General features: G+C 37.8%; 3 protein-coding genes and 2 pseudogenes across 3 annotated transcripts; all 5 read right to left on the minus strand.

Annotated features, from left to right (window-relative positions):
• Window positions 1-11,217: 11,217 nt before the first annotated feature.
• Window positions 11,218-12,201, minus strand: LOC143401144 (olfactory receptor 7E24-like). The gene has a single exon (XM_076858229.2). The coding sequence runs from the start codon at window positions 12,109-12,111 to the stop codon at window positions 11,218-11,220; it is 894 nt and encodes a 297-aa protein (XP_076714344.2). The 5' UTR covers window positions 12,112-12,201.
• Window positions 12,202-25,273: 13,072 nt separating this feature from the next.
• Window positions 25,274-26,970, minus strand: LOC143401151 (olfactory receptor 7E24-like; annotated as a pseudogene).
• A 12,093-nt stretch (window positions 26,971-39,063) lies between these two features.
• Window positions 39,064-40,002, minus strand: LOC143410825 (olfactory receptor 7E24-like). Its single transcript, XM_076871553.2, has one exon. The coding sequence runs from the start codon at window positions 39,949-39,951 to the stop codon at window positions 39,064-39,066; it is 888 nt and encodes a 295-aa protein (XP_076727668.2). The 5' UTR covers window positions 39,952-40,002.
• A 7,189-nt stretch (window positions 40,003-47,191) lies between these two features.
• LOC143642155 (olfactory receptor 7E178-like) lies at window positions 47,192-50,221 on the minus strand (annotated as a pseudogene).
• Window positions 50,222-55,217: 4,996 nt separating this feature from the next.
• On the minus strand, window positions 55,218-59,332 carry LOC143642156 (olfactory receptor 7E24-like). The gene is made up of 2 exons (XM_077110316.1): window positions 59,304-59,332; window positions 55,218-56,160 (listed from the first exon to the last, which is right to left on the minus strand). Exons 1-2 carry the CDS (start codon window positions 59,330-59,332, stop codon window positions 55,218-55,220), a joined length of 972 nt encoding a protein of 323 aa, XP_076966431.1.
• Window positions 59,333-72,089: the final 12,757 nt, after the last annotated feature.

A 72,089-nucleotide genomic window follows, 5' to 3' on the forward strand; every position in this document is an offset into this window, starting at 1 on the left:
GAGACCCTACCAAGTGTGGAGCCCAGGGAAGGAGCAACTGTGTCCACAGGAAGAGATTGTGTCATCAGGAGCTTCCTGATGCAGAAAATCCCAGGAGGAGACACAACCATGCAGCTCACTGGACAAGAACCATCCACTAAAGGGCAGCAGGCACAGGCTAATTGTGCACTAATATAGGACCTTGGAAGACCAATACACAGAGCTTCAATTAGACTAATTGGTCCATGAAATCCCCATCTCTAAGGATTCCCCGTCATTAATGGGGAAGACAAATGAAATTGAATGTCCACATAAATTTCTGGCCCTAACTCTAATTAATAAAAAGTTTACATATTCTATTTATTTTCTTTCATTTCTGTGTTCCTTAAAGATACATCTGCGATTAATGTTCATTTTATTGGGATAAAATATCACTGCAAACAAATATCATTTGAACCATATTAAGTACACACTTTAGTGACAAAATTACAATCACCTTGTTGTGCCGTAATCACCATCATCCAAATCCAGATATTTTCTATCTTCTAAAATTCAAACTTTGCACCCAGGTGAAAAAAAAAAAATTCACCATTTCTCCCACCCCAACCCAGCAACCACCACTCTATTGTGAAGCATGACGAGGAGAGAGTCATTCAAACAAATCATGCTCAGGGAGGAGGCATTTCCACAACTAGATTTAATTCTGTTCTATTTTCCAGCCTGCATTGCCATCAGGTGCCTTGGGTCCTGAGAACAACCTGTTCTGCTGGCAGCCTCCTTGATGGTGGTGTAAGGACTCTGTTTCTCTGGCTCAACTGAAGTATTCGTAGTACAAGAGCCCACTGCACAACCACAGAGGCCACTGCACCTTCTAGGCAAATGCAGCACACTTGAACCAAGATGCAATCCAAAAGTAAATAAAACACCTCTTCGTTATTGAAACTGTATGAGAAAAGGCAAGATTAAGGAGAAAATGTTCTCAGAAGAAATCAGAATTTTCAATATTCTTATAATGAGTATTAGGAAGGCAATCAACTATTGCAGTTGACATCCAACACTAACCAAAGATGACATCCAAATTACAACCAAGCACTGAGGGATCAGGAGGAATGAACAATGCAAGGAGATGCAGAGGACCTTAGTCTAATCATATAGCATCACAGTCAGAAGCTCAGGAAATATTCTTCCTAATAATTGACTATTTTATTTCTTTTTTTAATGTTTTTATTAGTTGCTCAAAACATTACAATGATCTTGACATATCATACATTTGATTCAAATGGGGTATGTAATCTTAATCTTATTTTTCCACATGTACAGATTGCAGGATCACATTGGTTATACAGCCACATTTATACATAGGGCCATACTAGTGTCTATTGTATTGTGCTGCTCTTCCTATCCCCCCTCCCCTCCCCTACCTTCTTTCTACCCAATCTACTGTGACACATTTCTCTCTCTCTTTTTTTTCTTCCCCCTCAAACCATCTTATATGTAATTTTGCATAACAATGAGGGTCTTCTACCATCTTCTGTGCAATTCCCCTTCTCTCTCCTATTCCCATGTCCCTATTTAATGGTAATCTTCTTCTCATGCTCTTCCTCCCTGTTCTGTTTTGAGTCACCCTCCTTATATCAAAGAAGAAATTCTGTATTTGTTTTTTAAGGATTGGCTAGATTCACTTAGCATAATCTGCTCTAATGCCATCCATTTCCCTGCAAATGCCATGATTTTGTTGTTTTATAGTGCTGAGTAATATTCCATTGTGTATAAATGCCACTTTTTTATCCATTCATCTACTGAAGGGCATCTGGGTTGGTTCCACAGTCTAGCTATTGTGAATTGTGCTGCTATGAACATTGATGTAGCTATGTCCCTGTTGTATGCTCTTTTTAGGTCTTTTGGGTATAGTCCGAGAAGGGGAATAGCTGGGTCAAATGGTGGTTCCAATCCCAGCTTTCTAAGGAATCTCCATACTGCTTTCCAAATTGGCTGAACCAATTTTCAGTCCCACCAGCAATGTACAAGTGTACCCTTTTCCCCGCATCCTCGCCAGCACTTGTTATTGTTTGACTTCATAATGGCTGGCATTCTTACTGGAGTGAGATGGTATCTTAGAGTGGTTTTAATTTGCACTTCTCTGATTGCTAGAGATGGTGAGCATTGTTTTTGAGTATTTGTTGATTGAGTGTATGTCCTCCTCTGAGAAGTGCCTATTCAGATCCTTGGCCCATTTGTTGATTGGGTTATTTGTTTTCTTGTTGTTTAATTTTTTGAGTTCTTTGTATACTCTGGAGATTAGAGCTCTATATGAAGTGTGAGGGGTAAATATTTGTTCACAATTCTTTTTCAAAATCTAAGATACATCTGATTCTTACTTATATTTTCTATTATAAAAAGTATACATAATGAAAATTTAATTTTAACCAGATAATATTATACTTAAAAGCCTTAAAAGAGAAAATTAATTCCAAAATTAGTAAAAGAGAGGAAATATTTAAGATCACAGTAAATGAAATTAATAAATTGAAAATATTAATTTGAAAATCTTAATGAAATTGAAAATAATAAAGCAATTAACAGGATCGTTGCATCACAGAGTTGTTTCTTCAAAAAAAAAATCAAATTGATAAATCTTTGTAAAACTAACCAAAAGACAAAGAAGAAACAATTCTAAAAAAAAAATTTAGATAAAAACAGAGATATACACAGACACTTCTGAATCCCCAAGGATCATTAGAAATTAATTTTTTAAAATTTATACTTCAATAAAATGGAAAATCTAGAAGTTAACAAATTTCTAGACATATATCTTGTGTAAATTTAACCATGGAAATATAGAAAACATAAAAATACCAATATCAAGTAAGAAATTGAAACAGGAATGAAAAGCCTTCCAGCAAAGAAAAGCCAAGATCCATAAATTCTTAGTCACGTTCTACACTACTTTTAAAGAAGAAACCCCAGCATTCTTAGATAATCCCATGAAAGGAAAAGGAGGGGAATACTTAGAAATACATTCTAAGAAACAACTTTAATCCTGCTACCAATAGCAGACAAAGACATATCAAGGAAAGAAAATTACAGACCTTTATCCCTCATGAACATAAATGAAAAATCCTTGATAGAATATCAGCAAACTGCCTTCAAAAATACACCAAGAAGATGCTATATCACAACCAAGTGGTTTTCATCTCAGGGATAGAAGATTGGTTCAATATACACAAATCAGTAAATAAAATTAATGACAAGAATCACATGATCTTTAAATAGGACAATTTCATAGGACAAAGGGAAGGGAGTGGAAAGGAGGGTGAGATGGGTAGGAAAAATGGTGGAATGAGATGGACATCATTACCTCAAGTACATGTATGAAGAAACAAATGATGTGACTCTACTTTGGTTACAACCAGTGACACAAAAAATGTGCTCTATATGTGTACTGTGAATTGTAATGCATTCTGCTGTCATATATAACAAATTATAATGAATAAATAAAAATTTTTAAAAAGATTTTTGGAGCTGATAAATGAATTCAGCAAAGTAGCAGGATACAAGATCAACACTCATGAATCAGTATCTTCCTATACTACAATGATAAATACACTGAGAAGGAAATCACCAAAACTATCCTGTTCATAAAATCTCAATAAAATAAATAAAACACCAGGTGGTAAACCAAAGCAAGGAGGAGAATTTTCGAGGACTCTAAAATGAAAACAATAGAACACTAACAAAAGAAGCCAAAGAACTTAGAACATGCAAAGACCTCCCAAGCTCTTGCATATGCAGAATATATAGAGCCAAAATGGCCATACTACTAAAAGCATTATACAGATTCAATGCAATCCTCATCAAAATATCAATAACATGAAGGTGCTGTATTTTCTCAAATGCTTTTTCTGCATCTATTGGGATAATCATATGATTCTTGTTTTTAAGTCTATTAATATGATGAATTACGTTTATTGATTTCCATGTGTTGAACCAACCCTGCATCCCTGGGATGAACCCCACTTGATCATGATGCACTATATTCTTAATAGGTTTTTGAGTGTGATTTGCCAAAATTTTACTGAAAATTTTTGCATCTATGTTTATCAAGGATATTGGTCTGAAGTTTTCTTTTCTTGATATGTTTTTTTGTCTGGTTTTGGTATCAGTGTTGTATTAGCCTCATAGAATGAGTTTGGAAGGGTTATCTATGTCATGGAGTACTTTGAGGAGTATTGGTGTTAATTCTTTGAAAGTCTTGTAGAACTCAGCTAAGACTTCATCTGGTCCTGGGCTTTTCTTGATTGGTAGGTTTTTGATGGCATTTTCTATTTCTTTCTTTTTTATTTATTTTTTTTGCTTTACTTTCTTTAAGATGTTTATATGGATAAATGTCATTAATGTAAATATTTCAGAAATTACATGAAGTTCAAAGAAATTTGATATTGCCTTTTTTGCCATTATACCTAGTTCTCCTACTATTATTATTATTATTATTATTATTATCATTATTATCATCATCATTATTATTTGCATTACAACTCATACACTGCTGGTGGTACTGCAGGTTGGTACAGCCAATTTGGAAAGCAGTATGGAGATTCCTTGTAAGCTGGGAATGGAACTACCATTTGACCCAGCTATTCCTCTTAATAGGTCTATACCCAAAGGACTTAAAAACAGCATACTATAGGGACACAGCCACATCAATGTTTATAGCAGCACAATTCACAATAGCTAAACTGTGGAGCATTTTCTAATTCATTACTTGAAATTGATCTGTTTAAAACATGTATGACCTCCTCATTCAGTTTGGGTAGGTCATATGTCTCTAGAAATTTGTCAATGTCTTCAATATTTTCTATTTTACTGAAATATAAATTTTCAAAAGAGGTTCTAATTATCTTCTATATTTCAGACATGTTTGTTGTGATATTTCTTTCTTGTTTTCTCTTTCTTTTTGTTAGCATAGCCAGGGTTTATTTATTTTATTTATTTTTTTTCAAAGAAGCTACTTTTTGTTTGGTCAATTTTTCTCAATTGTTTCTTTTGTTTCAATTTCATTGATTTCAGCTCCGAATTCAATTATTTCCTGTCTTCTACTGATTCTGGTGTTGATTTGCTCTTTTTCTAGAGCTTTGAGATGTAGTATTAGGTCATTTATTTGTTGACTTTTTATTCTTTTAATGAATATGCTCGATGCAATAAACTTTCCTCTTAGTACTGCCTTCATAGTGTCACAGAGATTTTGGCATGCTGTATCAGTGTTCTCATTTACCTCTAAGAATTTTTTATGTCATTCTTGATTTCTTCTACTATCCATTCATCACTCAATAGTGAATTATTTAGTCCCCACTTGTTACAGTAGCTTCTATTTTTTTATTTTATCATTGATTTCTAATTTCATTCCATGTGGTCTAATAAAATGCAAGGTATTATCTCTGTGGTTTTTTTTTTTTGTATTTACTAAGAGTTGCTTTGTGGCATAAAATTTGGTCTATTTTAGAGAAGGAGCCATGTACTGCTGAGAAGAAAGTATATTTGCTCATTGATGGATGAAATATTCTATATATGTCTGTTAAATCTAAATTACTGATTGTAATTTTATTCTATAGTTTCCCTATTTAGTGTTTTTTATATATCTTTTTATTAGTTACACATGATAGTACATTGATCTTGACATATCATACATTTGAATCAAATGGGGTATAAATTCTCATTTTTCTGAATGTACAGGTTGCAGAGTCACATTGGTCATACAGTCACATATATACATACAGCAATACCCTATTTAGTTTTTGTTTGGAATATCTTTCCAGTAGTGAGAGAGGTGTGTTAAAGTAACCCAGTATTATTGTATTGTGGTCTAGTTGAGTCCTGAAATTGAGAAGGGTTTGTTTGATTTACATATATCATCAAAATATCAATAACATTCTTCACAGAACTGGAGAAAAAGCCCTAAAATTTATTTGGAAGAATAAATGACCCAAACTAGTCAATGTAATACTGAGCAAAAAGAGCAATTCTGGAGTCAGCAAATACCTGATCTCAAATTATACTGCACAATTATAGTAACAGAAAGAGCATGGTATTGCTATCAAAATAGACATGAAAACCAATGGTTTAAAAATAGAAATCACATGGGAAAACCCACATAGTTGCAGTCATTGGGAACTTGACAATGGTGCCAAAAATATACTTTGGAGAAAAGATAGCTTCTTTAAATAAGTGTAGAAAAATAAAATTAGATTTCATTTCTAATCCTGCACAAAAGTCAAATCAAGAGGTTCAAAGACCTATTAATGATGCCAAAAACTTTGCAAAAACTAGAGGAAGCATAGTTTCAACACTAAAACATACTGGAACAGACATTACATCATCTGGAAAACTCTCAAAGCTGAAGAAATTAAACCAATAATCCATAAGTAGGACAGCTTTAAATAAAAAGGCATCCACATAGCAAAGTAAAAAAAATGAAATCCTAAAGGCATTGCCTACAGAATGGGAGAAGATCACTGCCCACTATTTTATGAGGTTTATTATTGATTTAATTGGGATAAAAGGCAAAAAGGGAAAGATGAAAACTTTTGAAAACACAGCAAGGCAGATGTTGCCCAGCTACCTAGACAAAATGGATGTAAACCTTTTGAACTCTCTGTGTGCATACTTCTCTTTTTGAAAAAGGTTTATTTAGGAAAGCAGGTCCATTATCAAGAGGGAAGGTGGGCAATATCAAAAGGGACTTCTTTGGGGTGTAGCAAGAAATAAGCATTTGGGGAAGAATGCAGTCTATGTCCAGAGAGGCAGCCTCTGTGCTCATGCTTCTTAACATAAATAAAGAGAAGAATTCCCATGACCACAGTATGTGGAACATGACCTGAGTCTGGAACCTAATACATATTTGGTCATTATGATTGCTTTGCAAATGGAAGCATTCAGCTATTAAGTAAATAGTGAGTCTAGTGATTAATAAAATTGTCAAAGTCCCTGCAGCATTGGAATGACATGAAACTCTAAAATGTGTCTTAGACCAAGCTTCATCTCTTCCTTTTCTACCAAACTTCCTTTTCCTAGTCTCCTGGAAATATCTACTTCTGTTTTTGGATAATTGAATGTTCTAGATTCTGTTAAGTGGAAGTATAGGTAGGGCTCATGAATCCATGATACAAACCCAAAGAGAGCTATTCCATCTTGCCTCCTGTTCTATGCCACATTCCTAAGAAGGTATGAATGCACAGACAGGAAAACACCAACTTTGGAGGCTGGGGTTGTGGCTCAGTTGTGGAACACTTGCCTAGCATAAGTGAGGCATTGGGTTCAACTCTTGGTACTGTATATAAATAAACAAGATAAAGGTCCAAAAATATAAAATTTAAAAAAAACACCAACTTTGTTGAAACCACAGTTATTATGCCTGGGAAATAAAGAGAAGAAGCATCTATTCAATGTTTAACACATATTTAGTTTTTTCCTCTGTGCCAAATACAGTATAAGCTCTGAGGATTCAGAAATGAAAGAGAGTTGTTCATTTCTCTCCAAATACACAACATATACTTACACAAGGGCAATAGAAAATGCAACTATATGGATATACAAAAACAATGATTTCAGATCACAAGATATTTTAAATGAATACTATGGAGACTAACTTTGTCATATTAATAATAACTACCTAACATGTACTTGCCGATATTCTATAACTGTTTTGATATTTGTCTGGTTTCCTACCATTGTATCAACTAGATATCAAATGGATGGCAATGTTGAGTATCAGAGACACTAAAAATCTGCCCTCCATTCAAGAAAGAATGAGTCCAGCCAACAGCAGCCAAAATCAAAATTCTTGTTTTCATTTTTATCCCTTCCTCCTTATTTTGGATTAGCTTCCCCATATCAGAGAAAACATTCAATGTTTGACTTTTGGGGACTGTCATATCATTTAGTGTGATAGCCACAAATTCCACCCATTACTCACAGTGCCATAATGTTTTTCTTTTTATGACTGATTAATATTCCATTGTATATATAGACCACATTTTCTTGATCCATTCATCTATGGAAGGGCACCTACATTTATTAGATATCTTGCTATTGTGAATTGTGCTACTATAAGTATTGAGGTGGCTGCATCACTGTAATATGCTGATTTTAAATCTTATAGCTATATACCAAGGAGTGGAGTAGGAGGGTCATATGGTGGTTCCATTCCTGGTTTTATGGGGAATTTCCAAACTGCTTTCTAGAGTAGTTGCACTAAATTTTAGTCCAAACAGCAGCATATGAGTGCACCCTTTCCCCCACATCCTTGATGATATCTATTATTATTTGTATTCTTGATTATTACCATTCTGATGGGAGTGAGATGAAATCCCAATGTAGTTTTTATTTGCATTTCTCTAATTGCTAGAGATGTTGACCATTTTTTTTTATCAATTTGCTGACAATTTGTATATCTTTTTTGAGAAGTATCCATTTAGTTCTTTATTTTTTTCCCTTTGGTTAGGAGAGATTTTTATTTTATTTTTATTCTTTTTAGACATGCATGACAGTAGAGTGCATTTGGACATATTATATCTACATAGAGTATAACTTATTCTAATTAGGATCCCATTCTTGTAATTTTACATTATGCCAGGTTCCACTGGTCATGTATTCACATATGAACATAGGAAAGATGTCCAATTAATTCTGCTGTCTTCCCTATTACTATACTCCTCCCTTCCCTTCATCCCCCTTGGTCTAAACCACTGAATTTGTATTCTTCCCCCACCCTTGTTGTGTATTAAAATCCACATATCAGACAGGACATTCAACTATATTTTGTTCCCCCCATTTATTGATTGGGTTATTTGTTTTTTGGGGGTGTTAAGTTTGTTGAATTCTTTGTATATACTTTGAATATACTTTAAATTCATTGTATATATTAATGTTCTATAGGAGCAGGTGGTAAAGATTTTCTCCTGTACTGTTGTCTCTTCCTTCTCTTATTTCATTTCGTGTGAAGATGTTTTTAATTTGATGCCATCCAATTTACTGATTTTTTATTTTATTTATTGTGTTTACAAGTCTAGCTATGGAAATTGGTTCCTATGGTAACATATTGGAGTGTTGGGTATACCTTTTCTAGCAGTTTCAGGGTTTCTGGTCTAATTCCTAGGTCTTTGATCCATGTTGAGTTGGCTTTTGTGCAGAGTGAGAAATACGGGTTAAATTTAATTCTTCTACATATGTATTTCCAGGTTTTCCAGACCATTTATTGAAGAGGCTATCTTTTCTCCAATGTATATTTCTGGAAGCCATCTGTCTAGTGTCTGACAACTGTTTTGTGTTGTTGTTTTGTTGTTGTTGTTGTTTTGTTTTTGGTGGGTTTGGCTGTGTGTCTTCTGTTCTTTTCCATTGGTCATCAGGCCTGTTGTGATTCCAGTACCATACTATTTTTGCTACTATAGCTCTATAGCATAATGATTTCTGGTATTGTGATGCCTCTTGCTTTGCTTTTCTTACTAATAATTGCTTTGACTATTCAGGGTCTCTTATTTTTCCAAATGTACTTTATAACTGTTCTTGTTTAGTTCTGTGAAGAATATCATTAGAATTTTGAATCTGTAGAGTGCTTTTGGTGGTACAGCCATTTTGCCTATATTAATTCTGCCTATCCAAGAACATGGTAGGTCTTTTCATCTTCTCAGGTCTTCCTGAATTTCTTGAGTGTTCTATAGTTTTCACAAGATTATCTCAATATATGCAGAAAAAGCATTTGACAAAGTTCAGGACCCCTTCATGTTTAAAACACTAGAATAACTGGGAATAGAAGGAACTTACCTCAACATGAAGACCATAAATGACAAAATATGACCAACATCATACCAAACAGAGAAAAGCTGAAAGTGTTTCCTCTAAAAAAGGAACAAGACAAGGATTCCCACTTTCACAACTCCTGTTTAACACCGTCCTTGAAACTCTTGCCAGAGCAATCAGACATGACAAAAAAATTAAAGGGATATGCATGGGCTCTCTCTCGTCCAGCAAGGAGTTCCATGGAACAGGGGAGAGGAGAGGAGAGTATGGCTGCATAATTGCTAATCAAGACCTCTGGAGACCAAGCAGGGAGCAAGTCTGATTTTATTGTGCAGTTACCATGTATATATACTCAGGCAGTAGCTAAGCAGATTACAGGCATCCACCAATGCAATTTCTTCTAACTGTGCTTGCAGCAACCAATTGAGGAGTGGGCCATGGAGCAAGCACAGGGACTGCAACACACAGCCTCATGCCCAGGACTGTGCCTATGGGGTAAGAAGCCTGTCGCTCATCCATCTAGCACAAAGGGAGTAGCCTGCCACTCTGATGCCCTTAATGTATGCCATGTATGCAGTATTCCATGCACTTGTCCCCACAGGGATATAAACAGAAAAAGAAGAGCTCAAATTATCTATTCACTAATGATATGTTCCTATAATTAGAAGACCCAAAAACTCCAAAAGAAAGTTTCTAGAGCTCATAAATGAATTCAGCAAGGTAACATGATACAAGAACAACTCTTATAAATCAATCACATTTCTATATTTCAATGACTAATCTTCGGAGAAAGAAAAATAGAAAAACTATCTCATTCACAATAGCCTCAAAACAATAAATTGCAAATCAGTAAATTCAAAAGAATTGAAAGACCTTTGCAATGAAAACTATAAAACACTAATATTATTTTTTTTTTACTAGGGATTGAACACAGGGGCCCTTACCCACTGAGCAACATCCCAGCTCATTTGGTATTTTATTTAGAGACAGGATCTTACTGAGTTGCTTAAGGCCTCGCTAAATTGCTGAGAATATCTTTGAACTCTCCACCCTCCTGCCTCAGCCTCCTGAGCCTCTGGGATTACAGGCGTACATCACAGTACCCAGTAACGTTTTAATTTCATTTTTAAAACTTATTGGCTTCGTGAGTACACTTTCAATATGTGGTATGTAAATAAAAAGAAGTCACAAATTTCACCATTGTCAAGTGCGTAGTGTAGTGGCATTTATTGTTATTTGTTTTCTTATGAAAATAACTACTAACCATCTCCAAAATTTGTCATCTTAATGCAGTGAAATCTTGATACCTAACATAGGCTGAAACCATTATACTATAAAACATGGTGAGAAACTAAAACTATTTATGTTATGAAGAGGCACATTAGCAAGGCAAACCGTTTAGCTTTGCGAAATTTTCCAAGATATTGCAACTGAACAACACAGTTGCTAAGAGTGGAAAATTCGGCTGTGGAGTCTCCTAAGTGCATTTTTAATGTCCCTGTTCCTCAGGCTATAGATGAAGGGGTTCAGCATGGGGGTGACAACAGTGTACATCACTGAGGCCACTGCACCCTTTCTGGGGGAATGTGATACAGCTGAACTCAAGTACACTCCAACAACTGTTCCATAAAATAAGCAAACAACTGCCAGGTGAGAGCCACAGGTGGAGAAAACTTTGTACTTCCCACCTGAAGAGGGGATCCTCAGAATGGAGGCAATTATCTTATAGTAAGAGAAAAAGATCCCTGAGATAGGGAAAAGGCCATATATGGCAGCAAGAAAATACTTTACAACATTATCAGAGAAGTTGTCAGAACAGGAAAGATTCAGAAGTTGAGAAGGGTCACAGAAGAAACTGGAAATTTTCACATCCTTAAAGCTGGTAATTTGTAAGATCATCAAATTGTGCAGCTGAGAGTCCAAAAGACTCAGCAAAAATGATACCAAAGTTAAGAAGCCACAGAGACGAGGGTTCATAATGACTGTATAATGCAGGGGGTGACAGATGGCCACAAACCGGTCATAAGCCATCACAGTCAGAAGCATGTCATCCATACATACAAAAATGCCATAAAGAGACATTTGTGTTAGGCAGCCAACGTAGGAAATGACTCTGTTGTGAGTTTGGATGTTCATGAGCATCTTTGGGACTGTGGTCGAGATGAAACCAATGTCCACAAAAGACAGGTTGGAGAGGAAGAAGTACATGGGGGTGTGGAGGTGGGAGTCAGAGCTGACGGCCAGGATAATAAGCAGGTTCCCAAGCACCGTGACCAGGTACATGGACAGGAACAGTCCAAACAGGGTGGGCTCCAGGTCTGGGTCCTCTGAAAGGCTCATGAGTTGGAATTCTGAGACACGTGTTAGATTTTGTGCTACTATATTGCTTGAACACCTTTTAAAAAATCAAAGAATGTGGGAATTAAGAAACATGTACCAAACACCCCTCCATCTGTACATATTTGCATGGAAGTATTCACAAAATTATTCACACTTGAATACTGTGCATCAATAATGATTCTCAGGCGTGTAACACACAGACTTTGTATACTCTTCCTTCACATTCTGCATTATTTACCACCCTCCCATATCCGCTTGAGAGACATTGGTCTGAACAATGTTAGAAGTCTAGGAGCAGTGGAAAAACAAGTTCATGATCACAACAAAATATTGCATACTCTTTTATGAAAAAAAAAACCATCAAGAATAAGTAATGGCATTCTTATTAAGAAAAACACTATTAATGAAACTGTTTATTAATAAAAGGAAATTCAGAAGCAGTTTGATATGCCTTGTTTGGTTCTATCACCTTGGGATAAATTCATTTGATTTAAGATATTTAAAGTACTGTGTATCAGGTACTTTAATTTCTCTGACAACTAAATCATGAGTGAGAAATCATAATTGGAAAATATGATGGGCAATCATCTTCAAGAAATCTCATTATTTCATTTGAATTTTTATTCCCCTCCCCTTAAGTTTGTTATTGAAAATTTATATAAATTAATAAATATTCTTCTCTTTGATGAACTTTAAATTTGGATAAATATTGTTAAGTGCACACAATCAGTGGTATCACTTACCACAAATGCAGCATTTATAAACACTGTACCTGTCAATCGTTCTAAAATCTTAAGCCCTAAGAAAAACTTTGAATAGATTACATTTTGATACTTATATTTAAATTTAAAAATATTTTATTTCTCTTTGGTATAAATTTGACATTTCTATAAATTTTGATATTTTATATCAACCTATAGAATATCAGTGAAATGCCTATTATACAAAACTATTCTTCATTCTTTTTTTTTAAATCTTCATTCTATTCTCCAGTTGTATGGAAATTCTTACTTCAGCTTTGTGAAGGAAAGAGATGGTTACTATATGTAAGGTTTCACTATTGAATTGGACAATAGAAAACAGAAAAAAACAACCAGTAACATAATTACTTCTGGAAACTTCCTCATCTGTTAAACAGTAATAATAATTACTGACGTGGTGGAGATGCTGTAAGACTTTTTTAAATTTGAGATTGAGAGTCGGGTGTGCTGGTACCTGCCTGTATTCTTAGTGATTAAGGAGGCTCAATCAGGAGGACCACAAGTTCAAACCCAGCCTCAGCAACTTAGGCCCTAAGCAATTCAGTGAGACCCTGTCTCTAATAAAATATATAAGGGCTGGGGATGTGGCTTAGTAGTTAAGCACCTTTGGGTTCAATAACCAGTATTCCCCCAAAAAAATCATTTTTGAGATTGAGATTTTGAGGATCCCTCTCTAGGCTCCCTCTCCTATGCTCAGAAGGCCCACTTGCTCTGTTGTGCAGGTACTAGAAGATCTAGAGGAAGAACAATGGGCAGCCTGTAGCCAGAAAATGAACATAAGTGAAATTTTATACCTGAATAAGAGGAAGAATGGAGAATATTACCCAGTTCTTGTTTTTCCTAAAGCTGATTATTATGAGGTTGGTTCTGAAGTAATTGTAGTAAATGGGGTTTAATGTCTTCTATCAAAGAGGAAATGGCAAGAACTCACATTGAGTGAAAGTATCGATACCTGGATATTTTCCCAATCCAGGGCTCTTCAGAAAAAGGAAGTTTACTAAATAATCCCTTCTATAAAAGTTGAAGCAATAATCAGATCAGCAGATGGGTAGACATACAAGCAGTATGAAAAAGCCACCAAAGAAAGCACCCCAAACAACCCAAAACATGTCAAGACCTGTTCCCGCTGACAACACAGTGGAGGAAATGTTAGAGAATAAAAATTTAGAAAGTTCACTTTTAAAATATTTAATAAGATAAAAGAAGATGTAGGAATTAACTCAGACAATACAGAAACTGAATGATCATTCCAATAAAGAGATAGAGATTCTGAAACAGAATGAAACAGAAATTGTGGAAATGACTCAATAAATCAAACAAAGAGTTCAATGGAAAGCATCACCAATAGAGTAGACCACTTTAAAGACATCCTCAGGCTTTGAATACAGTGTAAAATCTTGAAAATAAACTCAATAATAAAGAAAATGTGTTAAGATATTATGACCAGAATATTCAAGAAATCTGGGATGACATTATAACAAAAAAATCTAAGAATTATTGGTGTGGATGAAGGCTCCAAAATACAAAATAAATAAATATACAGTCTTATCAATGAAATAATATTAGAAACTTTTCCAGCCTTAGGAATGAGACAGAAATACAAATACAAGGTGCAAATGGAATCCCACACAATAAAGATCAAAGAAGATCATATAAAAACACATTATGATGAAAATGCCTAATATATATACAAGAAGGATAGAATTTTAAAGGCCTCAAGAAAAAAAATGGCCCATCACCTTTAGAGATAAGCCAATTCTGAAATCAAATGATTTCTCATCCAAAACCCTAAAAGCCAAGAGGCCTTTGAAAAGTATTTATAATATCTGAAAGAAAATGGGCACCGACCAAGATTACTATATCCAGCAAAATTATCATCTGGAGTTGAAGCTGAAAGGTAAAACTTCCATGATAAGGAGAAGCTAAAAGAATTTATAACCACTGATCCAGCACTACAAACCATGCTCAAAGAAATATATTTCATGCCAAAAAAATGAAAAGTAAAATGAAGACAAGTATATGGATGAATCACACTGAAAGAATAGTCAACTTAAGGAGAATCAAGTCTGAATTAAGAATTAGATATAAGCCAAAATGGCAGGAAATAAAAATCATCTCTCATATAATGTTGATATAAATGCTCCAAACTGTCCAATCAAAAGACAGAGATTGGTTGATTGCATCAAATGTAAGACCATAAGAAACTTGACTTATAAACTTGCTTTACAAGAAAAGAGATCCAAAGTACCAAGGTGCAAGGATGAAAACAGATCTATCATGTAAATGGAAACAGAGGGCAAGCAGGAGTCACTCTCCTATCAAAGTAGACTTCAAGGAAATTAACTGGAAGAGAAGAAAAAGGTCTCTTCATAATGATAAAGGAACTCATCCAACAACAACACATGAACATAAATCCTCATGCTGGGTACACACATGCATAAAACAAACCTTCTCAAAATGAAGAATTAAACAGGTCCCAGTGCTATAATGGGTGATTTCAACACCCCTCTCTCACTGTCAGATAGGTCATCCACACATAAGTAAAGACTGATCAGAACTGAATATTATTACTAATCAAATGGACTTCAGAAACAGCTACAGAATATTTCATCCATCAAAACCTGAATTCATATTCTTCTCAGTGGCACATGAAATATTTTCTAAAACATTGGATTTTAGGGAACAAAGCAAATCTTAGTAACTATAAAAAGAGGATACACTTTCTTGAATTTTAACATATCAGAGTGGAATTGAGTTAGAAATCAATGATATTATAAAATTTAAAAACCATTTTAACACCTGGAGATTAAATAACACACTTTTTAACTTTAAATGGACCACAAAATAAACCAGAGGAGAAATAAAATAATTCTTAAAAACAAATGAGAATAGAGACACAATATATGAAAATCTCTGGGACAGGATGAAGATAATTCTAAGAGGAAAGTTGATAGCACTGAGTTCCTATATTAAAAACATAGAAAAGTATCAAACAAATAATCTAATATTATGACTCAAGGCCCTAGAAAAAGGACAAATAATTCCAAAATCAGTAAAAGATAGGAAATAATTAAAATCAGAATTGAAATTAATAAAAATGAGAATTTAAAAATATAAAGGATCAGTGCAACTGAGCTGTTTCTTTGAAAAGTTAAACTTTCAACCAACTAACTGAAATAAAGAGAGAGAAGACTCAAAGCAACAAAATTAAAGTGAAAAAAAAGAAAATATTACCAAGGACACTTTTTAAATCTAGAGGACCATTAGAAACAATTTGGAAATTTATACTCCAGTAACATGGAAAATCATGAGACATTGACAAAATTTTTAGACACATATGACCAAAACAAAAATAGGAGGATATATGAAACTTAAATAAACAAATATCAAGCTGATAATTTTAACCAACAATTAAAAGACTTCCAACAAAGAAAAGAGCAAGAACAGAGGTATATTAATCCAAGTTCTACCAGACCTTTAAAGAAGAAATAATGCCAGTCCTCCTCAAATTATTCCATGACATAAAAAAGAAGGAATATTTTTAAATTTATTCTATAAAGCCAGTATCACCCTTATACCAAAACCAGACAGACATATCACAGAAAGAAAACCTAAGATCAATAAACCTGATGAACATAGATGCAAAAATTCTTAAAAAAATATTGATTCAAAAAAATGGAAAGAAGATAGTATAGCATGATTGAGTGGTTTTCATTCCAGGGATCCAATGTTTCTTCAACAAATGCAAATTAATAAATTTAATACACCACATAAATGAAGTTAAGGACAAGAATCTGTCATTACCTCCAAAAGGTGCAGAAAAAGCATTTGACAAAGTCCAGCACTCTTCATGTGAAAAACACTGGAGAAACTCTCATACGTGGAAATTAGATCAAAATAAGGGAAAAAAGGGTTGGAATCTCATGAAAACAGAGATCAACACAGTATAGAAAGGGATTGAGGGTCAGGGAAGGGAGGAGGGATGGGAAATGGGAGGAAAGGTGGAATGAAATTGACGAAATTAGCATATGGAATATGTTAATATTCCACAGTGAATTTCCCCTATGTGTGTATCTATAAAATACTAATATTAAAAAGTGTAAATAAGTAGAAGAAAGACCAATAGAGGAAACAAAACAGGAAGAGGGAGAAAGAAAGGGGGAAAGTGAAGTGCTAGGGACTGAATCAGAGCAGATTATATTCCATGCTTGTGTAATTATGTCAAAATGAACCCAGTATAGTGTATAACTACAATTCACTAATAAAAACTAAATATAGGGGATTGTATGAAACAGAAAATCACCTGTAGGATACCATAGTAGTTACTAGTGCAGAGAGTGGTCACCAATGAATGCAAAACCGTGGGTAAAACAAAAGAGAATAATAGATTGCCTGGCTTAATGTAAATCCTTTTGAATATACTGTAATACATTTCTTTTTCAAAACCTATGATTATTCAGCGAGAAATTTACAACACTATATTTTAAGGTTTATAATCTGTGGATACAAAATATACAACAGCCATACAAAGATAGAAGAAAATAAAGACTTATAATGTTTTCTATTTTGTAGTCATTAAAGTCATACAATATTAACTCTAAGTAGATTGTGGTATGTTAAATGCATATTGAAATTTTCAGAGAAACTAGCAAACTGAAAACCTCTGTCATTAGTATGTAAATACTAGTAAGAAATTAAAATAAGTAGAATAGGTATTTACATATGTCCACAGGCCCTGTAGTCCTATTGGTCCAAAATAAGAAATAACCAAAATGTTTTTTAAAACACATCGTCCTGAATCCATATAATGCAATACTTCTCAGCAAAACAAAGGAAAGTACACACCCTGCTTGAATCTCACAAATTTTGTGTGCGGAGACAGCTGATCTAATACCATGTATATTGTATGATTTCAGGCAAAATGAACCTAGAGTTAAAAATTCTCAAAAGTAACTTCATCTGGGGGAGGAAAAAGTTGCCTGGGAAAGGACACAGATAATTTTCTTGTGATATTGCCAATGTTCTACGCTTAAAAGCAGTAAGGTTTTACGGGTGGGTGGGTGTATGAGAACTCTAGTTAAGATTTATGATATTCAATATATGTACATCTGAACTCACCAAAAATGGAATAAGTGGGATTGAGTTGGGACAGGTGAGAAGCACAAAAGAAATTAAATATAATTAGCAAATGTTCCATCTGAGTAATGAGTTACTTTTCAGTTCATTTTACATATACTTAAAAAGTTATGTAATAAAACTCTCATATAAAAAGAAAATGTTCAAATTGCGTATCTAGTAGTTTTGTCTCATTATTACATCCACCTGTTGTCAGACCAACACCACTGTAGTCAGCATGTGTACATGTGAAGTGTGTGGTGGTTCTTTCCTACACCAGAATTGAAACCCACTGTCTAACAATATCCAGGCTCCAGGAATACTAGCTATTAATATAGTTAATAATAGGAACTTCCTATTTTTAATTATGTGAATTGGATAATACTTCTCTCAGGACATTAGATAGAGATCTGAACAATTACCTAAGAAATTTGAGTTCTTAGTATCTTTGCATAATTCCATTCTCCTGCAAACCTGTTTCCCAGACACACCTACTCTTATAAACTGGAGAAGTGCAATTTTCTGTTGGAGTTTCTTCATCAGTATTTATTAATGTACCCATAAACACTTGTCCCTAAAAAAAACTTACCTGAGTATTTAAATCTCATCTAAGGAGTCTGCAACACAATTCCTACTGACCCTGAAATGAGTCCCTGTGAAGTATATTCTTCTACTTCATTCAGTCTGGATCTGATGCAAAGCATTAACTGTAGAGAGGGCATCATTTAACCAGTAAGTTATTAGTATGGCAATCATTTCAAACTTCCTGTGCCTTTCTTCACATCACACAAACAAAAGTCTCTGTATAATAGGTTAGCAGAGGACAATTGATTTCCAACTATAATGCATGTCCAATCTTGCTATGAATGACCAACACGCATGGCCCTATAAAAAGAAGTCATTAACACCTACATTCACTTAATAATGACTTTCATCACCAACATACAGTGGCACCCTAATAGTCATATATTCTCCATGATAACTCACGAAGAAGTTTGGTCTTGTATAGGGAATAATATTTCTATTTTGTTCCAGGAAAAATAGCCCGGGTTCCAGTAGCCTGGGTTGGAGCCAGAAAGCAGCATTTCGATCCTGCATTACTAATCTGACACTGTGTGCAGGTGTGTGGGAATCTCTCTACTTATCCCTGCTCACATTACTTTGTGGAGCAATAGGCGCATCTCTACAACTTGTGTGGCACCTACGGGAAGTATAGATCTTAATAAACTTTGATCCTTGTGATTTTAGAAAAATATCCCATGATTAGGGAAATACAAATGCTGGAGGAAAGCAATCGTCAAGGGTAATTTATGATGTGAAATGCAGAAGTGTGTCCCAGTTGAAGGCAGAAGCCTGAAGTAACCCCTTCAAGTTCCTGCCTCCGTTCCTTTACTCAAGCCCATGAAAGTCTCTGCCATGATCTTTTAAAAATTGACTATTTCAGGTGATATTCATAAATAAAATAAAGGGCTCTATCACCATGAAATGGGCACAAACAAGACACTATCTCAACTTGCCTCTATTTCCATGGGACATTCCTAAAAGGGATGAAACTGTAGACAGAAACTCCAAGTGTGTTTAATCAAACTGATTTGGGCCAGTTTTAGGAAAGAATGGTGGGTTGCTTCTATATGCAACTGACATGTTTTTGATTCCTCCCCTGTGCCAAGAAAACCAGTCTATGTGAAATCCAAAATGAAAGAGGGATGTAGCCTTCCCAAATACACAGCATATGCATCTATAGGGTCATACATAAAACATTCCCTACAGAAGTAGGAAAATGGTAACTTCAGATCACTTCATGCATTAGCTGAGTGGCCTGAGGATTAAGTTTGTCATTGGTAATAACAATAATAATAATATCTAAGTTTTATGTTTCCTTAACCTCATAGATGTCACATATTAATCACATACAGAGAAACTATTATCCATTTAATCCTGACTCACTACAGTTTTATCAAATAGAAATAAACTCAGATGAAAATGCTGAGTCTCGGAGACACAAATAACCCTCCCTACCTCTCAGAGATGAGTCTGGTGGCAAGATTCAAATTGGAAATGTGAGACTCTGAATCTGATCCAGTTAATATTTTTATCATTCACCAGAAAACAGAATGTTTCCAGCAGATGTCTCAATAAGGCTCAGCCACATTTTTAAAGTCTTTCCAGCATCATGAGTAGACAAGAAATCAAACCTGATCTTATGTTTGCTTTGAGACTGAGAGGTCTATTTTCAACCATAAGGGACCATGTGGTGAGCTCAAGGAGGTTCTGGAGGGGGCCCAATAGTGTGATCTGTGCTGAATGATCATCAGCCTCCCCTACTGTGACTTCTCCTGTGACCTGTGACTGTTCTTCCATTGTGCATGCAGCAGGCACTCCCACTGCTCTGCCCTGTGATCCCCAGGAATCCCACGAGGAAGAGCATCGTGGGCAAGGCTCTCTTTCTGCAGGGACAGGGAAGAGGAATGGCTGGTGGGCTTGCTGATGGGACGGTCTGCTAGGGTTCTCCTGTGATGCCCTGTGTCCATGGTCAGACAGCCCAGTACAAACAAAACTGCATTCTTTCCCACCTAACAAAGGAGTACAAGTTACATTTTCAAGTCACTTTTTCAATTTTTATGAAATAATAATAAAGTGGACATGCATAACTCAAATCCAATAGTGCTTAAGAAATGAAACAATAATGTAGAACACATTGCTCAGCACCTGCATCTAGGAAGCCCCCTATACCAGTTCATGAGGCTAAGGCTACTCTCATTTCCCTCATCCTGTTCATATCATCATGGTCCTTCATAGAGCTTAGGAAACACTTCAGAAGGACCCATTTGTGCTGTTTTGAGTGAGATTTTTATGGGAAATAGAACTAGTGGAGGGACAGCAAATTTTTAATCACCTTAAACAGAAATGTAAACTTCACAGACCCCATAGCTGAAACTTTGCATATTGGTATCCTCTCATCTGGACCCCCAAACAGTGATGTTTGTCCTCGTGATGAGGAACACTACCTCCAACAGCACTTCCCACATCCACTGGCTCCCTCTGCACTTACTGGGTCACACTGCTTCTCTGCTGGGTCATGACCAAGAAATGCACATCCCAAGACCCACCCATAACGGGTGCCCAGTAAAGGCTCCGACTATATCCACAGCATTCATATGAATACAGTGTCAGCAGCTTCTGATAGGGACAACCACAGGCGGAGACAGACCTATGCAGTCCACTGGACAGGAACCATCAGTGAAAAGACTGGAGGCACAGGCTGATGACTTGCTCTTAAAGGACCATGGAAGCTCAATGCACACAGCTCCTAATTAGTCAAATAGGTCCACGATACACCATCTCTAAGGACCTCTGAACATTCATGGAGGAAGCAAAGCAAAATAATGTCCACAAACTTTTTGGATCCTGACTCTAATTAGGGGGAAGCTTGTGTGTGCTACTGGATTCTTTCACTTTTTTAAAAAAGACATATCTTCTTCAAATGTCCATTTTCATTAGGGGAAGATGTAAATAAAAAATATAACATTGTGACCATACCAAATGCAAACTTCACTCACTTTAGTGACATTCACTTGTTCTGCAGAAATCACCATCAACCGTGTCCAGAAATTTTTGATTTTCCAAAACTAAAACTTTTACCCTTGTCTAAAACTCTCCATTAGTCCCACAATACAGTCCAGACAACCACAATTCCTCTGTGAAACATAAAGAGGAAACGGTCATCTACCCCTTAAATATCTAATAAGGAAGAAAGAACTGGTTTTTGTTTTTGTTTTTGTTTTTGATCATTTATACTGACCTGTTACAGTGCTTCACTGTTTGTCTGATCATAAATTTATAGCACCAAGGATGCCCTGGAACCCCATTTTTCATAATATATTATGATATCTACAATGTTAATTACCAAAAACAGCAGGAATGGTGGGGTCAGCAATTGCTAATCAAAATCAATGAGTAGCCATGAACTAGATCTGGCATTAAAGCAAACAGCAGGTGTCAACTATGTCATCCACAGCAGTAATACTGGCATGTGGATGGATCTAGTCTGTGAAGGACACACTTCTATAATAAATGCTTTAACCATAACATGGCACTTAATTCCAGGAATGAACATCATTCAGTTTGTCACTTTATTACTGCAACAATCTTTTGAACATTCTTTGGCATGTATATTGACTGGCTCCAGAGGCAGAGTAATGTCAGTCTGTCCATCTCTCTGTGCTCATACATCTTAATGGAATAATAATATTGTCCATTGCCACATGAAATATGACAGATAAGTTAAGCATGAAACCTAATAAATATTTGGTCATTACGCTTTTTCAAAATAGTAAGAACTCAATCATTAAGGAGTGAGTCTACTATTACAGTCAGCTTTTTTGTTGCTGTGATCAAAATATCTGATGAGAACAACTTAAATGAGGAAAAGTTCATTTGGCCCATGGTTTCAGAGGTTCAGGCCAGGTTTAGTGCAATTCATAACTCTGGGCCTGAGGTGAGGCAGAACACCATGGCAGGAAGGTATGAAGGAGGGAAACAGCTCAAAACCTGGCAAACAGGAAGCAGAGAGAAAGAGAGCGCTACACTCACCAGGAGCCAAATAGAAACCCCAAAGACATGCCCCTAGTGACCTGCCTGCTCCAGCTACCCTCTACCCGCCTTCTGTTACCACCCAGTTAATCCTGGTCAGTGGACTAATATGCTGACTAGGTTACAGCTCCTGTGATCTAATCATTCACTGTGAACCTCCTTGTGTTGCCTCACACCCAAACCATAACAATCTACTGTGAAATGCAATTGTCAAAGCACACTGCAGCGTGGGAATGATGGGAGACTCTAAAGCATGTCTCTAAGGTTTTCTGTCTCTTCCCACCACTTTACTTTCCCTAGGCTCATGAAAGTCTCTACCACTGTTTTTGAATGTTGAAGATACTGTTAAGGGCTGGGTATACAGCTCAGTTGATAGAGTGCTTGCCTCGCATGCACAAGGCCCTGGGTTCAATCCCCAGCAACAACAACAACAAAAAAAAAAATGCTGTTAAGTGGAAGAATAGGGCTCTTGTGTCCATGACACAGACACAAGAGACAGCTATTCCATCTCATATATGACACATTCCTAAGAATGATGTAAGTACAGAAAGGAAAGAATCCAGTGCCCTGAAGCCATACTGATTATGCCCAGGATCTGTGAGCAGAGAAAAGGTCTAGTCAAGGGTAAACAAACTTTTTTTTTAAATCTCCTCTCTGCCAAACATGGTATAGGCTTTGGGAAACCAGAGATTAAAAGATTTAGTCATTCCTATCTGAATACACAGCACATACCTACAGAAGGATGACATTAAAATGTAACAATAAAGAAATAGGAAAAGAGTAATGTAAGATCAGGACATGTTTTAATTGAAGGGTATGGACAATGATCTTGACATATGAATAATGACTATCCAATGTGTATTTGCCCCTATTTTACACATTTAATGCATGAAATAGGGAACAAAACCTTTTCTGTTTAATTTGTATTCAATGCAACTGCATAAAATAGAATTCACCTCAGATGGAAATCCTGGTTCTCAGTTACACTAACAACCATTTCTATGTTCAGGAAATAATAAGTGGAGCAAACAGCAGTGAAATTAAAGTGTGAGTCTCTAGGACTGGTGTTTCCTAATATTAGCCACATTCTAAGCAGAGCTCCAGAGGCCTCAACTGCAGGCACATCTCAGGTACACTCCGACCACTCTCCAGTTTCCTGAATCATAATAAAATCAAGGCATGACTCTGGGTCTCCTTTTCATGTTGAGTGGGCTCATTGTAAGAATGCAGAGGATGTGGGCAGCTCCAAGGATACCCTGTGGGTATACCCTGTGTGTCCAGCTATTGTTGCCTACTTTTTCTTTGATTTTTTTCCTCTTCTCTGAGCCATTCTTCCTTAATTGGTGCAGCAGATGCCAGGCATTGTGGTGTCCTGTGATCTACCAGATATGCTAGGACTAAAGTTCACAGGGAAGAAGGGGCCCCATCCTGGAGTGAGAGGAAAGTGAAAGCACAGGTTGGTTGTGAAGGGGACAACCTGCCCATGTGCCCTGCGTCTCAAATCCACAGTGCAATTCTAACATGGCTATAGTTATTCAACCTAAAAACCTAGGTTGAGTTACACAAAAACCTGAGCCCCATTTTTGTAAAATAAAATAAAGTGCCTGGAAAATTTTGCAGATGAAGTCGAATAATCCGTGTGGAACCCTGGTCAGCACCTGGCACTCAGGAATCTCCCATTAGCAATTCATGATGTTATTTATGGTTGCTTTCCTTATCCTCATCACCTTCATACACCTTTGTAATGCTTAGGACAAGGGTAACTAGGTGTATTTACTCCTTGGTGGAGAAAACTCTATGAGAAATAGAGTCATTGTGGCAGAAAAAGAAAATCTTTACATAATATTTTGGTTACCATCACCACTAAAAGTCCCCCTGTGGCTACCCAAACATCATGTTCATCCTGAGGAAAAAAAGGAGGCAATGCATAGGACATTCCCTCTTCCAATCTTTACCTCCCTCAGAAGTTACTGCTTGCACTGTGTATCTGGTAGGTCATTACCCAGGAGAGCAGCCCCAACACACCTCCCTCGTGGGAGTACCATGGCCTCATTCAAGATGAACATCCATGCAGTTTTGGATAGCAGGTTCTTGGTGCAAATAATCAAGGAAGAAAGAGACACAGGTATGGAGCCCACTAAACTAGGAACCATCAAGCGGAAGGGTAGAAGCAGAGGCTGAATGTGACCCTGGAGACTCATGTCTCAGAGCTCATATTTAGTCATATTTCTCCAGGTAAAAACAAAACCTAAGAACTTCATATTAATGATGGAAGAAGGGGAGGAAAATAAATGTCAAAAATGTTATTTGGCTCTTCCACTACTGACACTAAGTACATGTGTCCTATTCATTTCTTTAATTTCTTTTATATGTTTTATTTGCTTTTTATTTTCATTTCTATTATGGCAAATTCAAAATTTCACTAAAATGAATAACTTTGACCAGTGTCAAGGGCACATTTCAGAGGTATTCATTACATTGATGTTATTGTGAAAATATCATCATTATCCACCTACAGAATTTTTTTTTATTTATTCAACATGAACCTATTTTCCCTAACACTGGCCACCATCATTCACTATGAAATAGCAAAACCATGAAGCTGAAAAAAACAGTATTACTACGAAGGATAAATTGACAGTTTTGCTGTATTTTCCAACAAATATTGCAACTGGACACCACAGGTGCTGAGATTAGACTGTTCTCCTGTGCAATCTCTTCAGGGCACTCTTAATGTCCCTGTTCCTCAGGCTGTAGATGAAGGGGTTCAGCATGGGAGTGACCACGGTGTACATCACAGAGGCCACCACACCATTTCTGGGAGAATGTGACACAGCTGATCCAAGGTACACTCCAAAGGCTGTTCCATAAAATAGACAAACAACTGCTAGGTGAGAACCACAGGTGGAGAAGGCTTTGTACTTCCCCCCTGATGACTGTATTCTCAGAATGGAGGAAACAAATTTATAGTAAGAAAAAAGAATTCCTGAGATGGGGAGTAAACCATAAAAGGCACCAATAACATGCTTGACAATGTTATTAGAAAAAGTACCAGAACAGCTAAGATTAAGGAGTTGGGAAGGGTCACAGAAGAAACTAGAAATTTTCGAATCCTTGAAATATGTGAATTGTAAGACAATCAAATTGTGTAGCTGGGAGTGAAAAAGGCTAACCAAAAATGACACCAAAACTAAGAAGCCACAGAGGCGAGGGCTCATAATGACTGAGTAATGCAGGGGGTGACAAATGGCCAAAAAGCGGTCATAGGCCATAACAGTCAATAGAAAATCATGCATACATGCAAAAATGATAAAAAGAGACATCTGTGTCAGGCAGCTCACATAGGAGATGACTCAGCTCTGAGTTAGGATTTCTACAGTCATCTTTGGAACTATGGTGGAGGAGAAACAAATGTCAGCCAAGGACAGGTTGGAGAGGAAGAAGTACAGGGGGTGTGGAGGTGGGAGTCTAAGGTGACAGCCAGGATGATGAGCAGGTTCCCAAGCACTGTGACCAGGTACATGGACAGGAACAGTCCAAAGAGGATGGGCTGTAGGTCTGGATCCTCTGAGAGTCCCAGGAGATGGAATTCTGAGACACCCCTCAGATTTTGTAGTTCTGTATTTGTTGGACACCTTGGGAAGGGTGGGGAGAGATGTTGGGGGAAAGGAAGTTCATAAACAGGAACCCAGCACTCTGTATTAATTTGAATTCATTTGAATTCATGTATTCACAAGTATTCAAACTTGAAGTCAATACTCTTTGAAAAAAACATTTATGGAAAATCCAATTTTTTTAGACACTTTCATTATTGATTTCTGTGTTAGACCTGTCCTTGCATTTGCACCTATATATGAACACTCAAATGAACCATATTAGAACACCAGGAGTATTAGAGAAAATAAGTCCATAATCACAGGAAAATGGAGCCTACTCTTTCAGAAAAGAAAATATATAAAGGTAATAGGCCTCCTCATATTTAGAAAAAAAATTCATTCTAAAAAAAATAATTCTAATGAAAGGAAATAAGAAGTTGCCCAATATATCTTGCTTCATTCTAAATCCTTGGGGACAAATTCTTTGAGTTACAATATTAAAAACATCAAGTTCTGCGTTCTCTTACAATTGAATCAACGTTGATTGTTTTCAGTCAGAAAACATTTTATGTGCAGTTGTTCTTCTAGAGATTTTATTTTTCTGATTCCCCTCCTCTTTAAATGTGTTCTTTAAAAATTATACAAGTATTCTTAGCTTTTATGGACTTCAAATTTTTTATGGTTTTGTAATAATTGAAACTAATAGTGTGATTCACTGTGACATATTTGTGCATAATAAAATTTGGACAGTTTAATTTACAATTACTTCCTTATTCTCTCCTCCTGCACCCCATTTTGATAAACATGGTGAAGTTCACATAATCAATGGTACCACTGATGATGCAAATATCCTGGCTGCTTACGTTATTTCTTTTACTTATATAAAATGTGACATTATTGCACACTGAAACCGTCAATAATTTATAGATAATAAAAGACAAGAACCTTCTTTGAATATTTTATTTTTATACAGGCTTATTTGGGATAATTCATGAAATATAAGATATATAAAAATGTTCTTTTTTATTCTTTTGTGATATTTCTACGCTGGACTTGATTGGGGCCTTGAATACTTCATGGAATTTCAGAACATAACCTATCAAATTTACAGATTAAGACCTTAGTACCAAAGAAAGGCCCAAGCATAGGTTTATGTCCCAACATTATTTCCACTTAATAGATTTTTCACATGAATATTCCCTGATACATGGATTGCAATTACTTACTTCACCTACTTGAAGGAACTAGGTTATTTTTTAGGATTTAATTAGGAAAATATGCCAAAGAGAAAAATAAAAGAAATAATGTAAGCAGCCAGGATATTTGCATCATCTATAAAATGGCAGTGATAATTACCTCCTGTTTCTGTTGTAAGAGAGTATTTTTAAAATCTTTTAAATGTTAATGGTTTGGGGGTTCATTAGTTAATATGTTCACCTGTGGAGATTTTTACTATTAGTGCACCATAGTTATACATACAATTGGGATCATTTTGACACAGCCAATGGATATACTCACCTCTACTTCAGTCCCCAAAACTTCCTCTTTCCATTCTCTCCTACCTCTCCTGTGGAGATTTTAATATATCCAGATACCTTGGTCTCTAACAAAAATCACTTTAATCAGAATGTGCATTTGAAGTTCTTGAGTGAGTAACAGGGTTGAGAATTCCAACTTTAGAATATTTTCTGGCATTTAGAAAATTCTGCATGAATATTAACTTTGCTACTCTCCATTAATACACACTATCCATATTAAAATAAAAACATCTGGTAATATTTGCATCAAAACCCACATTTGATAGAGGTCTGAATAATTACCTATGAAAACTGAGTTCTTTGTATCTCTGTAAGAGACCATTCTCCTGCAGACCCAAACACAGCTACAGTCATGAATCAGGTGGGTGTAGTTCGCTGTTGATGTTTCCACATCAGTATTGATGTATGTGTCCATAAACAGTTTTCCTTAAAACTTACCTGAAAAGTATCTAATGCTCATCTAAGTGGCTTACAAGAACATCTATAACCCTTGAAATGTGCTAGTTTGCATCCACATGTGGATTAAAGTCACTCATGAAATACACACATCTACGCAAAGGCTTTATGTGATGTGCACTATTATCCAAAGGGGGAATATCAGTTACCTTATAAGTTTATTATTATGCAAATCCTCTCAAAATTCTTCTGCCTTTCACAATTTCACAAAAGTGAAAATTACTATATAATAGTGGGGAGAGGTTATATTTTGAATTTTCCACAATCGATGGATATTCAGTGTAATAACTGATCACCTGCATACCCTATCCCAATAAAAAAACAGTCATTGCCATATGTGAAATTCACTTTTTCTTAAGATTCACCAACAAAAATATCACTGAGGTCCTTCTAGTAATAATCTTTAAAAGATAACTAATCAAGGCAATTTATATTGTATTGGAAATACTATTTCCATGCGACTCAAAAAAGAGAAACATTGCCCTGCAATGGAAGTTAGCAAATCCAGGTTTTCATGCTATATATTGACCTGCCTCACATGCAGAACATGTGTAAACTTTCCACCTCCCAAAAGCATGTACTACTTAATGAAATTAGGGAACACAATGCCTGTCACCACCCAATGTGTAATATAAGTGATGTTTAGAACCTAACAAATATTTTGATATTATATCTTTTAAAAAGAATTCAATGGTTAAGAAAATAGTGAGTCTATTCATGTACATATTATCATGTCAAAGATAATGTTAGACTAAAATGTGTCTTGGCCCAAGCAATAAGACATTCCTGTTCCTTCTCTTTGTACCTCTGTTTTTCTTTTGATACCTGTGAAAACCTCTGCCTTTTTCTTCAAGTGCCTGACTGTTGTTGATGCTGTGGGAGAGAAGTATAGTTCTCAGGTGACCATGATACAGACACAAGCAAGAGCTGTTCAATCTTGTCTCTATGGGATATTCCTCAAATGGTGAAAGTACAGACAGGAAAAAATCAAGTTTGTTGAAGCCACACTAAGTACAGCCAGGATTTGTGAACAAGGAAGGGTCTGTTCAAAGTTTAATAACATTCTTTTAATTTTGATGCTTCCTCTATGCCAAAAACCATCTTGCCTCTGGGGATTCAGACAAGAAAGATGGCCATTTCTATCAAATGACACAGCACAGACTTTACATAGGATAAAATCAAAATGCAACAAAACAGAAATAGGAAAAAGGCAATTTCGGGTCACAATTATATTTTACTTAAATGGTATGAAAATTAGCATTATCATTAGAAATTGCTACCTACTATTTGACGGTATTTTATTTGTTCTGCACATGTTAATCACATACAGAACACACATCATCTCCTTAATTCTAACTTTATAAAGTTACACCAACTATAATTCAATTTGGATGACATTGCTGAATCTCAGAGACACTAACAACCCGCTTTAAGTTTAGGAAACCCTGAGCAGAGCTGAAAGCACTCAGATTAAACTGTCAATCACCTGGTGAGATTCACTGGTCCCTTTGTTGTCTCCCAACCAGCAGAGCATTTAAAACAGAGGTCCAGAACTCTCAAGTGAATCTGCCAAGTACATCTTTACCTCTTTCCAACTTCCTGAGTAATAATAAAATCAAGACCTGAATGTGAGTCTCTTTCATAGATTGAATGGGCTGGTTACAGGAATGCAGGAGGATGTGAAGAGCCACAGGTATGCCCTGGAGTAGAGAAAGAGCTCTCTGCTGAAAGAGTGTGGACCTCCCTTTCTGTGCTTTATTCCTGTATCTCAGGCACTCTTCCTAAATCGTTGCTGTAAAGACCACCCACTATGAAAACTGATCTACCAGAATCCAACAAAGTCCAGTGCAGAGAAGAACTGGGTCTCATCGTGGAGTGAGGGGGTTGGGGAAAGTGACGACCTGCCAGGGTCCTCCTAGCCAGAGGCCCTGCACCTCTAATCAGGCTGCTCAATTCAAACATAACTTCAGAGTTTTTGACCTAAACACCTAACACAGGTTGCACAAAACGTCCATGTTCCTTTCTCTTCCGTTAAAAAAATAATAATAATGTGGCACTCATTCCCTGTGGGAAATTAGGGAGATGACTTCAAACAACCAGTATAGAACTCATGCCTCATTGCCTGGCACTGGGGAACATCTCAATAATTGTTCCTGATGTTCTGGTTATTGTCTTCCTCATCCCCATCTTCTGCATCACCTTCACAGAGCTTTTGGGGTAATTAGGAAATAATCTTAAGGGATGCATTTGCTGCTATAATGGATGAGAGTTTATGGGAGTAAACAAGTGTGGGAGGAAAGCAAAATTTCAAGTGAGGTCTCAGGAAATTTCACCTAACCATGTGTACAAAGTCAATCTTCACAGTTGAAATTTAGCACATTGGTATCCTCCCATGTGGCCACCCAAATTGTCATGTTTGTCCTGATGAGGGAAAAACTGGCTTTCTAATTGGCCTTTATCCACCCAGAATCTTGTTAGCACTTATTGATTTATGCTGTGTGCCTGCTGGGCCATGACCAGATCTCCCCTGCCTCATGCTAAGTGAACACCTTGTTCTGTCCCCAGTATTTATTTCAATGCATTCTCAGGAGCTTCCTGATGCAGACAGCCATGGGAAGAGGAGACACAAGTATGGAGCCCACTGGATGGCAGACTTTGCTGAAGAACTAGAGGAACAGCGGATTGCTGACAATTGTATAACCTTGGAGGCTCAAAGCACAGAACTCATAATCAGCCAAATTGGCCCATGTTATTCCAATCCCTAAGGACTTCCTATATTAATGGAGAAAGAAGTAGAGAAGAAAATGAATGTCCACCAACTCTTTCTGGCTCTTCCTCTATGGGAAAGAAAGTTCAGGTGCACTCTTCATTTATTTCCTTTCTTAGCAAGATGTATTTGATTTTTATATCCCTTTCATTGTAATTAAATTTTAATTTCAAAAAAATTACATCTCTCACCAGTTTTAAGTGTACAGCTCACTGAGATTAATTACTTTCTTGTTATCATGTAACTAACACCATTGACAATCTACAGAAAATTTCCATCTTACCAAACTGAAACTTTGTACCCATTTTTACAATTTTTATATGTTTATTAGTGCATTACAGTTATACCCTATATCAGGTTTCATTTTGATGTAATCATACCAGCATGGAATGTAATTTGTCCACTTCAATCCCCAGGCAGTACCCACCCTTCCCTTCCCTCATCCCTCCTCCTGTCCCCCTCCTCCTCCCCACTTGTCTTCCTTCCATCTAGTTATACATTTTTAATCAGTGCTTTATGGATACATGTAAAGGTGAAATTCACTGTGGTATATTTATGGATGCACATAGCATAATTTAGTCAATTTCATTCCACCATCCTGTTTTCCAGTTCTTCCTTTCCTCCCCCTTGATTTACTTCCTCTACTCCACTGATCTCCCTCTTATTTTTATGGAACTCCCCCACCCCATATTTTTCCTATTTTTGTCTAGCCTCCGTGACCAAAGAGACTACAAAATGGGAAAAAAATCTTTTCCAACTTCTCCTCCAACAGATGATTAATATACACAATATATGGAGAACTCACTTAATACCAAAAAACAAATAACTTAATTAATGTATGGACAAAAGAACTAAACAGACAGTTATCAAAAGAAAAATACAAATAGCCAGCATACATATGAGAAAATGTTTAACAACCCAAGAAATCAGGAATATGCAAATAAAAACTTCATTGATATTTCATCTCTCTTCAGGGAGAATGGCCATTATGAAGAAAACAAATTATAATAAATTCTGGTGAAGATGTGGGGGAAAAGAACTGTCATACATTGTTGGTGGGGCTGAAAATCAGCACAAATGTTCTGCAAATCAGTATAGAGATTCCTCAGAAGTCTAGGAATGGAGCAACCATATAATCCAGCTCTCCCATTCCTGGTATTTATCTTAAAGAATTAAAATCAGCATACTATAGTGATACAGCCATGTGAGTGTCCATAGTAGGGCAATTCACTACAGTTATGGAAAAGCCAAGGTGACTGTCAACAGATGAATGTATAAAGAAAAAATGGTTGATGTACACAATGGAGTTCTTCTTAGCCATAAATAATAAAATCATTGTATTTTCTGGTAGATGGATGGAACTAGAGAACATCAAATTAAGTAAAATAAGCCAGGCTCAGAAAGTCAAGGATCAAATGTTTTCTCTCATATGTGGAAGCTGCACCCATTTTTAAAACTCCACATTCCTCTCCACCATAGCACTGGTTTCTACCATTCTATTAGTAAATGTGTTGAGAAATTAAATCTACAAATTTACAGGACAACATGTAAAAACTCTTTCTGGAAGATTGTGACACACCTGAACCATGGCTTGTCCCATAAAAATATTCAGACCCACAGGTGGAGAAGGCTGTGTACTTCACACATGATGATGAGATTCATAGAATGGAGGAAATAATTTTATAATAAATGAAAAGGATCTCTGAGATGGAAAAAAAACAAATATGACACCAACAAAATTCTTGACTGTGTCATTAGATGAAGCATCAGGACAGGTAAGATTAAGGAATGGAGAAGTTTCCCAGAAGAAGTTAGAAAGCTCCACATCCTTGAAGTACATAAAATGTAAGACTAATAAATTGTATAGTTGTGAGGGGAAAGGGGGGGAATAAAAAAATATATAAATTGTGTAGCTGGGAGTCTATAAGGCTAAACAAAACTGACACAAAACTAAGAAGTCACAGAGGCAGGCATTCCTCATGACTAGATAATGCCAGGGGTAACAAATGGCCACAAATCAGTCAGGAGCCATCACCATCAGAAGCAGAACATCCATACATGCAGAAATGATAAAGAGACATCTGTATCAGGCAGCCACCTGACTGATGACTGTGCTATGGGTTTGCATATCCACAGCCATCTTTGGGACCATCATGATATAAAACAGATGTCAGTTGAACACACATTAAAGAGCAAGAAGTACAAAGGGGTGTAGAGGTGGAAGTCAAGGCTGACAGCCAGGATGATGAGTAGGTTCCCAAGCACTGTGACCAGGTACCTGGACAGGAACAGTCCAAAGAAGTTGGGTTGCAGGTCTGGGTCCCCTGAGACTTGACAGTTGAAATTCAGAGACACATATTAGATTTTGTACTTCATATTCCTCAGACACTTTGGGAGAGGAGAAATCAGGCACTGAGCACTCTGTTTACATTTAAATTCTATATTTGCAAATAAAGAATCCATGTTTTATGGGGGCAGGAAAGATGTGGAATGAGATGGGCATCATAACCCTAGATACATGTAGGACGGCACATATGGGATGACACTACATCATACACAATCAGAGAAATGAAAACTTGTGCTGCAATTGTGTAAAAGGAATCAAAATGCATTCTGCTGTCATATCTACCTAATTAAAACTAATTAATTAATTAATTAATTAATTAATTTTTAAAAAGTTGAAGTTTGGACCAGGCAAGGTAGTACAACCCTGGAATCCCAGAGACTCAGGAATCTGAGATCACAAGTTGAGGGCCATCCTGGGCAGTTTAGTGAAAACCTCTTTCAAAATAAAGAAGAAAAATGGCTGGGGGTGTGGATCAATGGAAAGTGATCCTGGGTTTAATCCCAGTATTAAAAAAATGAAGTGAATAAAAAAATAATCCATGTTTTAACTCAATCACCATCAACAATACTTCTCAGTAATGGAAAACACAATTTCATTGACTCTTCATTTTTCTGGTTATTATTTTCTGTGTTATCCACCTTATAGCCAAAACTGCTTCAGACACATTCAACTGAACAATGTTAAAAGACCCAGAGAATTAGAGAAATCAACCAAATGATTACAATGAAATATTGACCAAACATTCTGAAAAACAATGAAGAATAAGTTATAGCATTCCTCATTATGGAAAATATCATTCTGATAACAAGGAATAAACAAGCAGTTTAATATACCACATTATATTCTGATACCTTGGGATGAAATCTTTTTTCTATTTTTATTAGTACATCATAGTTATACATCATATTGGGGTTCATTTTTACTTAGATATATAATTATGGTTAGAATATAATTTGCTCTCTCTGCCCCACCTTTTCCCTTACCCCACCTCTCCCTTCTATTTTTATGGGATTTCTCTCTCCATTTTGTTTTGGCCTCTTTTCTCTTTTTCATCCTCATTACAATCTCAGCTTTCTTCTTTCAAAAACTAAATCTTGTAGATGGTGTTCAAATAAAATTAACATGCTTTGAGTCCATGATGTGGTGAAAAAAAAAAGAGCTATTTTAACTTGTCTCTAGTTCTAGGGGGACAAGAGGGTTGACAGTGCAGACAGAAAATACCAAGAGTATTTTTCAAATGGATATAGGGCCAGTTTAGTGACCTAAGGAAAGAGTGATTTAAACTTTAATAGATTTTTGATGCCTCCTCTGTGGCAAGCAAAGATCATCTCTTGAGAATTAGTAAAGAAAGAACAAAAAGTCTTCCCCAAGTACACAGCACAGACATCTACAGCATCAAAATTAAAATATCCTGCTGGGCGATCCCAGCAGCTCAGGGGTTTAGACAGGAGGATGGGAAGTTCAACACCAGTCTCACCAGCTTAGCGAGGCCATAAGCAACTCAGCAAGACCATGTGTCAAAATAAAAAATAAAAACAAAATGGCTGGGAATGTGGCTCATCGGTTAAGTGCCCCTGTGTTCAATCCCTGGTACAAAAGAAAAGAAAAAAGAAGAAAAAAGAAAGAAAACTCCTGTTGAAATAGAAAAATGGTAACTTCAGGTCACAGGATATTAAATGTTGACTCATAGATTACATTGAAATAAAATTAAGGGTTTCTATTTTAACCCCTTTATCAGTAAATACTATGAAGATTAACCTCATCACTATAAATAATAAATAATAATTTTATAAAAATCCATTCATTTTTCAGTGTCCACTGAGTCTTAGGGACACTAAAAACTTGTCCTATGTCAAAGCAGAAATAAGTGACATAGATAGGATTCAAATATAAATTGTGGGTTTTAGTCCAATCCATTAATGTTTTATTGTCTCCCAAACAACAGGAAGTATTAAGCAGAGTATTAATTAGCTGTCTTCACTAAGGTACATCACAAGTATATTTTTAAATTCTTTCTCATTTCCTGTGCCAAATCAAGGAACCAAATCAAGACTGGACTCTGTGAGTCCTTTAAAAGCTGAATGGGGTGATTATAAGAATGGAGGAGACAGTAGTCAGCTGCAAGGGGTCCTGCAAGGGGGCCAAGACAGAGATCTGTGCAGAACTGGGACACAGCTACACTTTTTGGCAAATTTGCTCTTGATTCCTGGATACTCTTTCTATTATGGATACAAGTGGCTCCTCCCACTATTCTGTCCTGTGACCCACCAGGAACCCACAAAAGGCAGAAGACAATGAAGAAGAGGTCTCCTCCTGGAGTGACAAGAGGGAAATGACTGTTGGGTTTGCCTAGGGGACAATCTGCCAGGATTCTCCTGGTATGAAGCCCTGTGTTCATAACCAGAGAGACCAATTCAAACATGGATTCATTTTTTCCTAATAACTAATACAATTTTACATAAATATAATGTGGCCTTTCATTTTCTGTAAAATAATACTAATGTGGATATATATATATATATATATATATATATATATATATGAAATAAGATGATATGCATAAAAATTATTGATTTTCTCAGAGCACTCAGTGCCGGCAGGCAGGAAGTCCTCTCTATCAGTCCATGATGTGAGGGTTACTCTTTGCCTTGGTCTCATCCTCATATCACCTTCCTAATTTTTTTAGAAGGCTTTGGAACTGTTTAGAAAGACCCACTTTTTGCTATTGTGGGTGAGACTTTTATGAAAGGTAGATACAGTGTAGGGTAAAAAGCAAATTTTGAATAAGGTTTCTGGTATCTGCACCATAAACAAGAACATAAATGGTCTCAATTCTCATAGTTGAAACTTTGCATATTAGGATGCACATGGGTCAGGTTATCTAAACTATCATGTTTGTCCTCATGATAAGGAAAGAATACTTCCACAAATCCTCCCCTAATGCATGGGATCCCTTTGCACTTACTGGTTGATGTGTCTCTGTTCACGAACAGGTACAGAAATAAAGACCTTCCCATGCCTGATGCCCAGTGAAAGCTCAGACTGTGTCTTCAGGATTCATCGGAGTACTGCATTATTATATAGCTGCCTCCTGGTGAAGAGTGCCACAGGGAGATTAAGCTACAGAGATCACTGGACATGAACCATTCACAGAAGGGCGGCTGGGACAGCCTGATTCCTGACTATTATATTGTCTTAGTGGCTTAATGTAGAGCTCCTAATTAGGCAAATTGGTTCATGTTATCCCAGTCTCAAATAACTTCCTAATGTAAACAGATGACAAGAGGAGGAGGAGGAAGAAGAGGAGATGGGGAGGGGAAGCAGAGGGAGAAATGAATGTCCACAAAACATGTGGACCCTCCCTCTGCTTAGAAGGAATCTCATACATATGCTTCACTTCTTCCACTTATAAATTTTGCAGAGATTCATCTGATTTTATGTTTATTTTATTAGAAGAAAATATAAACCAAAAAAAAGTACCCTGTTACCCATGTCAAGTCCGTGCTTGGGTGGTGTTAGTTACATTCACATTTTTGTGCAACTATTACCATCAAACATCTTCAGAAATTTTTCATCCACTCAAACCAAACTTGGGAATCCATTTTAAAAATTCCACAACGTGGTGATCACTGTTTACTTATGAAATATAAAGAATTAAACCCGTCAACATACAAAAACAACATGCTCTAGGAAGCTGGATTTATAGGAAATATGTTAATCTTGCTGCATTTTCTGACATACATCCCAGCTGGATGCCTCAGGTCCTGAAATTAGACAGTTCTGCCACAGAGCTTCCAGAGGGGACATTAATGTTGAGTTCCTCAGGCTGCACAGGAGGGATGCAGCATAGAGGTGCCCGTGGGATACATCACTTAGTCCACCAGAAAGGCCACATCACTGGAAGAATGTGACATAGTTGCAACACAAGACACTTCCATGCTAGAGCCATACAACTAACAAATAAATGACAGGAGAGTCCCACACAAAAATGCTTCACCCTTCTCACCTGTGGATGGGATTGTTCCAATGCAGGAAATGACTTCATAGTGAGATGAAAGATTACTTGTCGTGAAGTAGGGGGCAGAGGGTTACGGTTGAGGGAAGTGTGCACAGGGAGGGAAGAGGTGACAGACAGGAAAGGGTTTAGGAGTATTACTGACCAAGTATGTCACCTGCATGTATCCATACACCACAGTAAGACCACTATCCTGTAGGATTAATATTCTTCATTGAATTTTTAAAAATGTAACATGAAGAGAAAATAAAGAAAATAAAGAAAGGTGGTGAATATACAAAATGGGGTTTTATTCAGCCATAAATTAAGTAGCAGTTTGATATACCTCCTTTGGTTCTAAGGCCTTTCAACAAAGTCCTTGAAAAAATGGATAAATAAAGGTGGTGAATATACACAATGGGGTTTTATTCAGCCATAAGGAAAAATAATATTATGTCATTTGCAGAAAAATGGGTGGAAAATGAGAACATTACATTAAGTGGAGTAAGTCAAACTCAGAAGGTCAAGGATCACATGGTTTTTTTTTTTTTTTTCTTTTGTGGAAGCTATAGAGGAGAAAGGGAAAGAAAGGCAGGGGTTATTGCATGACAAAGGGAGGTCAGGAGAGTAGAGGAAATGAACAGGGAAAGGAAGGGAAGAAGGGATGGAGGGGGAGTGCTGGGGAGTTATACTGACCGAATTCTGTTGTTATATTGTGTGCATGTACAAATATGTAACAATAGACCCCAACACTGCGCACAACTAAAATGCACAGATAAAAATGTCAAGGAAAAACTGCAGAAATCCACTTCAACATCAAAAAAATTATAATCACTGTTCTTGACAACTAAATCTTGTAGGAGTTTTAATGAATTCCTATAAAATTTCAGGTCTTGGCATCTCTGTATGATTCTATCCTCTTGCATATTTCTGCCCCAGAGGCAATTACTGTCAGAAATTTTGAGGGTAGATTTTCCTGGCACTGGTTTCATATCTGCATTTATTTTTGTATACATAAACAGTTTTCTTAAGCACATGCCTAAAAGAGTACATAATCTCACCTAGGTAGTATGCAACAAAACACCTATTGCCCTGCAATGTGCTGATTTGTTTCAACATGTAGTTTAAAGTTTCTCTAAAGAGTACATACATTTATTTTGAAAGCTTTAAAATGCTATGTGGCATCACCCCAGAGACAAACATCATTTGTTTTTTTAGCTTCTGATTACAATGAAACTTTCAAAATTCGTGTCCTTCTCCATACCATATAAGTGAGCCTTAATATAATATGTGGATGCACCTGAGTTGTTTGGTTTCTGTGTTAGTCACCTTTCTGTTATTGTGAAAAAATACCTGAGGAAAATCGCTTAAAGGAGTGAAAACTTGTATTGGAAATAAGAAAGAAAAAAGAAAAGAAGGAAGAAAAAAGGGAAAGAGGGAAAGGATTGGGGGCGGGGGAATCAATGCACAGATAAGGTTAGAGGTCTCATGGAACATCCACTTTTCATCCAGCATTTGAACACTGCTGTTATTAGGACAAAGACTTCAACATGCAAGTCTTTCAGGGGCATTCCAGATTCAAACAGACCAATTTCTAACAGCTGTTCACATTCAAGGTCCACACACCTACAGAACTATTTCTTAATTTTTCCCAGGATGAGTTCCAACCATTCTACTATAAAACTTGGTGAGAAATTAGCATGTGGGGCACATGGACAGGACTAGGTATTTGTCTTTGTTGCATTTTGAAAAATGCATGGCAACCAGACCCCACAGGGGCTGGGATTAGACTGTCCTGATCTGCAGCCTCCTCAGGGCACTTTTAATGTCCCTGTTCCTCAGGCTGTAGATGAAGGGGTTCAGCATGGGGGTGACCACGGTGTACATCACTGAGGCCACTGCATACTTCCTGGGAGAATGTGATACAGCTGATCCAAAATACACTGCAATGCCTGTTCCTAAAAATAAGCAAAACACTGACAGGTGAGAGCCACAGGTAGAGAAGGCTTTGTATTTCCCACTTGAGGATGGGATCCTCAGAATGGAGGAAATAATTTTATAATAAGAGAAAAGGATCCCTGAGATGGGGAAAAGGCCATAGATGGCAATAAGAACATACTTAGAAAAGTCATCAGAGAAGTTGTGAGAACAGGAAAGATTCAGAAGTTCAGAAGGGCCACAGTAGAAATTGGAAATTTCCACATCCTTGAAGCTGGTAACTTTTAAGATCATCAAATTGTGCAGCTGAGAGTCCAAAAGACTCAGCAAAAATGACCCCAAAATTAAGAAGCCACAGAGGCGAGGGTTCATAATGACTGGATAATGCAGGGGGTGACAGATGGCCACAAACCGGTCATAGGCCATCACAGTCAGAAGCATATAATCCATACAGACAAGAATGGTAAAAAGAGACATCTGTGTCAAGCATCCTTCATAGGAGATGATATCATTGTGAGTTTGAATGTTTACAATCATGTTTGGAACCGTGGTAGAAATGAAACCAATGTCAGCCAAGGACAGGTTGGAGAGGAAGAAGTACATGGGGGTGTGGAGGTGGGAGTCAGAGCAGACAGCCAGGATGATGAGCAGGTTTCCCAGGATGGTGACCAGGTACATGCACAGGAATAGTACAAAGAGGATGGGCTGCAGGTCTGGATCCTCTGAGAAGCTCATGAGTAGGAATTCAGAGACACGGGTTAAATTTTGTGCTTGTATGTTTCTTGGACACCTTTTGAAAAGCAAATAAAGTTTTAAAAAATACATAAAACAGGCACCCCTCATTCTGGAAACATGGAAATCAAGTTTGCACAGGAAGGTGCTCCAGTTTTAGATCCACACACTTTCAACAATAATTCTCAATAGTGAAAAAACCCATCTCCATCATCCACCCTACTTTCCATATTCACTTGAGAGACACTGAACTGAGCAATGTAGAAGTCCAGAAGCAAAGGAGGAAATAAATTCATGATCACAATGAAATATTGCTTAGCTTTAAGAAAAAAAGGAAATTAAGTAGCAGTTTGATATACCTCCTTTGGTTCTAAGGCCTTTCAACAAAGTCCTTTGACAAGATATTTGAAACTGCATACGGACTGCTTTTCCTGACAACTAGATCAAGGTTGATGGATCATAACAAGAAAGCAGTATGGACCCATTTTCTGCAAAGGGGTCTCATCATTCTCATTTACCTCCTTTGTTCATTAAAGTTTTCTAATTAAAAATTAAATCACATAAATAAAAATCCTATCCTTGGTGAACTTCAAATTTGGATAAACATGATTACATAAATAAAATTGCTGACCACAATGTGGCATTAGTGTGCACTGTACCTGTCAATGATTTTAAAATCATAGACTGTAAGAATCTCCTTTGAATAGTTTTATTTTATGCAGGTTTATTTTATCAACCCATATAATATCAGCAAAATATCTGTTATATAAAATGCCCCTTGATATTTTTTAATTTTCTTTATTATGTACTCCATCTGGCTTGATAAAACTGGATCATAGTTTTTTGATCTCAAACCCTTAAGTACATTGTTAATGATCTAAACACTAAGTAAAGACTAAAAACTCCAAGTTTTATTTCCAATCTACTTATTTCTTCTTCATAGATTTTCTGGTCAGTCATTCCTGACACATTGATTCAATTCTTCTATTTAGGCTACATGAAATACACTTAGGTTCATTATTTATCATTTCTCACTGTGACTGAATTAGATGCAGTATAAAATAGATTACAACAAGAAATAATGTAACAACTTCTTGGAAACCTCCTCATTCATCAAAAGGGGGGGGGTAGTAATTACCCACTTTGTATGGCTGTCATCAGAAAAATTGTTTTAACAAACCTTTCAAGTAGCATAACTTGTAGTTCTTCCTGTGCATATTTTAGGATATCTAACATAGTGATGTCATTACAACACTAATTGTATCAGCATATCCATATGTGAAATTCTGAGTGGTCTTTTTTTATACCACAGCTGAAATCGACTATCTAACAATATCCTAGTGTGTAGAATATTCTCCGTGAATATTGCTTATTCTTATTATCCATAACATCATCACCTATATTAAAACATATGGATCTGATAATTCTTGTTCCAGGACTAACATTGGCTAGAGATCTGAATTATTATATAGGAAATTTGAGTCTTAGTATCTCTGCCTTTTTCCATTCTCCTGCAAACCTGCCTCCCAGACACAGATATTGTCTTGAAGTGGGGACGTGTAATTTTCTCTTGGTGTTTTCATTTCAGAATCATCTACCATGCAGTTTTCCTTTATAATGTTGCCTTTAAAGTACTTAAAATACTTAATTTAAGTATTCTGCAAAACAATACCTATTGCCCATGAAATATGCAAGTTTACATTATCCTGAGAATGTATTCTGTGAAGTACATTCACCTTCTGCAAAGTCTTTATCTGATGCAAAGTGTTATCTGTTGAAAGGACACAATCTTTTAATTGGGTGGTTTACTAATTTGATAATTATTTCAAAATCCTCTGCCAATCTCCATGTCACTCAAATAAGAATATCCAACTCCAATAAATATGTTGGTTGGGGCTAGGCGATTGATTTCCAATAGAAAAATGCATGTTCAAATTTGCTACTAATAACCTACATTTATGCCCTTCAAGGACAGCCAGTATCACCCATATCTTCTCAATCCTAATATGTATCAGGAAAATGAAGCGTCACCCCAAGTAGTAATAATCTCTCCTTGATGAATCCTTAAGAAAAATTGTCAAATTCAGGAAATACTCTTTCCCTTGGATCCAGCAGAAGAGATCGTGCTGGAGTCAGGAAGGCAGCATTTCAGACGCACACCCCACCTGCCAGTGTGTGCACAGTGTGCGAATCTCTCCTCCTCTCCCTGCTCACTGCTTAAGGGAAACACAGAAAATAACACCATCTCCAAAGGGATATTTGAAACTCACCAAATATTTGGTCAATGTGATTTTATTAAAAAAATCCATGATTTGGTAACTATCCACATTATGGAGGAAAGTCATGGTCAAGGGCACTGGAGGCTGGAATGAGGTGAAACTCTGACCTGTGCCTCAGTGGAAGGCTGCAGTGTTAAGTGCCCTTCAGCTTCTGCCTCCTGGCCTTTCTTCAAACCCATGAAAATCTCTGCCATGATTTCTGAAACTTTTTCTGCTGGGGATGATATTAAATGAAAATAAAGAGTCTCTACGTCCAAAACATGGACACAGAGAGACAGTTTTAACTTGGGTCTATACCCATGGACACTGCTGAAAGGAAAGAAAGTACAGACAGGAGGCCACAATTTGCTAATCCAAATTCATTTTGGTCAATTTAGGAAATAAAGGGTGGTGGGGTTCAATGCTGAACAGAATTATTCTGGATGCCTCCCTGTGCCAAGCAGAGCATAGGCCTCAGGGAGTCAGAAATAGAAAAAAAGGAGACGTTCTTCCCAAATACCCAGCACACATATCTGTAAGGTCAAAATTAAAATGCCCATCCAGAGATAGGAAAATGGTCATTTTGGGTCACTGGACATATTAATTGAGTGGCATAAATATTAACCTAGTAAGAACTAACAGTAACAACAATATCCAGATTTTATTTTGCCTGGATTTTATTCATATATCCCATATTATTCAAATAGGAGAACAAAGTATTTATCCTTACTCTGCAGTTGCATCAATGGGAAATCAACCCAGATATCAAGACTGAATCTAGACACCAGTGAAACTAGTGAACTTCTTTACAGAGATAGGGATTGGGACTGAGAGATTTTGAAATAGATGGATTACTTTTATTTTTATTCTTTCCTACTTGACATTTTCAGTATAAGTCCAAAGATCTTAACCACTGGTAAGTCTCTGGCATTTTTAGAATCTTTACAGTTTTATGAATGGGAATGAAATCAAAACCTAACATTATGTTTGCTTTGAGATTGAGAGGGTTGTTTTCCAGCAAGGAGGAGCATGTGATGAGCTCAAGGAGGTTCTGGAGTGGGCCCAAGAGTGTGATCTGTGCTGAATGATCATCAGCCTCCCCTACTGTGACCTCTCCTGTGAACTGTGCCTGTTCTTCCGTGGTGCATGCAACAGGTGACCTCACTGCTCTGCCTGTGATCACCAGGAATCACAAGAGGAAGAGCAGAGTAAGCAAGAGAAATGGCTGGTGGGCTTGCTGATGGGACAGCCTGCCAGGATTCTCCTGGATGCCCTGTGTCCATGGTCAGACAACCCAGTGCAAACAAAACTGCACTTTTTTCTGGTATAACAAACAGGAACAAGTTCCATAATTATAATGCTCTTCTTTGTTTATTGTAAAGTATAATAAATTGGGCGTGCATAACTACAGCATGGTGATATACATGAAATGAAACAAAGACATAGACCATGTTGCTCAGCACTGAGCCTGGGGAGCCCTGCATATCAGTTTATTATGCTCTGGCTTCAGTCATCCTCCTCATCATCGTTTCACCACCATAGTCCTTTCATAGAGGTAAGAAAACACTTTTAAAGGACCAACTCATTTTGTGCAGTTTTGGGTGAGATTTCTATGGAAAACAGAAACCAGTCTAGTAGAGATAAAATTTTTAAAATGAAATCCAATACCCTCACCTTAAACAAACAAACAAAAAAAAACTTCACCAATCCATACAAAAAACTGCATGTTTGTGTTCTTCCCTCTGGCTACTCAAACAGTGAAATTTGTCCTCAAGATGAGGAAATGTTACTCCCTGTAATCCTTAGCACATTCAAAAGCTCTCTCTGTACTTACAGGATTACAATGATTCTCTCCTGGATCACGACTAATAAGTGCACATGCCAAGACCCACCCATACCTGGTGCCCAACAAAGGCTCAGACTCTGTGCCCAGCATTCCTATGAATACGCTGTCAGCTGGGTGCTTCCTGATGCAGAACCACAGCAGGAGACACAGCCACACAGCTCACTGGTCAGGAACCATCCACTGAAGGGCTGCAGGCACAGGCTGACTGTGGACTAATATAGGATCTTGGAAGCTCAATACACAGAGCTCACAATTAGACTAATTGGTCCATGCAATGCCCATCTCTAAGGACTTCCCAATATTAATGCAAGAAGATGAAGAAGAGAAAATGAAGGTCCACTTAAAATTTGGACCTTAGCTGTAATTTGGAGGAAAATTGTGTACTCAATTTTCTTCTTTCACTTCTGTGTTTTTCAAAGATACATCAGCTTTTAAAGCTCATTCTTATTAGGATAAAATATATACAACAAAAATTACTATATGAATCATAATAAATATATACCTCAGTGACATTCATTTGGTCATAAGTTATTTTTTAACTAAGCATTCAGTAATTAAAGAAATAGTGTATCTACTTCTTAAAATGATGGTCAAAGGACTCTACAGCATTAAAATGATGTGAAATTCAAAACTTTGTCTCAGGCCAGGCTCTAAGGGTCTACTGTCACTTCCCTTTGTTCCTACTTTGCTTTTAATAAGCTAATGAACATCTCTGCCATTGTTTTTGGGGTAACTCTATCTAATTTGTTTTTGCCCATATTGTATTCTACCATCACATATTAACCACATAGGTAGCACAGATTTTCTGTTTAATCTGGATTCATTGTCATTGTATCAACAAGAAATCACCTTGGATGACGTTATTGAGTCTCAGAGATGCTAACAACCTTCCCATTGTTGAAGAAAGAATGAATCTAGACAACAGCAGCAAAAATTAAATTTTAAATCTGTGGTTGTATTGCATTAAAGTTTTGACTTTTTTCCAAAATCAGAATATTTAACCTGGATCCAGGGGTCTTAGCTTGAGGTACATATCTGGTACATTCTTAGCCCTTTCCAAATTCCTGAGTAGTAATGCAGTCTAGACCTGCTTTTGCTCTTCATCTGATAGAGACCGCTTATTACCATAATGCAGGAGGATGTGGAAGCTGCAAGGGTATCCTGGAGTGGGGGACACAGAGAAGTTTTTGCTGGATTATTTGTGCCCACTTGATCTTAGATCTTTGTGCTCATCTCAGCCATTTTTCCTGAATTAGTGCTGATACAGCCACAAATATATCCCTCACCATAATTGTAACATATAAGCTTCTTCAGGGCCAACATCATAATTAAGCTTTTTGACAGCAAGTTTTCACAATGAGTGTCAATAGGATTTCACAGGAGTTCTGCAGAGAGCATATTCCAGTTTGAAGTTTCCTCTTTCTAAATGCAAGGTTTGCTGACAAAGGCTGTAATACACTCTGTCTCAACAGATATTTGTATAAAAGGTAATACTTTTTTTCCTTGGTAACACTTTTGAAACCTCTGTCAAGCCTAAGACTATGGGATAAAGAGTACCTGCCATGTAACCAACCACTATTACGAAACTCTGTCCCCAACTGTCTATAAATCTCAAGTAATTTTCACATCCAGAGTCCAGAGATTTTTAGTCATTAGGCTCTTGGGACCACTGCAATTTAAATAAACCTGCTTCTGAAAAATACCTTGGGTGTCCAGCCCAATCTGTCCTACATCAGTGCAACTGATGCCACAGACTGCTCTGTCCTGGGATCCACCAGAAATCTCAAAGGGAAGTGCACAGGAAAGGGATTGCATCCTACACAGACGGCAAGGTGAAACACAGGGTTGCTTGTGGAGGGGACAACCTGTCAGCACTGTCCTGCCAAGATGCCATATGCCTCAAAGCCACAGTGCACTTCACACATGGCTTCAGCTATTTGATCTGAACACCCAGCACAAGTTACTAAAATCTTTGATCTTTTCCAACATGTAAAATATAATAATGTGGCAATTATACCTTGATAAAAATTAGGCAGACAAATGTAAACACCCTACACATACCACACACTAGCACCTGCCACCCAGCACCCTTTCAATAAAGGACCATATGTTTGTGTGCTGTCCTCATCCAGGTCCACCTCCTCCTCCTGACCTACATAGATATCTCTCAGTGCTGAGGACAGTGTGAAGAGCACATTCCCTCCCTGTGGATGACAGTGTGTGGTAAGAAGGACCAGTGTGGGAGGAAAGGAAAACTGTAGTGACATTGCTGCCATGATCACTACCACCGTGGATGTCACACACATGCCTCGACTCTCAGTCCCCATGACTGACACTGTGCAGTGCTCTCCCCTCTGGGCAGCCACACTGCATGTTGGTCCTTCCTCCATCCTCACCTCCCTCAGCAGTTACCTATTTACCCTGGCTCAGGTGGTCGTGACTAAGGAGAGTGGATTCCACATGGCTGGTACCCAGGGGCCTCCCACCTCATCTTTAGGGCTGACATCTGTGCCCTAAAGTCAGGTATGGACTTCCTAAGACACAACCAGGGTGAGAAGAAACACAGTGTGGGGCACACTGACTGGAGCCATCAAGCTGAAAGGCTGGAGGCACAGGCTGCCCATTGACTATGGTGTGACCTTGGAGGCTCAATGCATAGAACTCCTGACTGGCCAATAGGTGAGCATATTACAGACTCTACAAACTTGCTAATATTAATTGTGGAAGAAAAATGTTAGAAAATTAACATTGATTAGGGTTTTGCACCAACTTTTAACAAAAAGGAAGTTTATCTATACTATTGATTTTTAATTGGTTTTTTAAATAATAGTTTCTTAAGTCCACTTTCATTATAGTAAATTTAAATTACAAAAAAATGACATTATTATCATTGTCAATTGCATATCTTAGTGGCATCAAATATAGACATAGTTGTTCAACAATCACTCTCATGTACTCCAACATTCTTTATCTAACCAAAGTGAAACCATGTCCCCAATGTGAAAAGAACCAAACAGCCCTTCTCAATATGAGTTCTAACCACTTTACTATAAAACTTGGTGAGAAATTAGCACAAGGGGCATATTGACAGGACCAGGTATTTAGCTTTGCTGCATTTTCAAACATGCATTGCAACCAGTCACCATGGGTGCTGAGATTTGCTGTGCAGCCTCCTCAGGGCACTCTTAATATCCCTGTTCCTCAGGCTGTAGATGAAGGGATTCAGCATGGGAGTGACCACAGTGTACATCAGAGAGGCCACCGACCCTTTCTAGGAGAATGTGATACAGATGATCCAAAGTACACACCAAAGGCTGTTCCTAAAAATAAGCAAACAACTGCCAGGTGAGACCCACAGGTGGAGAAGGCTTTGTACTTCCCACCTGAGGATGGGATCCTCAGAATGGAGGAAATAATTTTGTAATAAGAGAAAAAGATCCCTGCAATGGGGAAAAGGCCATAGATGACAATAAGAACGTATTTGACAATGATATTAGAGTAGGTGTCCAAACAGGAAAGATTCAGAAGTTAAGAAGGATCACAAAAGAAACTAGAAATTTCCATATTCTTGAAGCTGGTAATTTTTAAGATCATCAAATTGTGCCACTGGAAGTCCAAAAGACTCAGCAAAAATGACACCAAAACTAAGAAGCCACATAGACGAGGGTTCATAATGACTGGATAATGTAGGGGGTGACAGATGGCCACAAACCGGTCATAGGCCATCACAGTCAGAAGCATATAATCCATACAGACAAAAATGGCAAAAAAAGGACATCTGTGTCAGACAGCCCACGTAGGAGATGACATCATTGTGAGTCTGAATATTTACAATCATGTTAGGGACTGTGGTGGAGATGAAACCAATGTCAGCCAAGGACAGGTTGAAGAGGAAGAAGTACATGGGGGTGTGGAGGTGGAGGTCAGAGCTGACAACCAGAATGATGAGCAGGTTCCCAAGCACTGTGACCAGGTACATGGACAGGAACAGTCCAAAGAGGAGGGGCTGCAGGTCTGGATCCTCTGAGAAGCTCATGAGTAGGAATTCAGAGACACGGGTTAAGTTTTGTGCTTGTATGTTGCTTGGACATCTTTTGGAAAGCAAAGAGGGTGTTAAAAAAAGAAAAAGAAATACATTAAAGAGGCACCCCTCATCTGGAAACATTTGAATCCAACTATGCACAAGAAGATGCTCACACATGAGGTCCACATACCTTCAACAATAATTCTCAATAGTGAATCACCTGGTCTCTACATACACTTTCTTTTTTTAGGTTAAAATGATGTATTATTTTTATTAGTAGTTTTTATTTTTTTATTAGTTGTTCAAAACGTTACAAAGTTCTTGACATATCATATTTCATACATTTGATTCAAATGAATTGTGAACTCCCATTTTTACCCTATATACATAATGCAGATTCACATCAGTTACACATCCACTTTTTTTTACCTACTGCCATACTAGTGTATGTTGTATTCTGCTGCCTTTCCTAACCTCTACTATCCCCCCCTCCCCTTCCCTCCCCTCCCATCCCCTCCCTTCCCGTCTTCTCTCCCTACCCCATCTACTGTAATTCATTTCTCTCTCTTGTTTTTTCCCCCTTTCCCCTCACTTCCTCTTATATGTAATTTTGTGTAACAATGAGGGGCTCCTTCCTCTACCATGCAATTTCCCTTCTCTCTCTCTTTCCCTCCCCCCTCTCATCCCTGTTTAGTGGTGATCTTCTCATGCTCTTCCTCTCTATTCTGTTCTTAGTTGCTCTCCTTATATCAAAGAAGACATTTGGCATTTATTTTTTAGGGATTGGCTAGCTTCACTTAGCATAATCTGCTCTAGTGCCATCCATTTCACTGCAAATTCCATGATTTTTTTCATTTTTTAGTGCAGAGTAATACTCCATTGTGTATAAATGCCACATTATTTTTATCCATTCATCAATTGAAGGGCATCTAGGTTGGTTCTACAGTCTAGCTATTGTGAATTGTGCTGCTATGAACATTGTTGTAGTTGTGTCCCTATAGCACACTCTTTTAAGGTCTTTAGGAAATAGTCCAAGAAGGGGAATAGCTGGGTCAAATGGTGGTTCCATTACCTACAAACACTTTCATTATTACTTTCTCCATCATTCACCCATCTTTCCATACACACTTTCGAGACATTAAACTGAGCAATGTTAGAAGTCCAGGAGAATAGGAGAGAAGGAGTTCATGGTCACAATAAAATACAGCTAACTCTTTAAATAAAAATTAGGGAATAAATAATGACCTTTCTATAAAGGAAATTAAGAGGCAGTTTGATACGCCTCATTTTTCTCTCAGGACTTTAGTCAAAGTCTGTTGACAAGATATTTAAGACTGTGTTAGAACAGCATGTCCAGACAACTAGATCAATGATGATGGATCAGAACCAGAAAGCTGTATGTGCCCATTTTATGCAAGGGTTCTCATCATTCTTTGATCTTTTCATTTGCCACCTGTATGGATTTAAGTCTTCTCTTCAAAAATTATGTGACATAAAATAAAAATCCTTGTTTTGGTGAACTTCAAATTTTGATAAGTATGATTGAGTCAGTGCACATAATCAATCACAGCATTGACCACAAATGTGGCATTAGTGTATACTGTACCTGTCAATGATTTTTAAATCATAGACTTAAAAATCTCCTTTGAATCACTTTATTATGTTCAGGTTTATTGTATCAACACATATAATAAAAGCTAAATGTCTGTTATAGGAAATAGCCCTTAACTCTTTCTTTTTTTCTTGATTCTGAATGCCATCTGGCCTGATAAAACTACTTCATGGTTTTGTGATCTCAACCCAGCAAGTTCATATTTTATGATCTAAGCACCAAGGAAAGCCCTGAAGCTCTGGTTTAATTTCCATGCTTTTTTCTTCTTCATGGATTTTCTGGTCAGTCATTGGTAACACATTCATTTCAATTATATTATTTATATAACAATTGCACTTCTGTTCATTATTTATCATTACTCTTTGTGATTGAGCTGCATATAGTACAAAATACAGCATAATAATAAATAATGAAACAACTTCTTGGAAATTTTATCATTTGTAAAATGAGGTAATAATTACCTACCTTGTATGGTTATCATCAGGATTTTTTAACAAACCTTTTGCATTGTATAACTTGTACTTCTCTCCCATTATTTAGTCTATTTGTGCATATTTTAGAATATCCATACTCAGTGATGTCAGACCAACACCAATTTTATCAGCATATCCACACATAAAGTTCTTTTCTTATACCACACCTGAAATCCAGTGTCTAACAATATCCTGGCATGTGGACATGCTCCATGAATATTACCTACTCTTATTGTCCATAATACCCATTACCTGTATTGAAACTTGAGTCTGATAATACTTGTGGGAGAACTAACATTGGAGAGACGTCTGAATCATTACCTTAGAAATTTGAGTCTAAGACTCTCTGCCTTTTTCCATTATCTCACAGACCTGTCTCCCAGACACACCTACTGTCTTGAAATGGTGAGCTATGATTTTCTGTTGCTGTTTTCATGTCATAATCATCTACCATACAATTTTCCTTTACAAAACTGCCTTAAGTCTGCTTTGAGATTGAGAAGGCTGTTTTCAAGCATGGAGGAGGTTCTGGAGGGGGCCCAAGAGCATGATCTGTGCTGAATGATCATCAGCCTCCCTACTGTGACCTCTCTTGTGACCTGTGGCTGTTCTTCCATAGTGCATGCAACAGGTGCCCCCACTGATCTGCCCTGTGATCCCCAGGAACCCACGAGAAAGAGCACAGTGGGAATGGCTCTTTCTACAGTGACAGGGAAGAGTGGCTGGGTGGCTCGCTGATGGGACTGCCTGCCAGGATTCTGTGATACCCTGTGTCCATGGTCAGACAGCCCAATGCAAACAAGGCTTCACTCCTATCTAACAAATGAGTACAAGTTTCATAATTGTAATGCACTTTTTCATTTTGTATAATATAGTAATAATGTGGACATATATAACAAAGGTGAGAAGGTGCACATGAAATGACACAGAGCACCTTGCTCAGCTCCTGAGCCTGGGAAGCCCTGCACCTCAGTTCATGGTGCTCTGGCTTCTGTCATCCTCATCATCATCCTTACATCACCAACTTTAGTCCTTTTCTAAACCTCAGAAAACACTCCTGAAGGACCCATTTTGTACTGTTGTGGGTGAGATTTCTGTGTGAATTAGGACCAGTGTGGGTGGAGAGCACAGTTTGAATTTCTGATCTCCCCACCCGAAACAAAAGCTTGAACCCCACAACCCCAAGGTTGAAGCTGCACGCTGGTGTCCTCCCACCTGGCTACTCTGTGGTGTTTGTCCCTGAGCTGAGGTAACACTACTTCCCCAGTCCTTCCCACATCCAAGGCCCCCTCTGCACTTACTGGGTCATGCTGCTTCCCTGCAGGGTCATGACCAAGAAGTGCTGATCCTGAGACCCTACCAAGTGTGGAGCCCAGAGAAGGCTCAACTGTGTCCACAGAACAGATGGTGTGTTCAGGAGCTTCCTGATGCAGACACCCCAGGAGGAGAGACGGCTACACAGGTCCCTGGATGATGCCATGAACTGAAGGACTACAAGCACAGGCTGAGTGAGGACTATTATATGACCTTGGAAGATCAATACACAGAAATTATAATCAGATTAATTAGTCTATGAAATCCCCATCTCCAGGGATTTCTGATCATTAATGGGGAAGCAAAGGAAAATGAATGCTCATATAAGTTTCTGGCCCTAACTCTAATTAGGAAGAAGTTTGTGTATTCTATTTTCTTTTACTTTTTAAGATACATCTGTGATTAATGTCCATTTTATTGGGGTACAATATAAATACAAAAATGACCATTTGAACCACGTTAAGTTCATTTTTTGGTGACATTAATTGCATTCACATTGCTGTGCCATGATCATTATCATTCAAATCCAGAAATTTTCCATCTTCTAGAATTTAGCTGTGTACCCAGGTGAAAAAACTCACCATTCCTCCCACCCCAAGCCAGTGACCACCACTCTTCTGTGAAGCATGATGAGAGTCATTCAAACAAAAAGAAAATGCTCAGGGAAGGGGCATTTCCATGACTGGATTTAATTATGTTGTATTTCCAGCCTGCGTTACCATCGGGTGACTCAGATCCTGAGAATGCTAGCAGCCTCCTCAATGTTGGAGTAATGACTCTGTTCCTCTGGCTTAACTGAAGTATTCTGCATACAGGTGCCTGCTGCACAACCATGGAGACCAGCACACCTTTTCTACACTCCAAAGGTGCTTAAATTTGCCCTATTTTATACTTCCAAGTCATGGTAATGGGGAACAAACATTTTCTGTTTAATTTGTATTCAATGCAACTGTATGAGTAGAATCCATCTCAGTTGCTGGTTCTCAGTGACACTAACAACCTGCTCTGTGTTCAAGAAATGATAGTTAGATCTAGCAGCACTGATGCTAAATTGTGAATCTCTGGGTCTGATGCATGAATTTTTTTAATGTTTTCCTAATATTAGGAACATTCTAAGCAGAGCTCCAGAGACCTCAACTGCAGACACATCTCAGATACACTCTGACCACTCATCAGTTTCTTGAATCATAATAAAATCCAAGTGTGACTCTGGGTCTTCTTTTCATGTTGAGTGGGCTCATTGTAAGAATGCAGAGGATGTGGGCAGCTCTAGGCATACCCTGTGGGAGAGGTCTGTGTCCAGCTATTCTTACCTACTTTTTCACTGATTTTTTTTCCTCTTTGAGCCATTCACCCACGTGCCCTGTGTCTCAACTCCACGGTGCAATTCAAATGTGGCTGCAGTAATTCAACATAAAAACCTAGCATGAGTTACAAAAAAAAAAAAAAAACTGTGTTCCATTTTTGTAAAATAAAATAAAGTGCCATGTAGACCTTAGGGAAAACCTTGCAGATGAATTCAGATAAACTGCATGAAACACTGTTCAACACCTTGCACTCAGGAATCTCTTATTAGGAATTCATGATGTTTTTTATGGTTGATCTCCTCATCCTCATCACCTTCGTACACCTGTATAATGCTTAGAAGAAGTATAAATGGAGTGTATTTACTCCCTTTGTGGAGGAAACTTTATGGGAAATAGAATCATCGAGGCAGGAAAAGAAACGCTTTGCATGAGATTTTGGTTACCATCATCACAACCAGTCTCCCATGTGGCTACTCAAACATCATGTTCATCACTGTGAGGAGGAGGTAATGCTTAGGACATTCCCTTTTCAAATCGTCATCTCCCACAGAACTTACTGGTTTGCCATGTGTATCTGGTAGGTCATTTCCCAGGAGAGCAGCCCCAACACACCTCCCTAGCAGGAGTACCATGGCCCCACTCAGGATGAATGTCGATGCAGTTTTGGATAGCAGGTTCTTGATGCAAATAATCATTTGCAGAAAGTAGATGGAATGTGAGAATATTATGTTAAGCAAAGTAAGTCAAATTCAAAAGGTCAAGGGTCACATACTTTCTTTCATTTGTGGAAGATAGAGAGGAAAAAGAAAAGAAAAGTGGGGCATTATTGCATGAAAAGCAAAGGGAGGTCAGTAGAGCAGAGAAAATGAACCAAAGGGTGGAAGAGGGGAGAAGATTGGGGGAGAGCTGGGGAGTGACATCACTGAATTCTGTTGTTATATTGTGTGCATGTACAAAAATGTCACAATAGATGCCAACACTGCATACAATTAAAATGCACCAATAAAAATGTAAAAGAAAAAAACTACAGAAATCCACTTCATCATCAAAAAATTATAATCACTGTTCCTGACAACTAAATCTTGTAGGAATTTTAATGACTTCATATAAAATTTCAGTTCTTGGCATCTCTGCCTGACACTATTCTCCTGCACATCTCTGCCCTAAAAGCAACTACTCTCAGAAATTTTAAGGGTGGATTTTCCTGTTGTTGTCTCCATGTCTGCATTTATTTATGTATACATAAATAGTTTTCTTAAGCACATGCCTAAAGAGTACCTAAATCTCACCTAGGGACTATACAACAAAATACTTATTGCCCTGCAATGTGCTGATTTTTTTCAACATGTAGTTTAAAGTTTCCCTAAAAAAGTACATACATCTACTTTGAAGGATTTAAACTGCTGTGCAACATTACCTGAGAGACAAACATTACTAGTTTTTTTTAGTTCATTATTACAATAAACATTGCAAAATCCTTGTGCACTGATTCATAGCATATAAGTGAGATTTCATATAATATGTGGGTACACAAGAATTGTATGACCTCTGTGTTAAACACCTTTCTGTTACTGTGACAAAATGCCAAAGAAAAAATCACATAAAGGAGGAAAGGCTTATTTTGTCTCATACCTTCAGAGATTTCAGTCCATTGTCAGCTGGCTCCATTGCTTGGAGCTGGAGGTGAGGCACAGCATCATAGAAGAAGGGCATGTCAGGGGAAAGCTGCTCACCTCATATCAGCCAGGAAGAAGAGACAGAGGAAGGGAGGCAGGGAGGGAGGGAGGGAGGGAGGAAGAGAGAGAGAGAGAAGGAGAGAAGAAAGGACAGGAAAGGAGGGACAGAGGGAAGGAAGGAAGGAAGGGAGGAAGGGAGGGAGGGAGGGAGGAAGGAAGGAAGGAAGGAAGGAAGGAAGGAAGGAAGGAAGGAACAGAAATTGGCTAAGAAAAAGTTGCATGCCCCAAAGGCCCTCCCACAAGAACCCCCTCCCTCCAGATACGTGGCCCCTCCTGCAGTTTCTCACACCTCTCTGAAGTCCACTGAGCTCTGAATTCATCTGTGGATTAATCCACAGATGAGGTCAGAGCTCTCACGGACCAACAATTTCTCACCCAGCATCTGAACACAGCCATGCTTTGGACCAAGCCTTCAACACACGAGTCTTTGGGAGACGGAACAGATTCAAACGGTTCCAGTTTCCAAACAGATATTCACATTCAGTGTTCACACAACTACAATGTTGAGAATTCCAATTAAAAGTCCCCATTTATCTCTCCCAGAGAATGACAGCCATCAATCTGCTATTAAATATCTTGATATACAAAATCCAATAAATTACAAAGATATTACTAATAATGCAGTATTTACAGATTTATTTGCTTCATTTTATTGCATTTTCCTAACTACTTATCAAATGGAGGTCAAAATTCCTGAGATTAGACTATTCTACTGAGGAGCCTCCTCAGGGCATTTTTAAGGTCCTTGTTCTTCAGGCTGTAGATAAAGGGGTTCAGCATGGGGGTGACCACACTGTATATCACTGAAGCCACCACATCTTTCTTGGGCGAGGATGACACAGCTGATCCAAGGTATGCTCCAATGCCTGTTCCATAAAATAAGCAAACAACTGACAGGTGAGACCCACAGGCAGAGAAGGCTTTGTACTTCCCACTCAAAGATGGGATCTTCAAAATGGAGGAAACAATTTCATAGTAAGATAAAAGGATCCCTAAGACTGGGAGAAAACCATAGACGGCACCAATAAAATACTTGATCATGTTACCAGAGAAGTTGTTGTAACAGGAAAGACTAAGGACTTGAGTAGGGTCACAGAAGAAATTAGAAATTTCCATCTCTGTGAAGCTGGTAAACCCTAATGCATTCAGAATATGAAGCTGGGATTCAAAAAGAGCAAACAACAAAGACACCAAAACTAAGAATCCACACAGATGAAGGTTCATAATGACTGGATAATGCAGGGGGTGACAGATGGCCATGAAGCGGTCATAGGCCATTACAGTCAGAAGCAGATCATCCATGCATGCAAATATGATAAAAAGAGACATCTGTGTCAGGCAGCCCACATAGGAGATGACTCTGCTGTGAGTCTGAATGTTCGTGAGCATCTTTGGGACTGTGGTGGAGATGACACCAATGTCAGCCAAGGACAGGTTGGAGAGGAAGAAGTACATGGGGGTGTGGAGGTGGGAGTCAGAGATGACAGCCAGGATGACAAGCAGGTTCCCAAGCACTGCGACCAGGTACATGGACAGGAACAGTGCAAAGAGGATGGGCTGCAGGTCCGGATCTTCTGAGAAACCACAAAGATGAAATTCTGATATGATTGTTAGGTTTTTTTCTTCTATATTATTTGTACACCTTTTGAAATAAATGGGAAAAAAGAAACATATAAACAGGCACCCACAGTTCTGTATGTATTTTGAACTCATATATTCACATATTAAGTATTCACACTTCTGGATTATACCCTTCAGCAGTATTTCTCATTGTGATAAACCCAACCATATTGGAACTCTCGTACTATTGGTTTCTCTGTTTTCCTGCTCCTTCTACATACATCTGCTTTACAGACACTCAACAATGTTATAAGACTAATAATATAAGCCAGATGTGGTGGAGCAGACCTGTAATTCCAGTGACTCAGGATGCCGAGATAAATTCAAGGGCAGCCTCAGCAATTTGGCAGGGCTTTAAGCAACTTTGTGAGACCTTGTCTTAAAATTAAAAAATAAAAATAAAAATGGCTATTGAAGTGACACAGTGGGTAAGCGCTCTGGTTTCAATCTCCAGTACCCTCCCCCCCACAAAAAAAGACCCATAACATTACACACAAGCTCCCAATCACAGCCTGGATAAAGACTAATATCATTTATTCTCTGTTTCTTTTAAGAAAGAAATAAACAATAAGCAATAGCCTTTTCACTTTCAGAAGAAATAATCATTAAAAAGTAATTTAAGAAGCACTCAAATGTATCTATTTTTATCTAAAACCATGGCATGATACTCCTATGCATAGAATATTTAGAAAACATTTACAAGACTTAAGACTGTAGATACTGATACTAAATTAAAATTGATAGCTCATAATCAAAACTGTGTTATGGGCCTATTTCCTCACAGCGACTTCTCATTAAACATGGATTTCTGATTTCCCTCCTGTTTTGCAAGTAAATATCCACTCAAATGTAGTTTGCATTTTATGAATACTTATTTGTAATTCCTATTCTTGGGATTTGAAGAACTTCAAATTTTTATAAACATTTTTTAGAAAATACACAAATGTATAACATCCCTGACAGCAAATACAGAATTAGTGCACACTGCACTGGTCACTGGTCAAAGCATAATGAAATGTTGAGAATCTTTTTGAACATTTTCCTCAACACTGATTCACCTGCACCCTCTATCAATGCAGCACCACATCTGTGGTAAGGACAGATATGTGGGTCTTTTCTTTCTAGTTTCTCTGTTCTTTAGTGAGCTGGCAATGCTCTTTCACTGTTTCTCTGATTACAAAGTGAATCCTTTTCAGGGAGGACTTTGACCCCAGGCAAAGCTCCGAACTCTAGATTTCATTATCAAACTTAATTCCCTGGATTTTGATCATATAGATATATTCATGACAATTCTTCCTGAAACATGGATTGCAGTTCATTTACTTCAACAACCTGAAGGAAACTCAGGTTCGTTATTTCATCACCTTTCATTAGGATATAGTTTGGAAACAAGGCAAAGAAGAAAAATGCCCAAAATAATGTATAAACATCTGACAATTTTCTCATTTATAACATGGTGACAATATTTTCCCATTTTATACACTTTATAATCTTTTTAACAAAACTTTTTAAATCCCTGGGTCTAGGAGTGTCACTCAATTGTAGATAATTTGTCTTCCATGTAAGCCATGGCTTTTAATCTCTGAATTTTTTCTTATATTCACCAAATATTAACAACATACAGGGCATCCTTTATCTGTTTAATCCTTTCTTGATGCAGTTGCCTCAATTATAACTCAACTCAGAAGACAAGGCCTAGGCTAAGTGAGTCCGTACGCTGTTCTTTATCACAGCAACGGAAACTTAGCCCTCAGGGCTCAAAACTGAATTCTCCACCTCTGGGTGACATGCACCCCTTCTACTCATTGTTCCCAACAATCCAAAATAGAGCAGAGGTACAGAGGTCTTAGGTACAGGTCCACCCCAGGTGCACTTTAAAATTCTTTCTAGACTACTGAGTAGTAACGAAATCAAGACCTGAACTTCAGACTGCTTTTGAGATCAGGTTGATGTCAAGAATGAGGAACGTGTGTACAGCTGCAGGGATATCCTGGGGTGGGGAGAGAGGATCTATACTGAATGAGTGTCTGTCTTCTCTTTCTCTGAATTCACCCTGTGATTTCAGACACTCTTCCTATAATTGTAGCACCAGATGCCACCCACTGATCTGTCCTGTGCTCCACCTAAAACCTCCAAACTGAAGTGCACAGTGAAGGAGGGTCTCATCCTGGAGTGACAGGGAAGGGGAATGTTCACAGGGGACAAGGCCACCTGGCAGGACAAGGCCTAACAAGGCCATCCTGCCTAACCTGCTCAAATGCTCTGTCTCTAATCAAACCTCAATTCAAACAGGACTTCAGAATTCAACCTAAAATCCTACCACAAAAAACTATGGGAAACAATGCTTCATACAGTTCATACTCCATCATAAATTGATACAATATATATAGAATGCAAAGACAGAGTCTGGAGCTCAGAAATATACCAATAATAAGAGAGACAGAGTAGAGGCAGAAGTCGGGAGAAGGGAGGAGGGAGGACTGAATGGAGGAAGGGAGGATTGACATTGATCAAATTATGCTATATACATGTGTGAATATACCACAATGAAACCTACTATTCTGTCATTAATATATGCCAATAAAAATATTTAAAAAAATAAATTTTGATCAGATAGACATGTATTTGAATCCTGGATATTATTTTTTTCCAATTCTGCCAGAGGGGTTAATTAGTTAAGAAGATTTTATCATTTAAAAACACCCAGCATGTATAAAATGCCCACACCCATTACTGGCACACAACAGTGTGCTTAATTATTATTAAACAAAAAGGTGAATTTCAGTAGTAAATTTAATAAAGCTAAAAATCTGTAAAGGTCAATTAATATTGGCTCATGATGTGATGGACACTATCCTCATCCTCATCATCACCTTCATAAATGTCGTGGAGAGCTTAGGAAAGAGTTCAGTGGGACCTACTTTTGGTTATGGTCTGAGAGCTGTCCATGGGAAGTAGAACCAGGGTGGGATGAAAGCAAGACTCTGAATGAGATTTCTAGGACCCCTCCACAACCAAGATCATAAACTTCACAATCCTGGTAACTGAAATTTGACCCATTCTTTTTCTCCCGTCTGCTCTCCCTAAATGCATGTCTGTCCTGGTGATGAGGAAACAATGCTTCATACAGTTCATACTCCGTCATTCACCTCCCTCAGCACTTACTGATTTGCACTGGGACTCTGGTGGGTCATGGCCAAGGAGTGAAGATCCAGAGCTCATCTGATGCCTGGTACTCAATGAAGCCTCAGGCTCTGTCCCCAGGATTTCTATCCATGCAGTCTCAGATAGGAGCTTCCTGAAGCAGACCAACCATGGAAGGAGGAGGCACAGAGATGGAGCCCACTGGACTTGGAGCCATCAAACTGAAGGGCTGCAGGCACAGACTGATTGTTGACAGTTATATGACCTTGGAAGCCCAATGCACAGAGCTCCTAATTAGCCAAATTGGTCCAGGTTACCACAAACTCTAAAAGTCTCCTCATATCAATGCCAGCTGAGGAAGAGAAAAATCAGTGTCCACAAAAGTTCTTGGGCTCTTCCCCCACACCAGAGGAAGCTCCTGGGTATTATCATTTCTTTCATTAATTTTTTCCTTTGCCTTGTTCCATTTTTATGATGGTGAAATTTCATTCCCTCTAAAAATGACAATTTTCCCCATTGCCAAGGGCACAGATCAGCAGCATTAATCACACTCACACTGTGGTGAATCCATCACCAGCATTCATAGCCAAACTGAAAATTTCTAAACAACATAAAAAACTTGCCATTCCTCCCAGCCAAAAAATTGGCTCCCAACATTCTCCAATCAAAAAGGATGATAAATTGAATCATTATGCAATAATGTGACTGAAAGGCAGGCTAGATTTCCAGGTTTATTTATGTAGTTTTGTTGCCTTTTCCACCCTACATTTAAACTGATTGTTTAGGTCCAGACAGTTCTGCTGTGGAGCCTCCTTGAGACACTTTTTATGTACTTGCTCCTCAGGCTGAAGATGAAGGGATTCAGGACATGGATGAGCAAAATGTAAATGACTAAGGCAATATCTCAGAGATTTTGACAAAACTGAACCAAGGAACACTCCAATGATGGTTCCACATTATAAGCCAACAACTGATGGAAGAGCCTTACAGGACAGAAGCATTTCTGTTTATCAGTTGATATGAGAGTCTCAGAATCAAGGAAACAATTTTTTTAGAAAGATAAAAGACTTCCTAAGATACAAAAAAAAAAAAAAAAGAAAACTTGGTACAAAAAAGAATACCTGACCATGTTATTAGAGAAGGTATCAGGTCAGGTGTGATTAAGGAGTTTAGAAGGATCACTGAAAAACCTGAAAATTTCCACATCCATAAAGTAGGAAAATTATAATCAAACTGTGCATCTGGGAAACCAAAAGGTTAACCATGTAAGACACCAAACTAAGAAATCACAGAAGTGAGGGTTCATGATGACTGGGAAATGCAGGGGAGACAGATGGCTACAGTCCATAGGCCATGTTACTCAGAAACATATCGCATATGCTTTCAAAAACAAGAAAAAAAAGCCATCTGTATAATACAACCCACAAAAGAGATTATTCTATTGTGGATTTGGATGTTCACTGTCATCTTTAAGACCTTGGCAGACCCAGAACAGGTTGCAGAGGTGTTGGCAGCATAAGGAGCAGGAACATGGACAATCCAAGGAGGGATGACTAAACATCTCAACCACCACAGGTGCCCAGGAATAAGAATTTTGTGACATGCGTAAGATTCTCTGTTAATGCATTGTTTGACCATATTCTGGGAAAATAGAGAGAGTTGGATAAAAGAACAAATAAACAAACACCCACCATTCAGTATACATTCTGAATTCAGGTATTCAATGAAGTTATTCACATACCGTGGTACATACACCTCACAATACTTCTCAGTTGTGACTAAAAAAATTTTTTAAAAACCCTTGCATTATTATAATCTGTGTTATCTTCCATAAACTCCTACTTTAGAGACACTCAGCTGAGCATGCATAGAAGGCAAAGAACATAAGAGATAATGGTTATGTTCTCTTTGAAGAAAAACATAGAAAATAATAAATATTCTTTCCTTTTCAAGAAAAATTGCCGCAGTCCGGCTGCAGCAGAATATGGGGGGAGGGGTGGGTGACGAATAACTTGTGTACGTTGATGCAGCAGGAATGGAAGCCGTTTATTGTAGGACAACCGAGGTATTTATACATTTTACACAGCTTATCTTAATTAGCATAAACTAGATACAGCAGTCAACCGATAAGGAATCTCCACACTTAATGGCTTGCTTTTGTTACTTCACAAACCATTCCCTCTGGCATTTGGCCAGGCGCCATCCAGACTTGTTTACAGACTCTAACATTTCTCTGGCAAAATAACAGGTGCCAATCTGACTTGTTTACAGACCTTAACATATCCCCCTTTTGTTTAATTTAAATAACGACCATAGTGTTTTTTACAGAAACACCATAAATAACCTGCTAGAAACAGAAAGGGAGGATACAAAATGTTACAATTCCAAGCTAATTGATGGCTCCATGCAAGAAGCCCTTGGAAAAATTATACCAGCAATGACACCGTTTGCAAAGATATCGAGTTACAATTTGTTGTAGATTACAGTTTGTTGTCTCAGTCCAGGTAAAGCAGTGTCTCAATAGATTAACTCACAGTCCAGGTAAATCACAGTCCAAGTAAGTTTTGTAGGCAGCTAGCTTAATCCGAAGTCTCGTTGGGTTCTCAGCAACACTGTAAATTCTTTCACCTTTGTTTTCACAGGCACTGGGACGAAGGCAGGAACTCAGGATGGCTAAAGAAAATCCTGTAGCATTCTACTAAGAAAACAATCTTCTGAACAATTTAGTACATTATCTCAAGGTTTTTTGCATTTGAAATAAGCCTTAATAGTGCTCATTACTCATCAACCTCCAGGTGTGAGACCCATTGTAGTTACTGGCATTGGAAATGTTCAAACTTCATGGACGCCATTAGCGTCTTCTGCCAGCTGTAGCATCCCGGGCAGCCCCAGATGGCCCTGGGGAGAGTCCCAGACTCAAACTGCTTCCGGGCACAAGGAGCAAAAGCCTGTGAGACTGTGCCTCCAGGTCAGGTCTAGATTTGGGCTCACAGTGGCAATCTGCTCCCCCGGGCAGGGGGGCTGGGAAGAGCCCACAACTGCCGCTTGGAAAATTCTTGCTGCGCCATGATTGGCTTGGGCAGGTGGCAGCCGCCTTGTCGTTTCACGCACCCTCCGGTATCGAAAAGTATTCAGTAATAGCCTTTTGCTGCAACTTTTTTCCTGATAATCCTTCTTCTTCTGAACTTTCTTTTTCTTTCTGACTAGAGTTTCTGGGCTTTTATCAACACATGCCCTAACTATTCTTGGTTCCACTGGGGTGCCTTTTTCTCTTATCAATTTACTTCTCACCCCGTCCATATTTTCATCACAAAGACAATACAACATTTCAAGAAAAAACAAGACACAAACATACTGCATCAATCTTCTCCATTTTCTTGAAATGGCCATTTTTGCTCTCACCCTATCTGCCTAGGGACGAACAGATTGCTCCCGTCCTATCTATGGACAGGCAGCTTTTTTCGTCACTTACCCCCGAGTGTCCCGGGGCTCCCCGTAACGGGCCACCATCTGCCGCAGTCTCTGGCTGGGCACAAATCACGAGTCTCCACACAGCTTGTAGATTCAAACAGCAATTCTCTGTTCCCGAACTCACACGTTCTGGGGAAATCCACGTTCTCTGCCCAAATCCACACTCTGCCCAAATCCACCACTCCACCGGGCTTCTGTCTCCCAAAATATACTGTCTGACCCTAAGAACTCAAGAGGAACTCAGCAGCAGGATACACCCTATTCTAAAGGGGGAACACCCTAATCTCCTATTATGCTAAACCACCCTATTCTAAAGGGGGAACACCCTAATCTCCTATTATGCTAAACTGCCCTATTCTAAAGGGGGAACACCCTAATCTCCTATTATGCTAAACCGCCCTATTCTAAAGGGGGAACACCCTAAACACGGATCCGCCCTGGTCCTTGAGCAAGGTCACCTTACATGCAATGTCCTGCAAAATGTCCTATTTCCATGAGTCCTTCCACTAAAGAAACATGGGGGTACGCTGGCAAGGAAATTGTCATACCTACTTGGCTGATGGCTCCCAGCAAAAAATCACTTTTATAAAGGGAAATTAAGAAGCTGTCCAATATAATTCATTTCATTCTGTGCTAGTGATACAAATCCTTTTTATTTAGGACTGCCTTATCTAAATTTTAAGTTAAGACTCATAGTTATGACCAGAAAGCATTGTGTTAAACCAAGAGATATTTTTATTAATCTCGGGTTCTCTAATTTCCCTCCCTTCTGGATTCAAGTGCTCAGACAAATAAGATTTATCTTAAAAATGATTAGAATTGTTGGTCACAGTAGACGTAAAATTTTGATAATATAATTTGGTCGACCCACATAATCAGACATCACTGACTATAAATGGGGAATTATTGTACACTTTGCCTGTCAATAATTAAGTCATCGTGAAATTTGAAGAATATTTTTGAAAATTTTTATTTAATTCAGCCTTCCTTTTGATCAACCCATTAAATATCAGTAAAATATTTGTCTATAAGATGTCTTCTAGTATTTTTCTCCTTTTTGATTCTCCCTTTTGTAGTAGCCTGGCAATACTTTTATTTTCATTTTTTATGGTTGAAGATTTTGGCAACAGGGAACATGCCAAACCCCAAGTTTTGGTGCTAACAGTATACCTACTTAATAATTTTTTTTTGTCAATTCTTCCTGATACATGGACTAGAACTCTCTTGCCTCAGCTCCCTGAAGACAAACCCAGTTTATTATTTTGTCAAGCCACTCTGATTTGATAGAAAACAGATAAAAAAGAGAAAATTATAGGAAACATTATGAACACACCTGGGCAATTTCCTCATGTGTAAAATGGGTATAACAATTATTTATATTATATGATTGTTTAAGAAATTTTATTGCGGGGCACAGTGGCTTATGCCTGTAATCCCAGAGGCTCAGGGGGGTGAGGCAAAAGGATCACAAATTCAAAGCCAGCCTCAACAAAAAGTGAGACCCTGTCTCTAAATGAAATACAAAATAGGCCTGGGGATGTGGCTCAGTGGCCAAGTACCCCTGAGTTCAATCCCTGGTACCAAAAAGAAAAAGAAAAAAGAAATTTTGTTAATTTTATGGTCTTAATGGTTCATTATAATTGTACATAATAATCAGATTAATTGTGACATGACTGTTAGAAAACTATCACCACATTGTATAACTTGCTCAACCTCATTCCCCAGTACCTTCTCTTTCCTTTCCCTTCTCTTCCACCTTATCCCCTTCCTCTACTATACTGGTCTCCTTTCTATTTTTTCTAATTACAAAATTATAAACACATAAAAATGGGTTTCATTGGAGTATACTCATACATAGAAATCACATAATTTTGTTCTCCAGTGAATTATTCAAACAAAGAATCCCATCATTATATAAAATGTGAGTTTAATGATGAACAGTTTTCAAATGACACTTCATCCTGGAGTGATGTGATTTCTAAAATGTACCTCAAATAAAATCACAAGTTTTGCCTAGCCTCATCTATTTGGGCTACCTTTTATAGTTTTATTTTCTAGAAATCGCCTTTTTGTACATTTGAGAACCACATATTTATTTATACTTTCTACCGTATGCAATTTAAATGTACCATTTTAAGCCTTGTTAACTTCACAGTTCATTGGCATTAATTATTCATGTTGTTAGAAAACTACCACCAACAGAAATTTCTAATAAATTTTGATCTTTCCTAATTGAACCTTCATACCCCATTACTGTCTCTCTCCAGTGCTGACAACAGCAATCTCACCATGAATGTTAGAAATTAAAGTTAATAAACTACAAAAAATAAGGTGACCAATGAGACAAGATTTATAGGTATTGATGTCAAATTTTATTGTTATTCCAAACTAAACATTAAGTTGATGCCCCAGATATTAAGAACAGACAATTCTACAAAGAAGCCTCCTCACAGTGTTTCAAATATCTCTGTTCCTCAGGCTGTAGTGAAGGGGTTCAGCATGGGGGTGACAACTGTGTACAACACTGAGGCCTCTGAAACCCTTCTAGATGAATGTGACACAGCTGGACCAAGGTACACTCCAATGCTTGTTCCATAAAATAAGCAAACAACTGACAGGTGAGACCCACAGGTGGAGAAGGCTTTGTACGTCCCACCTGAGGATGGTATTCTCAGAATGGAAGAAATTATTTTATAGTAAAAGATCCCTAAGATGGGAAAAGACCAAAGATGGCACTGCCAAAGTACACAACTAGGTTATTGGTGAAGGGGTCAGTACAGGAAAGTCTGAGTACTTCAGAAGGAACACAAAAGAAATTGTAAATTTCCACATCCTTGAAGGTGGTAACCTGTAATGCAATCAAATTGTGCAGCTGGGATTCCAAAAAGCTAACAAAAAAAAAAGTCACCAAAACTAATACGTCAAGGAGGCAAGTGTTCATAATGACTGGAAAATGCAGGGGGTAACAGATGGACATCATGGTCAGAAGCAGATCATCCATACATACAAATATGATAAAAAGAGACATCTGAGTCAGGCAACCCACATAGTAGATGGCTCTGCTGTGTGTTTGAATATTCTTGAGCATCTTTGGGACAGTGGTGGAGATGAAACCAATGTCAGCCAAGGACAGGTTGGAGAGGAAGAAGTACATGGGGGTGTGGAGGTGGGCGTCAGAGCTGACGGCCAGGATGATGAGCAGGTTCCCAAGTACTATGACCAGGTACATGGACAGGAACAGTCCAAAGAGAAGGGGCTGCCAGTCTGGGTCCTCTGAGAGTCCCAGGAGATGGAATTCGGAGACACTTGTGAGATCTGTGGTCCTGAATTTATTGGATAGCTTTTGCAAAAGAAAATAGAATGAGAGAAAGAAATACAGAAGGCCCCAAGCACTCTGTCCACATTTGAATTCAAGTATTCCTAAGGAAAGTGTTTCCACTTGATTCCCAGACATTTTCAACAAGATTTCTCAGTAGCCAAAGCCCAATCTTCATACATTCTTTCATTGTTGTTCTCTGTGTTATTCACTCTTTTCTACACTCACTTTACACTCACTTTAGAGAGATTTAACTGAACAATGTTGAAGTCCAGGACTGTGGAGAGAATACATTCATGATCACTGTACAATGCAGCCTACGCTTTAAGGAAAAAAATGGGGAAAAACAGCCTTCCTTATAAAGAAAAGTAATTTTAATAAGAGGAAATTAGAAACAGTCCACTACACCTTGTTTTGTACTAAGAACTTGGGACAAACCCTTAGACTTATAAAACCTAAGAAACTGTACCTCCTATATCAAGAAAACACCAGCTGTGACAAGTCAGGAATGAAAGATATATTTTTTCCCAAACACAGCATATAATCTGTAGAGTCAAAAATAAAATGGCCAATCCAAAAACAGGAAAACAGTACCTTCGGGTCAATGGATGTTTTAGTTGAGGGGCATAAAGAATACCTCTTATCATCAGTAATAATAATAATAACATCTAAATTATATTTTGCCCTAATTTTGAACATGCATCACATATTAGTCATACACAGAGCACCTATTTTCTGTTTCATCCTGACTCACTGCAGTTGTCTCAGCTAGAAATCAACTTAGATCACAATGCTGAATCTCAGACATAAACAGCCTGCCCATGTCACAGTAAGGATAACTGAAGTCTGGCCCGCTCAACATTTATTGTGTTTCATAGATGACAAAGTTTTCAGCAGAGGTCCTAACCATGGGTACATCTCAGGAATATTTTTAAACTTTTTTCATTTCCATGAGTAAGAATGAGATCAAGAGCTGACCTTAGGTTTCTGTTTGAGATTGAGAGATTTACAAGCATGGAGGACCATGTGATCAGGGGCATTAATACCCCTGAGTGGGTGTAAGAGTATGACCTGTACTGAATGTGATCTCTCCTGTGACCTGTGGTTGTTCTTCCATAGTGGATGCAGCAGATACCACCCGGTATTCTGCCCAGTGATCACCAGGAATCCCACAAGAAAGAGCGCAGGGAAAAATGTTTCCCTATTAGAGTAATTGAGAAGTGAAATGTTTGATTGGCTTGTTGATGATACAGCCAGCCAGGATTCTCCTCCATGATGCCCTGTGTCCATACTCGCACAGCCCAGTGCAAACAAGGCTTCACTCTTTGCTACCTAACAAATGAGTACAAGTTACATGAGGATAATTCACTTTTTCACTTTCTGTGAAAATGGGCATACATAACTAAAATTAGATGATGCACAAGAAATGAAACATATCACGTAGAAGTGTCACTCAGCACCTGCAACGTGGAAGCCTTCTTTATGGGTTCATGATGCTAAGGCTACTGTCATTCTCCTCATCCTGATCATCACCATCATGGATCTTCAAAGTACTTAGGAGACACTTTAGAAGGACCCATTTGTGCTGTTATGGGCATGATTTCAATGGGAAGAAGAACTCAATGGGTAGAGTGAACAAGATTTGAATAATATTTTTGACACTCCAACTTTTTATTGGTTCTTTTTAGTTATACATGACAGTAGAATCTATCTTGGCATAATTATACAAGCATGGAATATATCTTCTTCATATTCAGATCATAGGACCTATTCTTCCCCTACATTCTTCCCACCTCAAATTCCCTTCCCTCTATTGATCTTTCTGCCATTTACCCATAGTTATTACTATTTTAATTAATTTCTTGTGGATGTACACAATGATGAGATTCACTGTCATGTAAACTTCACAATCCACATCATTGAAACTTTACATATTTGTGTCCTTCCAGCTGTCTACTAAACTGTGATGTTTGTATTCATGATAAGAAAATAATACTTCCAACAGTCCTTCCAAGATCCCAAGGTTTCCTCTGCACTACTAGATTACATTATTTCTCTGCTGGGCCATAACAAAGAATTGCAGATCCCAAGATTCAACCATACCAGGTGCCTGATAAAGGCCCAGGCCCCATCTGCAGGATTCATATGAAGATCAGGTCAGATAGAAGCTTCCTGAAGCAGATGACCATAGGAGGAGGCCCATCAGTGCAGCTCACAGAACAGACGCTGTTAGGCTGAAGGACTGGCTGAAGACATAAGGCTACTTGACATGCCTTAACTGATGCACAGTATTTATTGTAAGGGAGGGACATCATTTGATATGTTAGTTTATTATCACAACAAGCCTTTAAAAATTCTTGCTCCTCTCTCCGTGTAATTTCCATATAATATGCAGATGGAAGACATTTGTTTGATTTTAAACAATTGATGTATATTCATTTTAGCATTAAAAACCTATATCTGTTGTCCAAACAAAAATATGGGTCATTACTAACTACATCCTCTTATTCTGAAGTTCTATTATTGAAATATCTCAGCAATCTGTTTAGAAATAATGCTCCCATGACAAATCACCAAGACATTTCATCCAGTATTATGAATAATATTTCTACTCAGATCCAATTGGAGTGAGAATGGCCTGAAATGCGGTGAGGAAAATAACATTTTTCTCCCATATAATTTATTTGACCATGTGCATAATATGTGGAAAATTCTCCACCTCTCTATGCTCATACTGCTTAATAGAAATGGAGACAACACCCATCTCCATGCCAGGTGTGATACCTAAAGGAACATTGAAACTTAGTAAATGTTGGGTCACCCTGGCATTTTCAAATTACGAATCCCATGACCATGGAAAAAGTTAGTCTAATGGGTAATAAAATTTCAAATGGCATTGCACTCTGGAGTGCTGTGGATCTTAAATGTGCTTTAGCCCTCTTCACAGTGTTTGTTTATGCCCCTCTATTTGTTTTTTTTTTTCTTTTTCAATCATGATAATCTCAGACATGATCTTGGAATTAAAAAAATGCTGCAGGTGTTGTCCGATGGATTGAATACAGGCCAGTATTTCCATGACATAGACAAAAATGTACCAAGATAACTTGCCTCTGGTTCTACAAGACATTCCTAAGAGGTATGAAATGGCAGGCAGAAAAAGCAGAGTATGTTGAAGACACAGTGATTATGAACATTTTTATGACCCAGAGAATGATCTCTTCAATGTTTAAAACAGATTTTTACTTTTTATGCCTCTGTGTCTTTGTGTAGGTTTTGTGGAATCAAAAATGAAAGAGGATTAATCATTCCTCCTCAAATACACAGCATTTACTTGCAGAAGGATAGAAATAAAAGGGCCCATTATAGAAATTAAAGAAAAAATGCTGACTTTGGGTCAGAGGATATTTTAGTTGTTATGTTTCCCCTCTTACAGTTTCCACCATCTCCATGAAGTCCTCTCACCTATGAATCCATCCATGAATCACTCCACAGAGGAGGTTAGAGCTCTCGGGGACCAACCATTTCTCACCCAGCATTTCTCACCCAGCATCTGAGCACTCCTGTGCTGACACCAAGCCCTCAATGCGTGAGTCTTTGGGGGACATTCCAGGTCCAAACTACACCAACTCCCAGCATGTGTTCACACCCAAGGTTCACCACCAGATGTTCACATGCAAGGTCCACCCACATGCGCTCACATCTAAGGTCCACACAACTGCACATTGTTCTCAGGTTTCAAAATCCCACTTGAAATTTCCCATTTATTTTTTTTGTTTTGTTTTGTTTTGTATCATTCAATTTTTTCTTTTTTTCTTATTGTTGGTTGTTCAAAACATTACATAGTTCTTGATATATCATATTTCACACTTTGATTCAAGTGGGTTATGAACTCCCATTTGTACCCCATATACAGATTGCAGAATCACATCAGTTACACTTCCATTGATTTATATATTGCCATACTAGTGTCTGTTGTATTCTGCTGCCTTTCCTATCCTTTACTTTTCCCCCCTCCCCTCCCCTCCCCTCCCCTCTTCTCTCTCTACCCCCTCTACTGCAGTTCATATCTCCCCCTTGTATTATTTTTTCCTTTCCCCTCGCTTCCTCTTGTATGTAATTTTCTATAACCCTCAGGGTCTCCTTCCATTTCCATGCAATTTCCCATCTCCCTCCCTTTCCCTCCCACCTCTCATCCCTGTTTAATGTTAATCTTCTTCTCTTGCTCTTCGTCCCTACTCTGTTCTTAGTTACTCTCCTTATATCAAAGAAGACATTTGGCATTTGTTTTTTAGGGATTGGCTGGCTTCACTTAGCATAATCTGCTCTAATGCCATCCATTTCCCTCCAAATTCTATAATTTTGTAATTTTTTATTGCAGAGTAATACTCCATTGTGTATAAATGCCACATTTTTTTTATCCATTCGTCTATTGAAGGTCATCTAGGTTGGTTCCACAGTCTTGCTATTGTGAATTGTGCTGCTATGAACATCGATGTAGCAGTGTCCCATTAGCATGCTCTTTTTAGGTCTTTAGGGAATAGACCGAGAAGGGGAATAGCTGGGTCAAATGGTGGTTCCATTCCCAGTTTTCCAAGAAATCTCCATACTGCTTTCCAGATTGGCTGCACCAATTTGCAGTCCCACCAACAATGAACAAGTGTACACTTTTCCCCACATCCTCGCCAGCACTTATTGTTGTTTGATTTCATAATGGCTGCCAATCTTACTGGAGTGAGATGGTATCTTATGGTGGTTTTGATTTGCTTTTCTCTGACTGCTAGAGATGTTGAGCATTTTTTCATGTACTTGTTGATTGATTGTATGTCCTCCTCTGAGAAGTGTCTGTTCAGGTCCTTGGCCCATTTGTTGATTGGGTTATTTGTTATCTTGTTGTCTAATTTTTTGAGTTCTTTGTATACTCTGGATATTAGGGCTCTATCTGAAGTGTGAGAAGTAAAGATTTGTTCCCAGGATGTAGGCTCCCTATTTACCTCTCTTATTGTTTCTTTTGCTGAGAAAAAACTTTTTAGTTTGAGTAAGTCCCATTTGTTGATTCTAGTTATTAACTCTTGTGCTATGGGTGTCCTATTGAGGAATTTGGAGCCCGACCCCACAGTATGTTGATCATAGCCAACTTTTTCTTCTATCAGACGCCATGTCTCTGATTTGATATCAAGCTCCTTGATCCATTTTGAGTTAACTTTTGTGCATGGCGAGAGAAAGGGATTCAGTTTCATTTTGTTGCATATGGATTTCCAGTTTTCCCAGCACCATTTGATGAAGATGCTATCCTTCCTCCATTGCACACTTTTAGCCCCTTTATCAAATATAAGATAGTTGTAATATTGTAGATTGGTTTCTGTGTCCTCTATTCTGTACCATTGGTCCACCCACCTGTTTTGGTACCAGTACCATGCTGTTTTTGTTACTATTGCTCTGTAGAATAGTTTGAAGTCTGGTATCGCTATACCGCCTGATTCACACTTCCTGCTTAGCATTGTTTTTGCTATTCTGGGTCTTTTATTTTTCCATATGAATTTCATGATTGCTTTCTCTATTTCTATAAGAAATGCCATTGGGATTTTGATTGGCATTGCATTAAACCTATAGAGAACTTTTGGTAATATCGCCATTTTGATGATATTAGTTCTGCCTATCCATGAACAGGGTATATTTTTCCATCTTTTAAGATCTTCTTCTATTTCTCTCTTTAGGGTTCTGTAGTTTTCATTGTATAAGTCTTTCACCTCTTTTGTTAGGTTGATTCCCAAGTATTTTATTTTTGGGGGGGATATTGTAAATGGAGTGGTTGTCCTCATTTCCATTTCAGAGGATTTGTCGCTGATATACAGGAATGCCTTTGATTTATGCGTGTTGATTTTATATCCTGCCACTTTGCTGAATTTATTTATTAGCTCTAATAGTTTCTTTGTAGACCCTTTTGGGTCTGCTAGGTATAGAATCATGTCATCTGCAAATAGTGATAATTTAAGTTCTTCTTTTCCTATTTTAATGCCTTT

This window comes from Callospermophilus lateralis, chromosome 1 (assembly GCF_048772815.1).
Source record: "Callospermophilus lateralis isolate mCalLat2 chromosome 1, mCalLat2.hap1, whole genome shotgun sequence".
NCBI classification, from domain to species: domain Eukaryota; kingdom Metazoa; phylum Chordata; class Mammalia; order Rodentia; family Sciuridae; genus Callospermophilus; species Callospermophilus lateralis.

Coding starts and splice junctions, on each gene's coding strand:
- LOC143401144 (XM_076858229.2), bottom strand. CDS start 12,111: ATGAGCCTTTCAGAGGACCCAGACCTGGAGCCCACCCTGTTTGGACTG.
- LOC143410825 (XM_076871553.2), bottom strand. CDS start 39,951: ATGAGCTTCTCAGAGGATCCAGACCTGCAGCCCATCCTCTTTGTACTA.
- LOC143642156 (XM_077110316.1), bottom strand. CDS start 59,332: ATGACCCACCAGAGTCCCAGTGCAAATCA. Junction 56,161..59,303: donor CAGAGTCCCAGTGCAAATCA/GTAAGTGCTGAG, acceptor TTATTTCAAAAG/GTGTACAAATAATATAGAAG.